Source organism: Schistocerca nitens, chromosome 2 (genome assembly GCF_023898315.1).
Source record: "Schistocerca nitens isolate TAMUIC-IGC-003100 chromosome 2, iqSchNite1.1, whole genome shotgun sequence".
NCBI lineage: Eukaryota > Metazoa > Arthropoda > Insecta > Orthoptera > Acrididae > Schistocerca > Schistocerca nitens.
This window is the reverse complement of record NC_064615.1, coordinates 881,823,708-881,895,796: the sequence shown is the minus strand read 5'-3', so window position 1 is coordinate 881,895,796 and position 72,089 is coordinate 881,823,708. Positions and strand designations below refer to the sequence as shown.

At 43.8% G+C, this 72,089-nt stretch overlaps 1 protein-coding gene across 1 annotated transcript; it reads left to right on the top strand.

Moving 5' to 3' along the window:
* The first annotated feature begins 15,307 nt into the window (after positions 1-15,307).
* On the top strand, positions 15,308-68,505 carry LOC126237185 (dehydrogenase/reductase SDR family member 11-like). Its single transcript, XM_049947061.1, has 6 exons — positions 15,308-15,483; positions 21,641-21,803; positions 33,328-33,457; positions 51,495-51,624; positions 59,602-59,748; positions 68,372-68,505. The coding sequence occupies exons 1-6, from the start codon at positions 15,346-15,348 to the stop codon at positions 68,411-68,413; spliced, it is 750 nt and encodes a 249-aa protein (XP_049803018.1). The 5' UTR covers positions 15,308-15,345; the 3' UTR covers positions 68,414-68,505.
* Positions 68,506-72,089: the final 3,584 nt, after the last annotated feature.

The following is a 72,089-nucleotide window of genomic DNA, read 5'->3' as shown; positions in this document are numbered from 1 at the left end:
ATATCTCACGTGCTTCGATACTCTTCTGTTCCGGTTTTCTCACAATCCGTGTTTCACTACCATGCAATGCTGTGCTCCAAACGTACATTCTCAGAAACTTCTTCCTTAAATTAAGGCCTCTGTTTGATGTTAGTAGACTTCTCTTGGCCAGGAATGCTCTTTTACCCAGCGCTGGCCTGCGTTTTATGTCTCCCTTCCTTCGTCCGTCATGGGTTATCTTGCTTCCTTCGTGGTCACCAGTCTTGTCTCGCTGTTCTCATTTCTACTACTCCTCGTTATTTCTACTACTCCTCGTTACTTTCTTTCTTCGATTTATTCACGGTGCATATTCCGTACTCATTAGACTATTCATTCCATTCAGCAGATCCCGCAAATCTCCTTCACTGGCCGCGCGGGTTAGCCGCGCGGTTTTGGGCGTCTTGTCACGGTCTGCGCGGCTCCCCCCGTTGGAGGTTCGAGTCCTCCCTCGGGCATGGGTGCGTGTGTTGTTCTCTGCGTAAGTTAGTTTAAGTTAGATTAAGTAGTGCGTAAGCTTAGGGACCGATGGCCTCAGCAGTTTGGTCCCATAAGACCTTACCACAAATTTCCAATTTATTCTTCACCTTCACTGAGGATACCAATGTCATAAGCGAAACTTATCATTGATGTCCTTTCACCCTAAATTTTAATTCCACTCTCGAATCTTTATTTTATTTCCGTGATTGCTTCTTCGATGTACAGATTGAACAGCAGGGGCGAAAGACTATATCCATGTCTTACACTCTTTTTAATCCGAGCACTTCGTACTTGGTCTTCCACTGCAATTGTTCCCTCTTGGCACTTGTACATATTGTATATCATTCTTCCTTCTACATAGATTTTAATGTATTACACAATGGCATGCTAACTGTGTTACTATGAACACGTGGTCTGGAGGTGATCGAAGAAGAATTAATCATTTTAAAAAGTCCGAGTTCTCATACAAACTTCTCCTTTATCTTTACTAGTGAACAAAACAAAGGAACAGACATGGTGCGTGGTGGGTGAAGTCCATATCAAAGACAAACTATGAATAACACATATAATGAATAATTAATCAGATCGATAGTCACTAGTTAATAGCTCGTATCGGATGCAGGTATTCCTTCTACGTGGATTTTAATGTACTTCACAGCCTAATGGTTGTGAAATCAGGACCAAGTGGAGCTTATGGCAAACATCGTGATACTAGCCACAAAGAAATAATAGTAGTAGTAAATTCATCCAAATTTCTACGCGAACTATCTGTGACAAAATATTAACAAACTTTAAGTTCGTAAGGCTTAAAGAGTTGAATACTTCAGCACATAGCGATGATTCACTCTCACACGAAGCGATGACCGCCAGACTTCAAACTTTTTGCGAAATTTAGTAAAAGAATAAAAAATGGGGGACCTCGATTCACTTTCCTAACACAGACGATACTGAAAGAAAAAGATCTGCATCGAGTGCTGCTGCCTCGTGAGCACTTGCACTATCTGCCGCTTAGAATGAGGCGCTGAAGCTGCGTACTCAGTCCTATGTGATAAGCGAAAACTGCACATCATCCTCAGTTGTCACATATTCCCCAGTTACCGTAACTGTAAGTAGCTGTCTCACTGTGATACAGCATTACGAGGACCTTGAATGATATCCTGGTGTGTAAATTGCCGGACTCGCCACTGTGAAACGATAAGCAGAATCTGAGTGTCATCCTTACCTGTCGAAACTTTATCTGTTACTATAATAAGAAAACACTGCCATCGTGGTGCAACATTGTGGCAGGTATGAAATTTTCTCTTCGTTCGTCAGCAGAGTGTAAATTTAAGCTCTATGAATAGACTTTCTATTACCAGATTTTCTTCAGTTTGATGACTTACTATATTATGTGGGTAAGTCCAATAATTTCCCGTTGACATTCTTTCGTCGGCAGCCCTCACCAGTTCGTTGTCAGCTACAGCGTTGGGTCATTGAAATTAACGTTCAAAAATGCTTCCAGGTGCATACTCAGGCAAAGTCGTAAGCTATTTAAATCTTGACGCCGCTCTACAGCCAGAATAATATTATTCTAAATTTACTCCCGCTGTGAAATGGTTCAAATGGCTCTGAGCACTATGGGACTTAACTTCTGAGGTCATCAGTCCCCTAGAACTTAGAAGTACTTAAACCTATATAACCTAAGGACATCGACCGTAGCGGTCGCGCGGTTCCAGACTGTAGCGCCTAGAACCGCTCTGCCGCCCCGGCAGGCCCCCGCTGTGAAAGACGACGAACTATTTCCGTTCGAATTTTCAATAACAATCTGAACAAAATATACCTCACTAAGAGTGAAATATACGGAGCTTGATACTATGTAAAATAAATTGTTACTGGCGGTTGCTGTGTGCATTTCAGACATCAGTAATATGGATGTCAACAGCTTAGCCTAGGTGCCGGCACGACAGCTCAGCGTTTTCTGTCAGATGACTGGCTGACCATTGGAGGGAAAAAAAGAAGTGGATGCACCAGTTCTTATCAGATAAGCGCTGTTGGGTGGTGCCAGTACTTGGATGAGTGACTGTCCATGTAAGCCACGTGCTGTTAATACATTTCCCTTTGCCTTTACGGCAAATAGGACAGGAGGGATTGTAGCGCAAAGTAGCTGATCGCCAGTCTTTGGGCTAATATCGCGGATTGAGTTCCAAACCTCTGCAAAGTGCCTCATGAAGTAAGGACATGTGACACTCTTAATGGTGATCCGTCCGTCGGATGGGGACGTTCCGTTCGGCGGCAACCTTGGTGTTCAGAGCTGTGAGGACGGGGCGTGAGTCGTGCTCGGGTAGCTCAGATGGTGCAGTGCGGCTCTCGCAGCCGAGCGAAGCAGACGTGCGGTGTGTGCTCTCCGCTGTCAGAGAGAGCCCGCGCGCCTTGTTTACTTTCTTCTGCCGACACTAACGTGACGCCGTAGCGCTACAAGACCATGGCAAACCAATACAGAAGATCAACCTTGAAATTCACATTTCGGAACGACTTTACCCGACCAAAGGCGCTCGAAGTCGAACGCTTTTTAAAAGAGGAAGCCAAGATCCCGGCTGCCGACATTGTCGGCGTTCACTTTTCGATCGTCAGTAGCACGGTCTATGTAAAGCTCATAAACGAAACTACGTGCGACAAGGTGCTTCGTGAGATGAAACAAGAACTCCGCTTCTGCCACGCCGATGGCAATGTTGGCAACGTCGAGGTCGGCCATGCCGCAATGGGACTGCGGACTATCCGCATATTCGAACTTCCATTTGAACTCCCGGCGGCAGAAGTTGTAGCGGCGCTCCGTCCCTACGGCACGGTACACGAACACGTGGCTGAAAAATGGACCCAGTTTAAGACCTATCCAGTACTCAATGGAGTACGCCAAGTGCGCATAGATCTCCAACGACACGTGCTATCCTATCTACAGATAGGAGGATGCCGGGCCATAGTTATTTATGACGGCCAGCCGAAGACGTGTTCCGGATGCGGCAAAGAAGGACACCTTCGTTCCGAGTGCATCCAGCGTCGGATCACACAACTCCCACCGCAGGACGTTGCACCACCAGCGGCGAAGACTATTCTACCCGTGACTTACGCGGCGGCGCTCACGACGTTCTCCACACAACAGACACGGCCGACCGCTTCAGTGGTACAAGAATCACTTTCCACGGACAAAAACCTGGATGATCCGCCGACCTGGCCAGTGGTGGAAAATGGTACTACGACTCTGGAGCTACCGAACGCGACAGACATTGACGCCGGCAAGATGGCAATTGATTCCCTTATTGTACCGACCGAAGCGTTTGTTCCGGCGGAGCGTGAGTCAGTACCGTCTTCTGACAATGAAGGACATGCACGGAAACAGCGATCACCGAAACGCCGAAAGCGCCGTCGTCGGACCGTGTCGGAACACAGCGGTTCGCATTCGGCCGGGGAAGAACAACTGACCACTCAAGAAGCCAGCCGCGAAGCTGAGGCTGTTTCCACTGACTCCAACCTTGCAGAACAGACAGAAAAACATGCAGCTTTCGAACATCAGCCCATTGACAGAAACAGTGAGCAGCGGGAAGGTACCAGTGCAGGCTGCGAAGTCGCCCGGTCCCTCCCTACCAAACATTCCGAGGCTGTGGAACATGAACAGACATCCGCGCCCGCTTCGTGGGCCGAGGACGTCGAGACACAAGATCCCGACCCGCGGCCAGCTGAGGCGCCGCCGGATCATGCAGCATAAGCAGCACACGGAGGACCGCGTTTGGCGGGGGGTGCCATCACGTCCGATGTTCGCTTCTCTCCAACTTCAACATGGATAACCTCGCCCAAACAACGCGTTGCCAGGCTTACCGCCTGGCGACAATGAATATCAACATGATCAGTTCTCCTGTCAAGATCCAACTTTTGAAAGAAACCATACGAGCCATGGGAATTGACTTTGCTTTCCTACAAGAAGTGAAAACGACTGCACTCCCCCACTTTTACGGTTACGCCACACATGTGACGCCCGGTAGCCCTGCAGACACCGGAGTGGCAATATTAGTGCGTGAAGGTATTGAAGTTACCGACGTCACGTTCCTTCCCTCCGCGCGAGGAATAGCATTTACGGCGCTCAACACCCGATTCATTAATGTTTACGCGCCGTCGGGTACCACAAGACGTCACGACCGCGCCAGATTCTACTCCACAGATGTCGCTCCCCTTTTCCTTGGACGATACGACCACAGCGTCTTCGCCGGCGATTTTAATTGCGTACTTCACCCCAAGGACCAAATCCCACATTACATGCCTTGTCCGGAACTGGGTGCGATGATCCAAGAACTTCACTTGTGCGACACGTGGGAAAAAGTCCACGGTAACCGCTCTGGCCACACTCATCTTACCAGTCATTCGGCCAGCCGACTTGACCGCATATATGTGTCACAAGATCTCACACAAGGTGTGGTGGACGCCGAATTATGGCCTCAAGCCTATTCCGATCACAGTGCCTATATCTGCACTATACACCTACGCCCCCAACAAGTCTGGCGCAGCAATGGCTTTTGGAAGCTCAACGTAACTCTTCTCCAGGACCTGGATTGCCGTCGGCAAGTTGCAGCAACGTGGACTGACTGTGAACGCCGCCACCCACGATACACCTCGACCCTAGAGTGGTGGCTCCTCTGTGCCAAACCAGCAATCCGTAGGACACTTATGCGATATGGCAAGGACGTGACTACGTGGCATCGACAGACCCTCGATTTTTACTACGCGGCACTCAGGGACCTCGACGCCTTACCCCCTTCCCCGGAGAGACAACATGACCAAAGCAGAATCAAGGCTCACATACTATCATTGACGAAGCGCCGACTAGAAGGTGCAATAGTCCGCTCGCGACGGCACGACCGAACGGTTGCAGAGGAACCCACTATGCACCACGTTGTGGCGGATAAGCGCCGACAACGTCAACATTTAATCACACAACTCAGGACACACGACGGTCGCTTATGTACGACCCAAGCAACCATAGTAAAGGCGGTGGAGGATCATTTTCGTCATCTTTACAAGGAAAGAACCGTCAATGACGAGGCCACTACTGAAGTGTTACAGCAGGTAACACGTACTATCGACGAGGCTACCGTGAATGCACTAACAGAGGAAATCTCACTCGAAGAAGTCGAAGACGCCGTGGACAAAGGTGCGGCCAATAAATCTCCTGGACCTGATGGATTGCCCATCGAATTCTACCGGACTTTCCGTGACATCATGATGCCTCGCTGGGTTATAATGTTCCGCGAACTTATGTCTCCAGACTGTGTTGTGCCGCCAGCGTTTGTAGAAGGTCTCCTCATACCAGTACACAAGCCAGGTGGAGGGCTATCGATTAACGACTATCGGCCGCTTACAATGCTGAACGCCGATTACAAGATTTTCACCAGGATTATGGCGAGCCGTATTAAGACGACTTTGCCGATGATCCTCGCTCCAGAACAGACGTCGCAAGGGGGAGAAGCCAACATACACATGGCCACCGGTGACTGCAGGGACTTAATAGCGATTGCTTCTGCGTGCCGTTTGAGAGCGGCGATCGTCTCCGTCGATTTCAACCGCGCCTTTGATAGAGTGCACCACAACTTCCTCCTACGAGTGATGGACTGTATGGGATTCCCCCCGGGCCTCATCGACACCCTACGGCGTCTTTGGACCGCAGCCAGCTCACACGTCCAGGTCAATGGAAGGACGGTAGGACCAGTACCCATTAAGAGGTCTCTACGACAGGGTTGTCCCCTTTCTACATACCTTTATGCAATCGCACTCGAGCCACTCCTAGGGGGCCTTAACCACCGCCTATCTGGCATCACGCTGCGGGACGTCACCTTTCGCTATAGGACATACGCTGACGACCTGCTACTGCTGGTTCGTTCCAATGGCGAAGTTCAAAGCGTACTAACCTAGATTGAGCGATACGGACAGGCCGCAGGCAGTCTTCTAAACATCAACAAGTCGGCGGCGTTGGACATTGGGCGTGGTCTCGGACCGGAAGCCCTCGCTCCCCTCCCACCAGTTTCTGATCTGCGATATTTGGGAATCACGTTCAAGAAAGATGTACGTAAAACAGCTGCAGCAAACTACCGACGGTTATTACAGATCATACGCGCAATGGTGCGACAGAACCTGCTCCGGGACTTGAACCAGCTACAACGTGTTGAATACCTGAACCTCTACGTAGCATCCAAACTCAACCACGTGGCACAGGTCCTCCCACTACCGCTGCAGATAGGTCGCCGGCTTCAGGCGGCCTTCAGTTACTACGTTTCCGCAGGTCATATCTTTAAAGTACGATACGACACTCTTACCCTGCCAGTGCACAAAGGAGGGCTGGGATTGGTCAACGTCAGGGCGAGAGCAGCTGCCCTTTACATGAGCAACATGAGCAAACGATGGAAAAGTCAATATACCTCTCTCACGGGTCGTTTACTACAGGTTCTGATGCCAGCCTCTAACGTCCCGCCGGTGTCGGTTGCGCACGTCGCACCACAGCTCTCCCATGTGTCGACCTTCATTCTTGATTACAGCTATGTCAGCTCGAACGTCTCCGCCACACGTCCACCAAAGGCGAAATATTTTTATACCAACCTTCTGCGGGCTGTTCACCATAACGTGGTGGAAAACAAGTACCCTACGGTTCACTGGCCAAGAGTGTGGAACACGATACACCACAACTTTCTGTCATCCACGGTGCGTTCGAAGTGGTATCAGATCGCCAACAAAAAATATGCCACACGCCAGCGGCTTCACACTATTGGACTGGCAGACTCCCCTTATTGCCCAGATTGTCACCTTTTGGATACCGATGAACATCGTTTTACTTGCGCATCATCGTCCGAAGTTTGGCGACTAACACAGAAGATATTGGCTTGTTACCTCCGGGTCACACCTGATATGATTGACCCGCAGACCCTACTCTGTCCCGATGAAACTTACTTTCCGGCTGCAAAATATCATGCGCTTACATGGTTCAAAGGACTTACCGTCGCCTACATCTTTAGCGACGGAGAGAAAGAGCGGCTTGATTACTGGTGGTTCCTACAAAATGCTCACAATGCCCTCGAACGCACACCGAAATACCGTACGCTCTTCGCAAATTATTTACACAGCGTTTTCGTTAACCCCCCACTCAGCTGGGGAGTGCCAGGCTGTGATTAATGTGCTGTGCCGCATCACACTAACGGCTCAACGTCCTGCCTTGTCAGCCATGACCAAAGGAAGAGACAAGCTGCTGCAAGGATACTGTTTTCCTTGAGACACTAGCAAAGCAGAATGCCTCCGTTGCAGATGCCCTTCAAAGGCGCTATTGGAGATTTCAGATAACGATGGCGAGGCTCCAAGTGGAACCAGTTACATTATTGAAGAACCTTTTAGTTAGAATTACATCAGTGGTTTATATTTTTATTTTTTGATTACTCTTTTATGCCACCTTTGTTGTTGTAACAATTACTTGTAACACTTAGTTCCTAGAATTCCCATTTGTACACGCTCCCTAAATGTAATCATATAAAAAAAAAAAACAAAGTGGCAAAGGATAGCCCTAACCTTGACTTCCCATACTTCCCCTGGTCTATAGGCAGCTCTCTGGGGTGGGTTTACTCAGGAGCCAACGCCTGAAGTGGATCAGATTTTTTTTGTTATAGGATGACAAGTGGCGGTGGCACTTAGGTTTCTTTATTTTTTTATTTTTTTATTTATTTTTAGTTCCATTTTCCTAAGGGGCTTTTTAAGGGAAACGAAAAAAATGAGGACTGATGACCATAGCTGGAAAAAAAAAAGAAATAAAAAAAAGCGGTAGCGTGCGTTGTTTCTGTTCATAATGTCAGTGGATCGAGAGCAGCTGGCATAAAATATTTTTATAGCCTCTTCTGCCTGAATACTGAACACGTGAATGTAATAGTAGCGCAGATTCAATCTATTTCGCTTTCTGACACGCCGATATCAAAATTTTGTCCTGTAACCATTTTGCGGCAGATTTCCTGCAGACTGTCCTCCTCTGGACGCCGTAATCGGCAAAGCTAAAACAAAATAAAAAAAAAAAAAAAAAGATGGTAGAGCACTTGCCCGCGAAAGGCAAAGGTCCGAGTTCGAGTCTCGGTCCAGCACACATTTTTAATCTACCAGGAAATTTCAACCTTGCTCTTCTTCAACAGGAATAGGCTACGCATAGGAACCAGGTTTCACCCTGCCCCTTCTGTCGCCGTCTCCAACACATACATGACACTAGAAAACACTCATTATAGTCATGTGCAGCTAACAGATACATACAGACCGCAACAGGAAATGAAGAGACTTGCACAGACGGGAGTAGCATGTGCAGCTGTAGGAAACCTGTCTTTGGACCGAAGACCACAAGAACAACAAGTACAGATTCTAAGAGGCAGTCAAATAAAAATGAGACAAATGGAAAGAAGTAAGTAACCAGTTTGTTACTTCAAAAGTGATCGCCATAACTGTTAATGCATTTATCAGAATGTGAGACAAGGCTTCATGTGACATTGCGCAGAGGTTTGGAACTGAATACATGACATTGGCACAATGACTGGCTTCATGGAAAAAATGTTTGCCGTTGCCTACAAAATCATGACTGCACACAGGCCGACCCACACGTTGCCGAGGTTGTGTCGACAACGCAGCACAAGTTTCTCTGGGAAGCCCTTACACATCCTCGATACAGTCCCGATCCCTCCCCACGCGATTTCCATATTTTTTGGAGCCCTGAAGAGACATTCGGTCCGGTCCATTTCCTTCGGATGAACAAGCGCATGCCTGGGTACAATCATGGTTCCGTCGGCAATCGCAAACATTTTCCCTCGAAGCCATTGACCGTCTTGTCTCACAGCGAAATAAATGTATTAACAGCAAGGGTGATTACATTTGAAATAATAAACAGTTTAGTTCCTTTTTTCCTTCTACGTAGGTTGGAACTTAAACACTGCTGTGGAGACACTATGCAATGGAATCTACTATTGTCGCTGACAGCACACATTGTTGACGTACCTACCTTATCTCCGAGCAAATGGACTCGCCCGTCCCATGTCACCGGCGGGTGCACAATCGAGGGAAACACAGTCACTTGTGAGCGAGCGGTCTAACGTAACGGTGTCACTGTGTTTTCGAAATAGGAACAGTGGAGTTGGATCAAGGTTGAATGTGCCAGAGGTCGTACAGCACGATGGTGTCATCGACGTCTTCAAGAGACGCGCGGGGTATCGGCATTGCTGTACAGAACAGTCGCACGTTGGGTAAAAGCCTTCAATGAAAGTCGGCGAACTGTGGCAGACATGCATCGGGCAGGTCGTCCTAGCGTCTCTGAAGAAGAATTGCATGCTGTTGCCGCGTTAGCGGACAGTGATCGAAACCATTCGTGAGCTCGCTCATGAAACCAGATTAGCGTATACGACTGTGCTTCGCATCCTGAAGGAACGCCTGGGCATGCAAAAAATTGCATCACGATGGGTTCTGCTCGACTTGACGGAAGTGAAGAAATAGATGCATTATGACACTGCTCAGACGCACTTGGAGCGCTATGAGCGCGAAGGAGAGGCTTCTCACGCCGTATCGTAACACTGGATGAGACATGGGCCACATCGTTGTAGCCAAAACTGACCAATCCAACAAATGGCTTCATTATGGGTCGCCGCGAAAGTCGAAAGTGCGTCAGAGCCCCAGTATGGTGAAAGTTATGGTGTTATCCTAACGCATTACATCTGTCCACGGCAGACCGTCAATGCACAGTATTACTGTTCGTTTTTGGAGCATCACCGGCGACCAGAGTAGCGAAAGAAGCGGCGACACTTTTTCCGCAACCCCCCCCCCCCCCCCCCCCCCCCATCATTTTGCACGACAATGCGAGGGCGCATACAGCGCAAGCTGTGGCTGCTCTGTTCGGTCGCTGGGACTGGGAAGTACAGTACCATCCACCATACTCCCCGCACTTAAGTCCTTGTGACTTTGATTTGATTCCGAAGATGAAGGAACCACTTCGTGACATTCGCTTCAAAACTGTTCCAGAGATTCGACAGGCAGTAGACCGCTCCATTCGCACCATCAACAGAACAGGCTCTGCCAACGGTATACTACGCCTTCCACATCGCTGGCACGGGTTCTACACAATGCTGGTGACTACTTTGAAGGACAGTAACAGGTGCAAACATGTAATACTTTTGTATCAGTTGCGAATAAATAGTTGCCACTATTTAAGTTCCAACCCTCGAATCTTGTTTTCAAGTTATAATTAAATTGCAGCTACTCACGGAGGTCCAGTATAGGTTGTAATTATCGTATAGCAGCGAAACTTAACATAAAGAAACTTAACATAAAGATGAAGCATCATTATTATAGTTACGCTGCGGTGACAGTTTTTCCACTTAGTTACACACTTATCATTTTCACGTCCATATTTCAGTTTTATAAAGTTTAGCTGCATATTTCACTATTACGATGTGCACTCGTGAAATACACTGTGTTTACATACAAACATGTGGGCTGCGGTCAAAGAACTTAGACGTAGCAGGTGTAAAGATGTTGTTCATACAGAAACATGTAGCTTATGGTCAAAGAAGTTAGCCATATGCTCTAATGAATTAAAGAAAAATAATTATGTTAGGATATGTCGGCACTAAAATTAACAACAGGCAGATTCGCATTTTGGTACAACACCTACGTTCGCCGATAATATTATCGGTACCACATCTTATCACTGATTGTAAAACTAGCGAACTTTTTTCACTTCTGTCATGCACAGTCTTGTTCACTTGCCCTTTAGACAGAGGGAAATACACAAAGAGCTAGGCTTAGTCAAACAAATAGCCTTAGCGGATGGGTAAACGGAAAGCCAAACAGTGCGACCGCATAATTAGATAAAGAATAGGAGAATAACGCAAACATTTTATATCACAGACGACAATAAGGAATAATACGAAATTTGTTCCTATGACATACTATGGTAAAATTTTGTAACAGATAAAGCAACAATTTGAAAACATAATATTTCGAAGCTTTGACTCATGAATAAAAAAAGTAAAAACGTAATCAGGTATTGGATTTTAAGGCGTACCCAGGAGCAGTTATCGAATCAGATGACAATTTAGAAATGATTAAGAATAAATTGAAGTTTAAGAGAGTCGTCTGGAAGAGCCAGGGTGGAAGGCAGAGCGATAAGGAATACCACAGTAGGCAATCCAGTTGAAGAGTGGATCTGTCTACAAAGGGCCATCAGCGATGTTGCACAGACAAACACTGGTACAAGGAAGGTAACTGCGAAGAAACCTTGGGTGGCACATGAAATACTTCAGTTGATCGACGAAATAAGAAGCACAAAAATGTTCAGGGCTAAACAGGAATAAATCACTTACGAATGAAATAAATAGGAATTGTGGGTAAGCCAAGGTGAAATGGCTGTAGGAAAAGTGTGAAAAAATTGAAAAAAGCAATGATCGCCAGAAGAACTGGTTAAAAGTAGAAAAGATAGATAAGTCAAAATAACCTTCGGTGAAACGAAAAGTAAGAGTGGTAACATTAAGAGTGCAGTGGAATCCAACTCTTAAACATGGAACAGAGAGAAGATAGGATTGAAAGAGTACTTTGAAGATCTAGTTGAGGGAGAGAAATTGTCTTATGGCGTATTACAAGAAACAGTTGGAGTTGATATGGAATATATAGGGGTCCTGTATTAGTCAGAATTTAAAAGAGTGATGGAAGACTTGAGGTGAAATAAAGCAGAAGGGATAGATAACTTTTCAACGGACTTTCTAAAATCACTGCGCAAAGTGGCAACCAAACGAATATTGAAGTTGCTGTGAGACAGCCGACGTAGCATCCGACTTTCGGAAAATTATCATCGACGCATTTCCGACAACAGTTAGAACAGGTAAGTGCGAAATCTATCGCACAATCTGCTTAACATATCATGCATCCAAGTCCTGACAAGGACAACATGCAGAAGAATGGAAACTGAGAGGGTCTGTTATATGGGGATCAATTTGGGCAATCCTGACGTTGAACTTTGTAGTGAATGCAAGAGTGAAGAAAATTCAAGAAACTTTCCTTCGATTTTTCGACCTAGAAAAAGCATTCGACAAAATAAAGTGGTGCAAGGCGTTCGAAGTTTTGGGAAAAACAAGAGTAAGAACGATAGGCAATACACAGTACATACAAGAACCAAGAAGGGACAATAACACTAGTAGCCCAAGAATGAAATGCTGCAATTAAAATGGGTGTAAGAAAGGGACCCATAACAGAAATAAAAGACAGGTTCAAGAGTGGGATTAAACTTCAGGGTACAAGGATATCAATGATAAGATTCGCTGATGATATTACTGTCCTATTGAAGGCGAACAAGAATTATGGCATCTGTTGAATGGAATGAACGGTCTAATGCGTACAGGATATGGACTTAAAAATAAACCGAAGAAAGACAGAAGCAACGAGAAATAGCAGAAATGGGAAGACTGAGAAGCTTAACATCAGAACTGGTGATCAAGAAGTAGACGAAGTTAAGCAATTCTGCCACCTTTGGAGCAAAGTAGCTCATAACAGACGAAGCAAGGAGGATATAAAAAGCAGAATAAAACTAGTAAAGATGGCGTTTCTCAGCAAAATAAATATAATATTATGAAACACAGGTCTTAATTTGAGGAAGAAATTTCTAAAAATGTACGTTTGTAGCACAGCATTCTATGGTAGTGAATCATGGACTGTGGGAAAACTTGAATAGAAGGTGATCGAAGCATTCAAGTATGATGGTCATAAGAAAGTTGAAAATTAGATTGACTGATAAGATAAAGGAAGAGGAAGTTCTCTGCAGAATCTACGAAAAGAGATACAGCGACGGAATTCGTTGTGGGGCGCGTCAGACGAGTCAGAATATTGATGATTAAAAAAAAGTAACTTTAATGGAGAGTTAATTGTTTGCTCGTTTGGTAATTCCAGTCTTTTGAATGATTTCTCCGAGATATTTAGATTTTAGGACTTCATTAACGTTGAAAAGTGTGCATTTCACAGCTAGTTCGTGAACTTGTTATTTGTTCGCCTACCATCCGAAAGATTGCGGCGGCGCGATTCCTTCCGTCCCTTTACGATGAACCTGCACCTACCTGTGAACATTTTCTCAGCATATCGTCAGTAGGGAAGCCGAGCGAAAGCTACTGTACTTCGATGTGAACCAGGCTGCAATTAAAGTCACTAATCTACGTTTCGGGAGAAAGTTTTCACATGAAATGAAAGGTTGGAAATTTTGTCCTTAATTAATATATTCTGAAACTTAGGTGAACAAGTATTACTGCCAAGCCCGTGCTAGTCTTAAAACACTCAATCCCTTTCACTCACGTTAGCAAGTTTATGGTGTTGCATTTCCCGAAAACGTAATAGCTACAAAACTACTGATTGTTTTTGATTGAGACTGCTCGCCAAATATTAAGTCTGTCGGTACCAAATGCAAACACAGTTTTTTAACCACCGACCTGCTCAACACGCCACGCGGAATATATGTCTTTTCTCGTCACAAAATTCACTTAAATGTTCAAAATGTTCAAATGTGTAGGAAATCTTATGGGACTTAACTGCTTAGGTCATCAGTCCCTAAGCTTACACACTACTTAACCTAAATTATCCTAAGAACAAACACACACACCCTTGCCCAAGGGAGGACTCGAACCTCCGCCGGGACCAGCCGCACAGTCCATGACTGCAGCGCCTCAGACCGCTCGGCTAATCACACGCGGCTTCACTTAAAAATTCCGAAATTTTTACACGCCCATCGGAATAATTATGCCGTCACTTTACCACACTTTTGATGTATGAAACACTGCTAGATCCGGCAAATTATCGTTTCCATCGGAACTACTACTACTACACACGTCCGATCTGTTTCATGGCTAGGCTCCCATACTTCTCTAGAATACCTCTGTCTTCTCCACCAGCAGAGAAAGGCGCGCGAAGAATATTGCTTTACCATTGGTCAGTTTACTCAACAGCCAATAGCAAAACAACATTCTCCCGCGCCAATCCGCGCTTTTCTTCAATAACCAATCGCAAAATAGTAAACCTAACGACTACACTTCTTACCGACGTAATTATCTAATATGCTGAAGTTTTGCTTGTCCATAAAGTTATTTACTATTGTTATTTATACCTGAATTAACTTTCCCTTTACCATAAACGTACTTTACAAATCTATTCTACAAAAATCCCCTTTGTCCATATCCATACTTCTTCGAAATGTTCCCACACTAAGTCCTATTACATAACTCGTTAAACAATTATCTTCATATTAATCTTAAACCACACTCATGCATCATTCATACTGCTAAAACACATTTATAACATTTTACATACACAAAAAGACATAATAACACTTTATGAAAATACTAGAACAGTTTATGAAAAACATTCTATTACTTTAGTGCACTCTAGTGGGCACAATCGAAACTAAAATCACAGTTCCCCTATCCAATATTGTCCTCTATCGGCTGATACATAAACTACGTGCACGTCCACTCTCGCGTCACCATCTGTCACTATCCAGCTCTGAGACACATCTCCCACTTAACCGCCTCCAAGGCAGGATCGTTATACGGAGCTACGCCTCAAGATCAATGAGAAGACGAAGTAAATGGCGATAAGGTAGTGCCAGGCGGAGTATGCAGATACCAGCCTTCCTTATCAGTATGAAGGTGTATCCGAGTGGAACTCGAGCTGTCGCTGTGGAGGGGAATGATGGTGACTCAGCACTTTTCTCCGACGCCGGAGGCCGCGTCTATATAAAGGGAGTGGGGCCGGCCTTGGTAGTCAGTCGCACCAGGGCAGCCAACAGCAGCAGGCATGGGCATTGAGACGTACGCAGGCCGCGTCGCGCTGGTGACTGGCGCCAGCTGCGGCATCGGCGCCGCCATCACACAGGCGCTGCTCAGACGCGGCCTCACCGTCGTCGGCCTGGCCAGGAGGGTCGACAGGGTCAAGGTAGGCGTTCCCCAGAAAACACACCTCCCGTAACCAAACCACTCAGTCCATTTCTTTCTGTACTCTCTCTCTTTCAACTACTTAGTGACTGACAGTCATTGGTCTCTTTCTTACCTATTACACGCAAAATCACCATTCCTTTATTCTGCATATGCTCCTTCTCGTCTGACATCCCATTTTCTCTGTTATACTCCTTCTAGTTCCATGTCAGCTGTTCCAGAATACCGCAGCACTTGTCCCACTGACCTATTCTTGTTTTGTACAGGTTTTTACATAGAAGACAAGTTCTAAAGGGTACAACTGACTGGAAACGAGCTTAAAATATAACAATGAGCATACAGTTACATCTGCGAGAGATGTAAGAGATGTACTGACACTGTTTGTATTATCTACCAAAGTTTTTATTTATTTATTTTTTTTTTTCAAACAATAATATTGTTACCTTCAAAATCCTTTCTGCAGCTATACACCAGAGGAGTAGTAGTTCCCATCCTTGCTTGCAGCGCTGAGAAGCTTCAAGTGGTAGAGCCTTTAACATGCTAGTCACATTCTTGTCAATCTTCTCCAGAGTCCCAAAATGACGTCCTTTGAAGACATTTTTCAAATTCGAGAAAAGAAAAAAGTCACAAGGACTCAGATATGATGAACAGGGGTGCTGTGGAACACCAGGCATGCCTTTTGAGGTGAAAAATTCCTTCATGGAAGTGGTTGTGTGACAGGGGACATTGTCATGATCCAGCATTCACTTGTCTGCAATGTCAGTCTCATTCGACTGGCCCTATTCCAGAGCCTTCAAGGATATCTTTGCAAAACGCTTGGTTGACAGTTTGTCCAGGAGGAACAAATTCTTTATGCCAGATACCCCTACTGTCAAAAAAAGCAAATCAGCATTGTTTTGATCTTTGATCTGCTCATTTGAGCTTTCGGTCCAGGAGATGTCTCAGTGTGCCACCCCTCACTTTGCGCCTTTGTCTCATGACTATACTCAAAAATCCAGGATTCATCACCTGCGGTCACACCACTGAACCATTCGTGATCATTGGCTGTCCTTTCAAGAAGATTAACGCACGCGTTTCTTCGACTGTTCTGCTCAGTTGTGAGGTTTTTCGGCACATTTTTGGCCCAAACTTGGCATGTGCAAATTTTTGGTCAAAATTTGATATATGGTGAAAGAGTTGAACAGGTCACCTATCATCCTTATTGCTAAACATCGGTCGTATCTCACAAGAGCACGAACGTTTTGGTCGATTTTTGAAACTGAAAATTTCCCTCAGCGTGGTTCATTTTCAACGTGTACTCGGTCTTCCAAAAATGCATTGTGCCAGCGAACAACTTGTGCATTTGGTTAATAATGTTCCCTATAGGGCTTTTTCCACTCTTCAAAGGTCGCAGTCGCGGATTCCCCAAGTTTAACACAGAAAGAATGAAATGAGCGTATACAGCTTCGTTGGCTGGGAGGCCCCATCTGGGAAAGTTCGGCCGCCAAGGGCAAGCCCTATTTCAGTGGGCGCCACATTAGGCGACTTGCGCGCCGGTGACGAGAATGAAATGATGATGAGGACAACACAACAACCACTCCCCGAACGGAGAAAATCTCCAACCCTGCCGGGTATCGAACCCGGACCCGCTTGCATGGGGGGCGAGCACGTTACCACCTAGCTAAAAAGGCGAACGTTAACACATAACTTGATGGCGTATCACTACTCTAAATTCCGCTGTTCCATTTTCGTAACACATAACAAAACACAAAAATCACAACATGGCTGAAGCGAGCTGAAACGCGGACTGTGCAAGACTATGGAAGGGATGAACACACTGGTCTACACAAGTAGAACAATACAGTGTTGCCACATTGCTCCACTGTTGTCAGTCTCATTACTTTTCTCACACATCTCGTGTACTCCCCGTGTTGCGGAGGATACCCCTTCCCCTGCTCCAGTCGCCAATAGTGTGAGTGAAGAAGATAGCTCGTAGGCCTCCTTGTGAGCTCGCATCTCTTGAATTTTTGCTTCAGAGTCTTTAGAGGGAATATATTTAGGGAGAAGCAATGTTTCGCTCGATACTTCTACTAATGTACACTGTCGAAATTTTAATAATAAAACACGCCTTCATACAGAGAACTCTCTTGCAGCATCTGTCACTATTGGGCTGAGCATCTTTCCTGATTCTTTCGCGCTTACTGAGTGAACCAGTGGAGAAAGCGCTGCTCTTCTTTCGACGTTTTTCACTTCCTCTATCAGTCCTATCTGGTAAAAATATTTACACGAACTGTATTCGCAGTCCCGAATGGTGACAACCATCAGCTATATAAGGCAATGGCGACAGTGAAAATTTTTACTCGATCGGCACACGGACCTGGGTTTCCCACTCTGCACGAGTGGCCACCTTATCCGCTTTGGCTATTCGTGCACGACTCATAGCTAGACCCATATTTCTATATGTCGTCCTTCCTGCGTCACAGTCTATACTCATACACACATTATGTAAATCCTATATAGGGGAGGACATTTTAATTGAATGTCGCTATCTGATACCGGCGGAAAAATATGAATTTACAGTGCCTGTGTTGTTAAGAACATTCATGCATGTCTGAAGGAACATTACACCGTTCTTCTGAACAATACAGGCTACCTTCTTTGTGGATGGAGTACACCTTTCAGTATATCTCAGCCTGTCAGCTGCCTTACTTGCAGTTGGCTTTATGTGGGTGTTCCTCTTTAAATCAATGCTGACGTGTGCTGGCACATATTATTTAATGGACTTGACTGCTTCCAGTGTTCGTTTTGAAATCGTGCAATCATGCAGTTACGGATCTTTCCGTGTGTTTACGCTCAGTATGTTGCATTTGTGTATGTTGAAGATAAACTTCCGACTCCAGCGCCAAGTGTCGATCCTCTGCACGCCGCACTGTATCTCGCTTTGCTTTTCTAGCGCTTCGCCTTCTCTGTACACAACACAATCATCCGCGAAAAACCTCATGGAACTTCTGACGATGTCCACTCCGTCATTTATACATATTCTGGAAATTAACTGCCCTTTAACGATCCCTTGGGATACGCCTGAGGTTACCTTTACGTCTGACGATTTCTCTCGGTTTAGAAAAATTAGAATGACCTCAGCTATTAATGTCACTCACCTGTAAAAGTGCGTATGCATGTGACAACGCCATCTGCAGGTCACAGTACTAGCCTCGCTTGTTTTTTGTATCTCTGTACACAGTGAGAGAGAGGCTGTTACTGTGTTTGATAGTGCAGCGCGCGTACAACGGCAGCTATGAGTGAGTGGAAGCCAATAATGAATCGTGTGGGCGCTGGAAACTGCTAAGTGAAAAGGTACTTACTGGGAGAGCGAGTGGAGTGGAGGATGAGTTGTTTTCATACACATTACATGCACAATTCAAAGCGCAAAAATTCATACAGGCGCTTTGGAGAGGAATAGTGATTGTGACATTAATGAAGATGAAAGAGAAGTTCCGAAATGTGACGTCCAGTAGCTGAAGGAAACATAAGGCAACGGGAATGAGCACCTTAATCCCCAAAAACACCACGACAAGCGTACTGTGGCGCGCTGATGAGAGGACACTGGACAGTATTTATGAGAACTGCAATAACCGCAGTTACAATTCTTTTAGGAAACTAATGGGTCGTGATAGCTGCTTCCTTTCGAAATCTATCTAGGAGGTGATTACGTGTTGTGCTAAAGGCAGGATGCATGTCCATCGAAGGAAACTTAACACCAAAACTGAAGACTTTATAGGAATAAGCCTTTAAAGGAGTAAGAGCATGATTTGATACAGATAAGGACAATGGATCAGTTGTGCGTAATTGGCCCTATCAAGTGTGGACTCTCGAAGCGGCTACAGCTGTTCTTCCGGACTACTTTAAACCTCGTTGCGAGTACGTGGGTGCCTTCGAAGAAGAATGTGTAGGCACATGACTATAGACTTCGCTAGCTAACACATGGAAGAAACCCGTATTATAATGCAGACAGCAGAATCATTTGCGGCAGATGTGAACATGTTTATTAAACACGAAAACATAAGAAAGGAACGCATGTGCAACAGTGACCAGACTCATTTTTTATGGACTACCGTCTTCCTCAACGCTACCATACATAGTGGAAAAAGCAGCTGCTGCGATAAAGTCTGGTCCTAAAGTCCACACATAGTTGAATAATAGCTGCGCCGGTATTCAGGAGTGCAGACGTAGAGCTTCAATGAAGTGTTTAACAAATTTTACATTGGTTTTCAGGAAGCACAAGAGATGTTTAATCCGAAGAAGCAAAGAAACTAGCAGCAACTTACCCAGGGAACAACCATGTTAATCGAGTAATAGTGGATTTCACAACTCGTTTTCACTCTGTTGCCAACAACCAACTTTCTGCACTAGAATACATCCTTTTATATGAGTGTCAATGTTTTCATTACTAAGTTCATATTCCTGTTGTTATCACATTTCATATCTGATAACTGTGGTCTTTAATGTTGGACTACTGCAATGTGGATGCACCGAAAATGAAGCAGTATTCCTAGATGTTGCCCGTGTCAAGTCTGTTCACTATTCCATCTACCTGTGCTTTAATTACTTCACTGAAACTCTACGTTTGCACTTCGATAACGAATAAAGGAAAAATGAACAAAACAGCAACTTCTATTTTGGGAAATATGGCTCTGTCAGTACAGCTTATGACGTTCAGTCTCTAACGAAATTTGGACTTATGTCAAATAATAACTTAGTGATGACTTGTGACTCTGATGGCCATTATTGTCGGCGACATGGAATCGTTTCTCCAACGGTTTGTGCTGCTATACTGCAAACTGGCATTGTAAACCAATGCGGAGATTCATAGACAAATGACCTTCATGGATGGCAGGAGAGGTACAACACCGAATTTTAAAACGTGTCATTCGAACTTGTTAGATTCCCTTCCAAGTGAATTCTTTCCCCTACGTGTTCACTTATTACGTCACCTGTGCTCTTCATTTTTAACTCCCTTCAGTGATGCTGCATTTACAATAATACCTCTATCTTTTCCTGTGGATTTTCCCCCACGATTTATGTTGTATTATGCAGTACTGTGCCCTCATCGTACACTACCAATAACTTCTTTGTCAGTTCAACCTGTACATTCGATGCAAGAAAGCATCTTTTGTAACAGAAACCCTTTCTCACTCAGTAATCTGCTCCTTATGTGCCCTGTACTATGGTATTCATTTACTTGATGGATAACTGAGTTCCTTTATTTCTTCCGCTGTGTTTTCCCAACCGCTGTTGTAATTTTTACCACACATTTCTACCTTCGTCCAACCTTTGTCACTGATCTTTTGGGTTTCATCCAGTCAGTGGCTCATTAAAGCATTCCTTTCTCGCTATTGCAGTTGTATTTATTGCTTAACGTTTCGTCATTGCTTCTTCGCCACGAATTACAGTCATCATTGCGATAAGTGGGCAACCTGTATGACATTTCCTAAGACTGCAAACAGCTTTTCTTGCTAACAGGAAATGTAAACATCTGTAAACAGAAGTAGTTACCTGACCACTGTTTTCCTTTCGTTAATCAATGTGTGCCAGGGTAGCAGTAATAGTCCAAAATCTGTGGGATCCTAAGTGAAAAGAGATGGAAACTCGTTATTTTCACTTTTGATTTTGACTTTCACTCTGTGGATGTTTGCGAATTCTAATGATTGCACGAAACACAGAGTGCAGTGAAGTTAGTTGAACTGTTAGCGAACAATTTTTTTTTTTTTTTTTTTTTTTTGTGATAGGCAGGAAAGCCAGATTTTAACTTGCGGCATTATACATTGCTGCACGTAACACTAACTGTAGCGAAGGTAATTAGACTGTCTGAAGTAGAAGTCTTTTCATTATACTGAGCAATATTTTTCTAATTAATTGTATTTTTTGCAGTGTCAGCTGTTACTCATTACCCTTTAGATATATTTAGTGGTGAAAACAGAGCGTAGTTCAAGTATGACATATCGCAAGAAGCGTTTAAGCACTTTCACATTAAAGTACTCACTTTAAGCATTGTCTAAAAGAATGCATACGACACTTAATCATTACTGATTTCCTACTGTGGAACGTTCCTTGCGGCCCTGGCTCTGCTAGAGTCCTGTGAGTCACAGCGCTTCATCCGCTGTTTGTTTCTTTTCTTACAGGCACTCGCTCTCAAGGACGCCCCTGGTAAACTGCACGCTATTCAGGGCGATGTCGCAGACGAGAACAGCGTACTGGCAGCGTTCAAGTGGATCAAAGAAAACCTGTCCGGCGTCGACATCTTAATCAACAACGCTGGCGTGATCACTGAGGCCGATCTGACGTGTAAGTATGCGAGTGTCTTCCGAAAAGTTCTTACGAAACCATACAGCATGATGAATGAAATTTTTACTCATTCCGATGAAAGCATGAGTCTGTTAAGCATCGTTGAAGATCCGCCGATGTTGTCTGCCGTTGGAGCGCAACAAAACGTATGTAGTAAAAGGCTCATCTACTGACACTACTGTCATCAATTTTGATGGAACTTATCACAGCGTAAGTACACAGTTGATGGTCAAGACAGTGTCGCACAGTAACATGCCACGACCATTAGTTTATTGGTAACAGGGAACTTTCCTTTTTTTATGACGCATTTAGATTATACAGTCGCCTGAAGGGGTACTGAAATAAATAAATGAAACATGACTTTCAAACAACGCAAGAACAAACAGTATAAATACTACGGCTCCAAGTAACATTTTAGCCGGCCGGAGTGGCCGAGCGGTTCTAGGCGCGTCAGTCTGGAACCGCGCGATTGCTACGGTCGCAGGTTCGAATCCTGCGTCGGGCATGGATGTGTGTGATGTCCTTCGGTTAGTTAGGTTTCAGTAGTTCTAAGTTCTAGGGGGCTGATGACCTCAGATGTTAAGTCCCATAGTGCTCAGAGCCATTTGAACCATAACATTTTAGAAAACAAAACACATGTGTAGTAACAAATTGGCTCCAAAAATTCTGAAAGATAAATATGGGAAAAGCGATAGACTTTCTCATTCAGGAAACTGGTCTGAAAAACACTGGTTACCAAATTCGCTGTTACAAAGTGGAAATAGCTTTCGAGATTTAAAAAATATCTGTAACAAAACATTCATTTCTAAATACACGAAACTGTGACGTTATAACAGACTCATCAAACCAGATGTTCCTTAATCGGGCCTGTAGCACCCATTTTAAACAGAAAGATGGACATTGAAGAAATCCGAAAGAGAAAAAGAAAAGTTATCAGGAAAACTGTAGGTCTAAATTATACTAAAGATGGTTCAAACAGACCAAGAGCAAATAAAGAAATTGAAAAGTGTACCAATATTTATTCGGACACGAAAAAACGGAGGCTAAAATTCTATTAAAAAATTGGAAAAAAAGTAATCAACCAAATTAACTAACGGTTTCTGGAATGAAAGTCTCCGTGAAGTTAAAACTGAAACAATAAAATGAATCGGTGTTTTAAAAGAAAACCTGAAGCAACCAGGAATAATACAGCTTGTTGCAACACTCAGAAAAAACTGAAACAATGAAATGAATCGGTGTTTAAAAAGAAAACTTGAAGCAACCAGGAATAATACATCTACATCTACATAAATACTCGGCAATCCACCATACGGTGCGTGGCGAAGGGTACCTTGTACCACAGCTAGCATCTTCTCTCCCTGTTCCACTCCCAAACAGAACGAGGGAAAAATGACTGCCTATATGCCTCTGTACGAGCCCTAATCTCTCTTATCTTATCTTTGTGGTCTTTCCGCGAAATGTAAGATGGCGGCAGTAAAATTGTACTGCAGTCAGCCTCAAATGCTGGTTCTCTAAATTTCCTCAGTAGCGATTCACGAAAAGAACGCCTCCTTTCCTCTAGAGACTCCCACCCGAGTTCCTGAAGCATTTCCGTAACACTCGCGTGATGATCAAACCTACCAGTAACAAATCTAGCAGCCCGCCTCTGAATTGCTTCTATGTCCTCCCTCAATCCGACCTAATATGGATCCCAAACGCTCGAGCAGTACTCAAGAATAGATCGTATTAGTGTTTTATAAGCGGTCTCCTTTACAGATGAACCACATCTTCCCAAAATTCTACCAATGAACCGAAGACGACTATCTGCCTTCCCCACAACTGCCATTACATACTTGTCCCACTTCATATCGATCTGCAATGTTACGCCCAAATATCTAACCGACGTGACTGTGTCAAGCGCTACACTACTAATGGAGTATTCAAACATTACGGGATTCTTTTTCCTGTTCATCTGCATTGATTTACATTTATCTATATTTAGAGTTAGCTGCCATTCTTTACACCAATCACAAATCCTGTCCAAGTCATCTTGTATCCTCCTACAGTCACTCAACGACGACACGTTCCAGTGCACCACAGCATCATCAGCAAACAGCCGCACATTGCTATCCACCCTATCCAACAGATACAGCTTGATGCACCACACAGAAAAAAGTTACGCGAAGGATTCTGGACTGGACAGTTGGCCTGACAAGTACATTGACAGAAAAAAAATTACAACACCAAGTAAGACGTTGTGCCACCTAAACGAAAGTTGGTAGGCGTGCTCCTACAGTTGAGAGATGATGTCTATTCAAATTTCGTGCCAGTCGCATAATAGTGGCGCTAATAGCGCCACTATGAAGATGCAAATCAGGTTTGTTTTAAATACATGCTGTAACGGTCGTTAGCGTTAGGTACCTTTGAAATTGGACCTGGTGGGTTGCTGTTAGTCAAGAATGCCTTTGAACCAACAAAGACACCATTGTCTATACCTCGCATAGTTTGAACGAGGTCGTGTAATAGGGCCACGACAAGCTGGATGTTCCTCCTGCGATACTGCAGAAAGGCTTGGCAGAAAGGTAGCCACCATAGACGATTGCTGGAACGGTGTTCATAAGAATGTAAGATCACAAGACAAGCTCCGGACGACCACGTGGCACTACCGAGGCAAACTCATCGTTTTCGGCGTTTGGCTTTGGCGCATTGTACTGCATCTGAAGCGGCAATTTGAGCAGCAGTCGACACAACAGTGACACAACGAACTGTTACAAATCTGTTACTTCAGGGACATCTCCGAACCAGGTGCCCCGTAGCGTGCATTCCAATGGTGCCAAACCACCGCCTTTTCCCACTTCAGTGGTGTCAAGCGAGAAGTCATTGGAGGGCAGCGTGGAGATCTGTTGTGTTTCCTAATGAAAGCCGGATCTGCCTTGGTGCCAGTGATGGCCGTGTGTTGGTCAGGAGGAGGCTGGTAGAAGACCTGCACCCAACATGTCAGCGTGATAGACCCGCTTGACCTGCTCCTAGAGGTGTGGTCTGAGGTGTGATTTCGTATGACAGTAGGTGTATTTCCGTGGTTATCTCACGCACCCTGACTGCATATTTGTACGTCAGTCTGGTGCTTCGACCTGTTGTGCTGTCATTCATGAACAGCATTACAGGAGGTGCTTTCCAACAGGATAACGCTCGCCCACATACTGTTGTTGTAACCCAACAAACTCTACAGAGTGTCAACATGTTTTCTGGCCTGCTCGAACGCCAGATCTGTCTTCAATCGAGCGCTTATGGGACATCATCGGACGACAACTCCACCGTCAACCACAAACAGGATTAGCTGTCCCCGTACTGCCGGACCAAGCGCAACACGCACCGAACTTCATCCTCCACACTGACATCCGGCACCTAAGCAACACAATGCATACAACACAATGCATGCACGAATGCTCGCTTGCGTTCAGCATTCAGGGGGTTACACTGGTTACTAATGTACCAGAATTTAATTATTTTTTCTTTTCCCGTTATCAGTCTTCTGACTGATTTGATGCGGCCTGCCACGAATTCTTCTCTTGTGCCAAACTCTTCAGCTCAGAATAGCACTTGCAACAGACGTAGTTAGTTATTTGCTGCATAAAATCCTAATATCTGGCTTCCCTTACAGTTTTTACCCTCTACAGCCTCCCTCTAGTACTACGGAAGTTATCCCATGTTGTCTTATCAAGTGTCCTTCCATCCTGTCTCTTCTTCTCGCCAGTGTTTTTCACATATTCCTTTTCTCGCCGATTCTATGGAAAACATTCTCATACCTTACCTCGTCAGTCCACCTAATTTTCAACATTCCTCTGTAGCACCACATCTCAAATGCTTCGATTCTCTTCTGTCCTGGTTTACCAACAGTCCATGTCTAGGACAAAAACAAAATAGTGTTTTGCTAAAGGCGGAACCCACTAAAAAACATATGTTATTGTTAAAGCAAACACAGGCAAAAGAGCTGCAACATCAAGATGATGAGTCCATGTTTCACTAGTGTACATTGCTGAGCTCCAAACGTAGTAATTTCTCAGTAATTTCTTCATCAAATTAAGATCTGTGTTTAATATTAGGAGACTTCTCGTGGCCAGGAACGCCCTTTTTGCCAGTGGTAGTCTGCTTTTTATGCCCTCCTTGCTCCATCCGTCATGGGTTGTTTCGCTGCCTAGATAGCAGAAGTCCCTAACTTCATTTACTTCGTGATCACCAATCCTGTCTCGCTTTCCTCATTTCTACTACTTCTCATTAGTTTGGTCTTTCTTCGATTTCCTGTAAATCTATACTCTGTACTCATTTGCCAGTTCATTCGGTTCAGCAGATCCTGTAATTATTCCTCACTTTCACTTAGAACAGCCACGTCATCAGCGAATCTTATTATTTATATCCATTCACCTTGAATTTTAATTCCACTCTTGAACTTTTCCTTTATGCCAGTCATTGCTTCTTCGATGAACAGTAGGGCGAAGGACTACATCCATCTCTTACACACTTTTTAATCCGTAAACTTCGTTCTTGGTCTTCAACTCCAACAGTTTCCTCTTGGCTGTTGTGTATATTGGATATTACCCGTCTTTTCGTGTAGTTTACCCCTATTCTTTTTTAGAATTTCTGGCGTCTTGCTTCATTTGCCATTGTCGAACAATCTTTCCAGGTCGACAAATCCAATAAACGTGCCTTGATTTTTATTTAATCTTGCTTCGATTGTCAACTGCAACTTCAGAACTGCCTCTGGTGCCTTTAACATTCCTAAAGCCAAACTGATCGTTGTCTAACACACCGATAATTTTCTTTTCGATTTTTCTGTATGTTATTCTTGTCAGCAGCTTGGAAGTATTAGCTGTTAAGCTGATTGTGCGATAATTCTCGCACTTGCCAGCTCTCATAATCTTCGGAATTGTGTGGATGATGTTTTTCCGAAAGTCAGATGATATATCGCAGGACTCATCCATTCTATAAACCAATGTGAATAGTCCGTTTGTTCCCAGTTCCCTCAGCGATTTCAAAAATTCTGATGGTCACTTATCTATCCATTCTGCCTTATTTGATCTTGAGTATTCCTAAGCTCTTTTAAATTCTCATTCTAATACTGGATCTCCTATCTCTTCTATATCGATTCCTGTTTCTTCTATCACGTCATCAGAAAAGTCTTCCTCCTCGTATAGTCTTTAGGTATACTCTTTCCACCTATTTGCTCTGCACTTCACAACGGAATTAATGTTGCCATCCTTGCTTTTAACTTTACCGAAGGTTCTTTTGACTTTTCTGTGTGCAGAGTCAGAGTACTTTCGACAGTCATTTCTTTTTCGATTTCCTCACATTTTTCAAGCACCCATTTCGCCTCAGCTTTCCTGCACTTCCGATTTATGTCATTCCTGAGTGACTAGTATCTCAATATTTCTGACGGTCTCTGAACGTTTTGTAATTCCTTCTTTCGTCAATTAACTGAAGTATTTCTTCTGTTACGCATGGTTTTTTTCACAGTTACCTTGTTTGTACCTATGTTTTTCCTACCAGCTTTGTAAGTGCCTCTTCAACTGCACTGCCTACTGAGTTATTCCTTATCGCAGCAGCTATAGCGTCAGAGAGCTTCAGGTGTATCTTTTCATTCCTTAGTACTTCCGTGTTCCACTTCTTTGCGTATTGATTCTTCCAGACTAATCTCTTAAACTTCAGCCTACTCTTCATCACTGCCAAATTGTGAGCTAAGTCTGTATCTGCTCCTGGGCAGACCTTACAATCCAGTATCCTATGGATATCTTATTAGGTGGAAGAATCATAGGGAAACTGGAAGATGGACGAAGTCTGACGAGTGTTGCCCAGAAATATGGCATTTCTCACGGTATTGTTTCACGTGCATGGCGAGCGTTCCGAAAAACAAGCATTGCTGCCTGAAGGAGAGGAAGTGGTCCACCGTCAACTACACCAGCAGATGACCGCTAAATTGTGTAACGGTCAAGAAGGGACCCACGTCAAACGGGCGTACAGCTGCGATCACAGTTAAGAGGGCAACAAGGTGCGATGGCACCTAACGGTCACTGCGGGTGTAGTTGCTCTTCTAAACATCACCCGATAGGGGGAAAACAATTGCCTCTTTACCTGCGGTTACTCGTACTTTATGTACTTTGGCTATGCACAGTTCTATTTTAAAATAACAGCTCAATGTAGTCATAGGTTCGAGCCGCGTACGTCTGCTTTCTTGCGACGCAGCTAATTCGCTGCATCTTATAACCTGTAGCTGTGATCCCTCAGTCAAATAGTCTATGTATTGGCTAAATTGGGAGTTAATAAAATACACATAAGTACAAAATAAAAGTTAAATGAATAATTTTGTAATAAGTGTTGCATTCCAACATCTGTAATTGCAGTCAACAAAAGAGAATTATGTTGAATAATGTTTATTCGAGGAAGGACATCTTAAATAAGTGTTCCTACGGTATGCAGTTAAAATAAGAACAGAAAATATCCTTATCAAATGCAGTAAAGTTATGTTAAGCATTACGAGAATAATGATAAAATCACGAATTTAAGTTGTTGTTGTTGTTGTGGTCTTCAGTCCTGAGACTGGTTTGATGCAGCTCTCCATGCTACTCTATCCTGTGCAAGCTTCTTCATCTCCCAGTACCTACTGCAACCTACATCCTTCTGAATCTGCTTGGTGTATTCATCTCTTGGTCTCCCTCTACGATTTTTACCCTCCACGCTGCCCTCCAATGCTAAATTTGTAATCCCTTGATGCCTCAGAACATGTCCTGCCAACCGATCCCTTCTTCTAGTCAAGTTGTGCCACAAACTTCTCTTCTCCCCAATCCTCTTCAACACCTTCTCATTAGTAATGTGATCTACCCATCAAATCTTCAGCATTCTTCTGTAGCACCACATTTCGAAAGCTTCTATTCTCTTCTTGTCTAAACTATTTATCGTCCATGTTTCACTTCCATACATGGCTACACTCCATACAAATACTCTCAGAAACGACTTCCTGACTTTTAAATCTATACTCGATGTTAACAAATTTCTCTTCTTCAGAAACACTTTCCTTGCCATTGCCAGTCTACATTTTATATCCTCTCTACTTCGACCATCATCAGTTATTTTGTTCCCCAAATAGCAAAATTGCTTTACTACTTTAAGTGTCTCATTTCCTAATCTAATTCCCTCAGCATCACCCGACTTAATTCGACTACACTCCTTATCCTCGTTTTGCTTTTGTTGATGTTCATCTTATATCCTCCTTTCAAGACACTATCCAATCCGTTCAACTGCTCTTCCAAGTCCTTTGCTGTCTCTGACAGAATTACAATGTCATCGGCGAACCTCAAAGTTTTTATTTCTTCTCCATGGATTTTAATTTCAACTCCGAATTTTTCTTTTGTTTCCTTCACTGCTTGCTCAATATACAGATTGAATAACATCAGGGAGAGGCTACAACCCTGTCTCACTCCCTTCCCAACCACTGCTTCCCTTTCATGCCCCTCAACTCTTATAACTGCCATTTGGTTTCTATACAAATTATAAATAGCCTTTCGTTCCCTATATTTTACCCCTGCCACCTTCAGAATTTGAAAGGGAGTATTCCAGTCAACATTGTCAAAAGCTTTCTCTAAGTCTGCAAATGCTAGAAACGTAGGTTTGCCTTTCCTTAATCTAGTTTCTAAGTCCTAGGGTCAGTATTGCCTCACGTGTTCCAACATTTCTACGGAATCCAAACTGATCTTCCCCGACGTCCGCTTCTACCAGTTTTTCCATTCGTCTGTAAAGAATTCGCGTTAGTATTTTGCAGCTGTGACTTATTAAACTGATAGTTCGGTAATTTTGACATCTGTCAACACCTGCTTTCTTTGGGATTGGAATTATTATATTCTTCTTGAAGTCTGAAGGTATTTCGCCTGTCTCATACATCTTGCTCACCAGATGGTAGAGTTTTGTCATGACTGGCTCTCCCAAGGCCGTCAGAAGTTCAAATGGAATGTTGTCTACTCCTGGGGCCTTGTTTCGACTCAGGTCTTTCAGTGCTCTGTCAATCTCTTCACTCAGTATCATATCTCCCATTTCATCTTCATCTCCATCCTCTTCCATTTCCATAATATTGTCCTCAAGTACATCGCCCTTGCATAGACCCTCTATATACTGCCTCCACATTTCTGCTTTCCCTTCTTTGCTTAGAACTGGGTTTCCATCTGAGCTCTTAACATTCATACAAGTGGTTCTCTTTTCTCCAAAGGTCTCTTTAATTTTCCTGTAGGCAGTATCTGTCTTACCCCTAGTGAGATAAGCCTCCACATCCTTACATTTATTCTCTAGCCATCCCTGCTTAGCCATTTTGCACCTCCTGCCGATCTCATTTTTGAGACGTTTGTATTCCTTTTTGCCTGCTTCATTTACTGCATTTTTATATTTTCTCCTTTCATCAATTAAATTCAATATTTCTTCTGATACCCAAGGATTTCTACTAGCCCTCGTCTTTTTACCTACTTGATCCTCTGCTGCCTTCACTACTTCATCCCTCAAAGCTACTCATTCTTCTTCTACTGTATTTCTTTCCCCCATTTCTGCCATTTGTTCCTTTACGCTCTCCCTGAAACTCTGTACAACCTCTGGTTTAGTCAGTTTATCCAGATCCCATCTCCTTAAATTCCCACCTTTTTGCAGTTTCTTCAGTTTTAATCTACAGTTCATAACCAATAGATTGTGGTCAGAGTCCACATCTGCCCCTGGAAATGTCTTACAATTTAAAACCTGGTTCCTAAATCTCTGTCTTACCATTATATAATCTATCTGAAATCTGTCAGTATCTCCAGTCTTCTTCCATGTATACAACCTTCTTTTACGATTCTTGGACCAAGTGTTAGCTAAGATTAAGTTGTGCTCTGTGCAAAATTCTACCAGGCGGCTTCCTCTTTCATTTCTTACCCCCAATCCACATTCACCTACTACGTTTCCTTCTCTCCCTTTTCCTACTACCGAATTCCAGTCACCCATGACTATTAAATTTTCGTCTCCCTTCACTATCTGAATAATTTCTTTTATTTCGTCATACATTTCTTCGATTTCTTTGTCATCTGCAGAGCTAGTTGGCATATAAACTTGTACTACTGTAGTAGGCGTGGGCTTCGTGTCTATCTTGGCCGCCGGCCGAAGTGGCCGTGCGGTTAAAGGCGCTGCAGTCTGGAACCGCAAGACCGCTACGGTCGCAGGTTCGAATCCTGCCTCGGGCATGGATGTTTGTGATGTCCTTAGGTTAGTTAGGTTTAAGTAGTTCTAAGTTCTAGGGGACTAATGACCTAAGCAGTTGAGTCCCATAGTGCTCAGAGCCATTTGAACCATTTTCTATCTTGGCCACAATAATGCGTTCACTATGCTGTATGTAGTAGCTTACCCGCATTCCTATTTTTTTATGCATTATTAAACCTACTCCTGCATTACCCCTATTTGACTTTGTATTTATAACCCTATATTCGCCTGACCAAAAGTCTTGTTCCTCCTGCCACCGAACTTCACTAATTCCCACTATATCTAACTTTAATCTATCCATTTCCCTTTTTAAATTTTCTAACCTACATGCCCGATTAAGGGATCTGACATTCCACGCTCCGATCCGTAGAACGGTAGTTTTCTTTCTCCTAATAACGACGTCCTCTTGAGTAGTCCCCGCCCGGAGATCCGAATGGGGGACTATTTTACCTCCGGAATATTTTACCCAAGAGGACGCCATCATCATTAACCATACAATAAAGCTGCATGCGCTCGGGAAAAATTACGGCTGTAGTTTCCCCTTGCTTTCAACCGTTCGCAGTACCAGCACAGCAAGGCTGTTTTGGTTAGTGTTACAAGGCCAGATCAGTCAATCATCCAGACTGTTGCCCCTGCAACTACTGAAAAGGCTGCTGCCCCTCTTCAGGAACCACACGTTTGTCTGGCCTCTCAAAAGATACCCCTCCGTTGTGGTTGCATCTACGGTACGGCTATCTGTATCGCTGAGGCACGCAAGCCTCCCCACCAACGGCTAGGTCCATGGTTCATTGGGGGGGAGGGGGGGGGGGACAAATTTAAGTACTCATCAAAAATACGTGAAAACTAAGTCCATTTCGTAATCATAGTACACAAAAGATTCCGTAGCTAAAAACAGTCCATAATTCAACATGATGATTTACAAATTAACAGACTCGAGATGACGAGTAGAAACTTATACTCTGTCTGTCCTCACTTCTGTAATACAAGCGGAAAAAGTTAGCGGGAAGAAGATCTATCAAAATACAACGTAAAGTCTCTTCAAGCGAGGACCGTAGCCGCCGTTCACCGCCCAGAATCTGTCACCTACTAGGTCAGATGTCACCCATTATCATAAGCAGGTCTCCCTCCTTCCAGAACGAACATCCATGTGCCCAGAATCGCTCCCTTGAGCTCTTCATTCGAAAAGTCCCAGTTTCTATTTGACTCCATTAGTGGTCTGCTGCTGTCCATTTTAGTATTGAAGGCTATCCCTACTAAAATATATCATTCTTAAGTTCCACATGCATAATTTGACTCAGCCTGACTACTTCCCAGACTAAAACAATATATTATAACAATATTTAAATAAAAAAAGCTTTTAAATATTTCGTCACATTCAGCTAATTCGCAATAATTACAAATAAAGGTTTGTTGATAGATAACTTAGTCAGTATTTTTGGACAAGTGTGCTCACGTTAAATGCCAATGAACTGTCATTAAATATTTATAAAACGGTTCATGCCGTCTTGACACGAGTTTCTCTTGTTCCCCTTTTCTGCTACTGTCCGTTTTTCCATTGGCTGATGGCCATCCTCACCAAAAATACTGAACATCATTCTTAAGCTGTACAGGCTTGATTTGATTCAACTTGAACACTTACTGGATTAAACTAATATATTAGAACAATATTTAGCCGGCCGAGGTGGTCGAGCCGTTCTAGCCGCTACAGTCTGGAACCGCGCGACCGCTACGGTCGCAGGTTCGAGTCCTGCCTCGGGCGTGGATGTGTGTGATATCCTTAGGTTAGTTAGGTTTAAGTAGTTCTAAGTTCTAGGGGACTGATGACCTCAGAAGTTAAGTCCCATAATGCTCAGAGCCATTTGAACCATTTGAACAATATTTAAATAAAGGAATTTAATACATATACAGTCACACTCAGATCATTCACAGTATTTCCAAATAAAGATTTGTTCATAAATAAATACTATTCTTGCGCAAGCGTACTCACTTTAGATGACAAAGAACTGTCATCAATTTTTTTGACCAATTATTTATGGCTTCTTGACAGAAGCGTCTTTTGGTTATTTTTTCAGTTGTGGTATCCACTAACACATGCGATTCACCACTCTTAAATTAGCACAGATTTTGATAGCATTCGTAAGCATCATTTAAATAAAGTTACCAGAAAAATGTTAAACGTTACCAAGCGTCGCGGTGGTTAGTGGTCATAATTTTTTGGCTGATCAGTTTAAGTGTATGTTGCCGATGTTCCCCTATTGAAAAGCTCTTGTTTCTATTTGAACAGCTGGCAAGACGGAAAACTGGAAGCGCATCCTGGACGTGAACGTGCTGGGTCTGAGCATCTGCACCAGGGAGGCCGTGCAGGACATGCTGAGCCGGGGCGTCGACGACGGCTTCATCATCCACATCAACAGGTAGGGGGCAATAGTTCTCTTATCTACTTGTCAGTCCACTAGTTGTTGTACTGTAGCCTGCTCATCTACTTCAGAAGACCACTCATATTTAACAGTCCTTCAGAAATTATAATCTGATTTGTATTCCCAGTAATGTCATCCTCTTACTCCGTGTCGTACCGACATGGAGAACAAGGCAAGTGCCATAACCCGATTTCCCAGAAACTTCGCTCAGTGGAAGACGGGTCAAAACAGTGAATATGTGTCAGGTTATCTCTATATATTTGATAGTTTCTGAGAAAACGACGGTCAAAGTTTTTAGTATAATGTACATGAATTATTGTGGGGAAACACTCCAACGACAGCGACGGCATATTGTCCAACGCAGCAGCTTCACACTTTTGCGCCTCGTGTTCGAAACCCGATTTATTTTTGTTTTTCATTTATTTATCCATGTCCGTAGAAGATTACTGCACGATTGTTTTCCATGGAATACTGAAATAACGTTGTCCTTATTCGTCTACTAATTGTCTAATTGTATGCCTGGAGAATGAACTTAAAAAGGAAAACAATAAATTAATGTAAAAAGTTTTTGAAACTGTTTTCGTTGAAATTCCTGTAGTGCACTTCATAATCGATGGCAAGTGGCATGTTTCTCAAAAGTGGACCGTTATGCATGGCTGGCCGCGAAATTATTGTCAATGCATGAAATCTTCAGCAGTGTTAAGGACGTTTCTTTCCCGAGTGAGATTCATATGAAAAAAAAATGTTACTGTGACAGGCATGCCTTTGCGCGACCCTCGCGATGTTCGAAATTTCTATGTTTCGAATGTTTCTATGTTCCTTGTCATCTGAGGAATGCACCAAGCTTTCTGGAGAATAAAGAAAACAATAAAACATAAGAATTGATATAAGAATGAAATATAAGACTATGAGAATATAAAAAGATTTTAACCCTAGTGCCAAACACAGAAATTTTATGTAATAAAAGGACATTTATTGTGAAACCGAGTTGTAATTTTACAATTAATATATCGCCCTTCTGATAAGGAACATCGTGTAGTGACCTTCTACAGGCATGGGTAGATAAGAGAGAAAACTAAAATAACGTAAAATAAAATAAATAAAAACAATGATCCGGTTTCAATCGCGAGACGCAAAAGTGAGAAGCCGCGACGCCACCAGTCGCGCGGTAAAAGCCATTCAAATTACATCGAAAACTTTGACGATCGTGTTTTCCGAAACGGCAGAGTATCTGCAGATAACCCGAGACACGTGTTCGCTTATTTTGTTCGTGTTCCACCGAGCGAAGTTTCTAGGAAATTAGGCTGTGGCACTTGTCGTGTTCTTCTCGGGAGTGCAGCATTCTCTTGCATACTTTTAATATTGACCTCACCTTCAGAGTTTCATGAAACAGACTATGGCGAGACACAATACACCGTTCTCTTCCTTCTTTTCCTATTCCACGCCGCCGTCAGAAGAGTAAAATGTAACATTCACTTATTAAAGTCTCGTTAAGAGTACGAGTCATCGTAGCGTGATCTCAGAAACTATGAACGAAGGATGAAAAGTTAATTTGGAGTTCATTATAAGCGATATGCAGGTAGACAAAAAAGGAATATCAAAAAACTTTTCGGGCGACTGTCAACAACATCGATATCCTTGGAGAAATGCGTGGTGCACACTGTATTGTATTAGAAATATATTTATTCACAACCTGTTTCGATCACTTATCATCTTCACAGTGGAAAAAATATTGTGACAACTGCACGTCATACACGCTATTTAACCAGGAAAGAGACCACACCTGACTTTCAAACATCAGAAAAAGGTCCTTCAAGTCGGTATCTTTTTCTGAAGTTTGAAAGTCAGCTTTGGCACCTTTTCTGGCTAAATAGCATGTATGACATGTGAAGTTGTTACAATATTTCTCCCTGTGAAGATGATCAATGATCGAAACCGATTGTGAATAAATAAATTTGTAAGACAGCACAGTATGTACAATGCATTTGTTCAAGGGAAAAAAGACACAATGAGAACATGGCTATTAGTGCCACTTCAGATATTTCCAAGATCAACAATCATGATTCCATTCTTTGAACTTTCGCGTAGTGCTGAAACGAAATTATTTGTGTGTGCGTCAGTAGCTTACGATGACTCTTGTGTGTTTCTGGACCTGGGAATAACAGATAGGCAGCCTATCGATTCCGTTCAACAAGTTTACTAATTCTTCCTCACTTCCGGACAGAAAAATTATTTAAAGTGGAAACGTCCCCATTGATATCTGTCTTCCCATTTCTTTTGCATCTGTTGTGAAGACTGGTTTCACTTCCTGCATTGCGTCTTCGGTCTAAAAGTTAGCAAGAGTTTCGGTAAGGTGATTCTGGTACCGCGCGCCGCGGAATTTGAATCCCCGCCAGACGTCATGGACGTCGAAGACCCATAGAGGTCTCTGCAGCATCGCGCCGTAAGCTGTGACGGCGCGCGCCTCCTGGCCTGCAATTAGAGTGAGGGCGCCACAGTGGAACACGTGGTTGCAGCGGCCAATAGCGGCGTCCCCTATCGAGTACTTAAGCGCCTGCCTGTTGCTCAGCCTATCTGTACCTTTTGTACACGGCGGACATGCCGCCGCCGTCAGCCCCCCTCCACCTTCTCCAGTTTGCCGATGACACCGCCTTCCTTGCCCTTGCCCCCCACCCTACAGCGCTCCCAACACCTTCTCCAATCCCATCTTGACCGATTCACTGCTTGGTGCAACCAGTGGTTGCTCAAGGTCAATCCCTCCAAAACCCAAGCGATCATTGTAGGCAAAACCACCCCTTCCTTCCGCCTCCTTGATTTCTATCTCACCATCTATGGCCGTCCTATCGCCCTCACTCCCACCCTTAAGTACCTTGGCGTCACCCTCGACCGCCGCCTCTCCTGGACTCCCCACCTTCGGACAATCCAAGCCAAGGCACGCTCCCGACTCAGTCTCCTGAAGCTCCTCTCCGGACGTACATGGGGTCTGGACCCCTCCACCATCCTCCACACCTATAAATCCCTCATCCGCCCTATCCTTTGTTATGCCCATCCGGCTTGGATCTCCACCCCCCCCCACCTTTTATAAATCCCTCCAAATCCTTGAACGTCATGCTCTCTGCCTCGCCTATCGCATCCGTCTCCCCTCCCCCACGTGGATCCTGTACGATGTCATCCCCTTCCCCCACCTCCTCCTTTTCCTTGAAAGGATACAGATCCTGTACACCTCCCGCAAACTCGATCCTCCTCACCCGCTCGTCTCCCCGATCCTCTCCCGCCCCCGCCCGCTGTCGCACCTGCCTTTCCATGTCCCACCCGGTCTCCATCTCTCCACCCTCCTTACGCTCTCCCAAGGTGGCTTCCGCCAGCTCCCCCTCCCTGATGATGCCCTCCTCCCCTCCATCTACCCCTCCTACCAACTTTGATCCTCCCTCCCTCTTCCTGTCTCTGTTCCCTTGGGCACCCTCCATCCCTCCTCCCCTTCTCCCCACTCCTCCCCCGGACCTCCCCTCCCCTGTCCTTCTACTCCTCCTCCCATCTCCTCAGCCATTGGCATCTCAGTTCTTCCCTCTCCACCCTCTCCACTCGCCCTCACCCTTCTTCCCCTCTTGGCAGGTCCCCGGACTCGCACACACTACGTGGACTTTCGCGCGCCGGAGATCGTCGCCATCTGTGTCTCGTGTGTGTGATGTCGTTTTGTGTTTTTAGTGTCCGCCGTCACGCTTCTACGTTCACTTGTGCCATCGGATTCATCAGTGTTATGTGCGCCGTGTCAACGTGTTTTCAGTGTCTTTCTCGTCGAGTGTGAACGGCTCCGTGTTTTTTTTGTGTCTGTGACCACTATTTTTTGCCCGTCACTATGTTCCTTTTAATTCTCCATTATTGTACTGTGATTGTCAACTCTATGGCTGAAGAGCGGCGTAGCATGCCGCTGCCAGCCTACCTGATTGTTCAGGTGTTAAAATAACAATAAAGTAAAAAAATATATATATATAAACCTCAGCCTACATTCGAGGGTTGGATTCTCTCACTTCTTCATCGAACACTTTCAATGCCTGGGCTACTCTCAGGGTGCATCTTCGACGTGGAAGATCCCCACCATTTCCTTGCCGTGTCATCTGCTCGCCGTCACTACTGCTTGCCGTCCGGCCCTCCTCGCCGCCGCCGCCGCCTGCCGGTGGTCGCCGCCGCCCTTCTCGCGCGCCGCCACCATGTCCCAACCCACCACCACTATCATTTTCACCTCTCACTCCGCTGCTCCAACCACCATCACATGGAGCTCATCCTCCACCCCACTTCCCGTCCTTCCTTCTCTCCCTCTCCACCCCACCCCTGCACCACTTTCGGCTGTAACCACCGCCACCTCCTCCTCCCCTATCACTGTCGCTCCATCGACAGCTACTGACTTTCCGCCGCTCCCTGCACCGCCTCCGACGGGCTCCAAGCCAGCACGGATTTCGGCTCGACGTTCCACAGTGTCTGTGACACTCACGCCCTCTCCGTCTACGTCATCCGCTGCTCAAGGTGGTCCTGCCCCCCGCCATCTCCCCCTGCAACCCGTCCCCCTGCCCCCTCTACACCCGGTCATGACTACGAAACCTTCAAAGCACCCGAATGTTGACCCTTCCCCCGAAGTCTCCTCCAAAAACCCCCCAATCCCCGTGACCCACCCACCCCCATGGACGAGGATCCGACCCCCGCCCCCGCCACACCTGACACCCACACCTTTGTCCTCTCCAATCCTGACCCTCAATTCCTTGATGCCCGCTCCCTCACTCTCACCACCCGGAAATACTACCCCAATGCCCCCATCTCCCTTCTGATTCCTCGCAAGGACTCGGTCCTCATTAAATCCCCCCAATGCTTCCTTCCACACCGATCTCCTCTCCTGCATCCCCCGTATCCAATTTGGCCAATGTGCAACCCTCACCCCCTACCACACCCCGTCCTCTCCCCGTCAGCCTCAACCTCTCCGACGTCCGCCAACCTTCACCACTGTGATCATGAAGCTTAGCCCCGTGATCACGGAGGCTGAGGTGTTGGCGGAACTCAAATCCCAACCCGACATTGAAAACCGCTCTGCCCGTCGCATCTTCAATGATGCCGGACCGACTTTTCTCATGCGGATATTCACCAAATCCTCCTCCTCCATTGACCGCCTCCTCACGGAGGGAGCCGTCATCTACAATTGCTGTCATAAGGTGGACCCCTCCCATTCCCCAGTCCAATCCTACTGCTGCCAACGCTGTCTCACCTACAACGACCATGTTACCTCTGCCTGCAAGAACCCCCCTACTTGTCCCCACTGCAAAGCTTCCCACTTCCTCAAGAATTGCCCCAACCTCACCTCTCCCTCCTCCTGCAACACTTGCAATGAACCACATCCTACCTACTCCTCAAAATGTAAAGCGAAACCTGCACCAGTCACCCCTGAGCTCACCGTCCCTGTCTGTCCTGTTGATGACCCCATCCACCCCAACAACTCACTCCGCCCTCCCCCTACTGCCGAGGACATCATCTATTTCACCACCATTGTGCTCCAAAACATCCACCCCTTCCAGCGCTCACACACTCTTTCCCAAATCGCCCTCGCTGCCCGTTCCATCTTACCACCTATGCCACATACTCCCACAACCAGGCCCACTTCACCTTCACGCCCCTCACCACCCTCGCCTAACTCTCCCCTCCCATGGTACACAAACCCTACCGTCTCCTGTACCACAACATTCGCTCCCTGCCCACCCACAAACTCCTCTTCCTCCACACCCTCCATCAGCACCGCATGGATGCCTTCGTCCTAAATGAAACCTTCCTTCAACCCCGTATCTCCATCTCCATGGCTCCTTACACCCTACAGCGCACCAATAACACGTACCCTCTGGCGCGTGGCGGAGTTGCTATAGGCCACCTCAAGCACCTCCCTGTCCGGCCCCAACCTCTCCTTAACAATCCTGCCAAGCATCTCAGCCTCTTCTTCCCCACTCTTACCATCACCTGTGCCACGAATTATGTCTGCCTTCGCACCCCCATCCCGTACGATTACCTGGCCCACATTGACCGCACCTTCTCCACCTACGTGCTTGCCGCCGACCTCAATATCCACAGCCGTGATCCTGCCGACCTCCAGCGGTGGCATTAGTTTCTCACCACTCTGCAGGGAGACCTGGTTCCCCTGCCTCAGCACACCCGACCCGAATCTAACACCACTCCTGATGTGGTCCTTGCCTCTCCCAAACTCCTTGGGCGCATCACCGCAGAAGTCCTTGAACTCATTGGCAGTGACCATGCTCCTGTTCTCCTCACTATCTCTAATGGTCGCCATCCCCGCAACGCCCCTCGCCCTGACATCTCTCCTAAACTTGTCCATGATTACTCCCATGCCAACTGGGATTCCTACCGGGACTCCATTCACACCCAGGTTGACAGCCACGCCCTTACCCTCCAATCTCCTGATGACATCTCTCGCACTGCTGCCTTCCTGCACCAGACCTTGTCTGACGCCGTCGCCACCCATATCCCCACCAAAGCCATCCACCCTCACCGCCCCGCCCTGCCTCCACAGGCCGTCCTTCTCCTTAGAGAGTCCCGCCGCCTCTACCACTCTTTTCTCCACACTCGTGACCGGGATACACTTACTCTCCACCAGCAATTACGACGACACATCCGCAACCTGCTTACTGCGAAGAAACGTCGTGCCTGGCGCCAGACATGTACACAACTCAACACCACGCTCCCCATAAACTCTTCCAAGTATTGGTCTGCTTTCCACCGCCTTACTGGGAACCGCCCCACCCCCCAGTACCCTCTCCTCCTTGATGACCGTCCCTTTCCTGACAACCTCAGTAAGGCCAACCACTTTGCCTCTCACCTCTCCGACGTTTTTTCCATCCCAGATGATACCCACTTTGATTATTCCCTCTTCCCTGACGTCATGGACTGTACGAATACCTCTGTTCCTTCCCTTGCTCCTGGCTTCCAGTACTTGGGCCACACACCACCATCTGAACTTAACACTCCCATCACTACACAGGACATCAGCCTCACACTCCGCACTAAACGCAACACTGCTCCCAGCCACGACTGCGTTACCTACCGCCACCTCAAACACTGCCCTCCCTCCTCCCTTTCAATCCTTGCTACCCTCTACAATGTCATCCTTGCCACCGGCTTATATCCTGACCTGTGGAAAATCTCCTGTATCCTGATGTTCTCCAAACCCAACAAGCCTCAATCTGATGCCTCTTCCTATCGTCCTATCTGTCTCACATCGGTGTTCAGCAAGCTCTTGGAATCCATCCTTTCCCGGCGCATCCATCACCACCTCCGCCAAACCCACCTCCTCCCAAACACCCAATGTGGCTTTCGACCTTCCTTCTCTGCTGCTGACCAACTCCTCCGCCTCACTCATCTCCTCTCCCTCCAGCTTAACTCCCATCGCTCCACCATTTTAGTCTCCCTTGACCTCGAAAAGGCCTACGACCATGTCTGGCATCCCGGTCTCCTGTGTAAACTCCAAACCTACGCCCTTCCTATCAACTACATCCGTCTGGTGGCCTCCTTCCTCTCCCACCGCCCCTCCTATGTTACCATCCATAATGCCAATTCCCACACCTTCTACCCCTCTGCAGGTGTGCCCAAGGGCTCTGTCCTCTCCCCTCTCCTCTACCTCTTGTACACAGCAGATATGCCCCAACCCCCCACTCCAATACACCTCTTGCAATATGCTGATGACACCGCATTCCTCGCCCTCGCTCCTACCCTCCAACGGTCCCAACGCCTTCTCCAGAATCACCTAGACCTTTTTGCTGCATGGTGTAACCAGTGGCTCCTGAAACTCAACCCTTCCAAGACCCAGGCAATCATCGTAGGTCGTACCAATCGCTCCTTCCGGCTCCTGGATTTCTCCCTTACTGTCTGCGCCCGTCCTGTCTGCCTCACCCCCACCCTCACCTACCTTGGCCTCACCATTGACCGTCACCTCACCTGGATCCCTCATCTCCGCTCCATCCAATCCAAAGCCCACAACCGCCTCCGACTCCTCAAACTCCTCTCTGGCCGGACATGGGAGTTGCACCCCTTTACCATCCTCCACACCTAAAAATCCTTAATCTGTCCCATCCTCTGTTATGCCAGTCCTGCCTGGATATCTGCCCCCCCCCCCCAAATTCTATAAGTCCCTCCAGATCCTTGAGCGTCATGCACTCCGCCTCACCTTCCGTATACGCCTCCCGTCCCCCACATGGATCCTCTATGATCTCATTCCTTTCCCCCATCTGCTCCTATTCCTCGAACATATCTGCATCCTCTACACCTCCCGCCGTCTTGAACCCCCTCACCCCCTGGTTGCTCCTCTCCTCTCCCATCCCCACCCCCTGCCACATCTTCACCGTTGTGTCTCCCCTACCCTCCATCTCTACACCCTACATCTCCTTTCCCAAGGTGGCTTCCATCAGCTCCCCCTCCTGGATGATGCCCTCTCTCCCTCCATTTATCCCTCCTATCAACTCTGATCCTCACTCCCCCTCCTTTCCTCTGTCCTTTCCCTGGGCTCCCTCTTCCCCCCCTTCCATCCTGTTTTCTCCCCACTAACCCTCTCCCTACCTCCCTTCTCCCCCCCCCCCCCCCCGAGTCCTTTTGTATTCCAGTCCTCTGCCTACCCCACTCCCTGTCGCATCTGCCCAGCACCCCCCACCCCTCTTATGGGTCCTCAGCCTCCATCAGCTCCTTTCCCGGCTCCCCCCCTTTTTTATTTTCCCATCATCTGTCCAGTTTCCCCCCACCTGCTCTCTGCTGTGGTATGTCACATTTGCCAATTTTGTAGTGCAGAGTTCGTGTTGTTTGTCTTTCTCGTGTTGCGAACAGAAACCATGTTGTCGCTGGGTGTGAATTTTATGTCTTTTGCGAACAGAAACCAGACTGTCGCCGTGTTTTTTTAATTGTCTGTCTATTGTTTTACATGTCTGCTCTGTATGTATTTTCTTTGCGTCATCATCCCTCTGTTCTTTGTTTTAAGTTCCACGATTTCTTTTCACCGTGTTACTCTTTACGTCTCCGATTTTATCGCCTGTTTTTATTATTTCTTCTCTTCATCATTCTAACAAAGTCTGTAGGCTGAAGAGCGGCATACTAAGCTGCTGTCAGCCCGCCCCCTTTGGGGGGAATTGAATTTCAATAAAGGAAAAAAAAAAAAAGCTCAGCCTGCTACTCCCCCTCCATCTCTTGTGCCTGCTTTCAGTTTCTCTGCGCTCCCTCCTGCCCTGTCTTCCCTCTTCCTCTCCCGCCCCACGTGTCTCCTACCTCTTCATGAACCCACTGATGCCCCTCCTCTCTTCATCCCGCCGCTTCCCCAGTTGCCCCATGCTCTCCCCTCCTTTTCCATCCTCTCTGACCTTTTCCCTCGGCAGGTCCCACCTGGCAGTTTTATTCTTCGTCGTATGTGCTCCAACTGGGTTTTAAGTGTGTTGTTCCGGAGTGTTTTTACTACTGTGACCGACTTTTAACCTGTGCCTGTGCATTCAGTGTCTTCTGTGTTTTAAGAATCGCCAACAGTGCTTTTTTTTAACTTTCTGGTGACTTTTTTCACTGTCCCCCCCCCCCCCCCCCCCCCATGAACGTCAGTGTATATTTTACCTCCATTTTATCCCCTTACTCTGTTTTATGTTCCCTTTTTTATCTCCTTATGTATGTATCATTTTATTCTTGTTTTAGTTGTAGTGTCACTCGGCTGAAGAGCGGCGGATTGTGTCGCTGACAGCCTTCCCCTGCCCATATGGGGCAGGGGAATGAAATCACAAAAAGAAAAAAAAAAAAGCTCAGCCTGCCAATCTGAGGACATACCGCCTCGCATTAGACAGTGCATTGACTTTCGTGTTTCTTTGCGAGTGGACGTGGTTGTCTTGTTTGATTCGTGACTCTGTCTGTTCTTGTTGTGTCGTAAGGTCCTTCATTGGTCGTGTCCGTCCTCTCCCGTTGTGTTGTTCGTGGGCCGCTCCGCGGGTCCTGCCGCGTTTCCGTCACTACAACCAAGCGACCGTACCGGTCGCCGTTACAACAATGCTATATTGCTTCATATCCTCATTTATGTTCCCCTCTACATTTTTGATTTCAATTATGGCCATTTCGTTTTGTAGACTCATCCGTCTCTGCATTCTTATCTATTTTTATACCGAACTCAGATCAGTGTAACTGTTTGCTTAGTAAGAAATCGATATGACTTTGTTTCATTTGACCAGATTTTAGTTTTGGTATTTAGCACATGATCCTTCACAGACTGCTGCCTATTAATCTGTTGTTACGTCTTACTTGAAGCGTTTGAGAAAGTTGTTCGCTGATTTTAGATGCGTCCTGTTGAGCTTACTATTTGAGTGCTACGACTCTTGGGCTGAACAGCTCCAGGCAAATCCCGGGGCGATCCTTTTGAAAGGGTACAGCCGATTTCCTTCCACATCTTTGAAACAGACCGAGCTTTTGCTCCCTCTGCCGTGACCTCGATGTCGACGGCATGTGAAACTCTTATCTTCCTTTCTTTTTTTCTGGGTCTTCATAGTTACATAAGTATTAAAATTAAAAATATTTTTGAGTCATCCGTTGTATGTGCTGGCACTTGTTCACAATTTTATTTTGAAAACTCTTTGCAGCTTGGAACAAATTATACGTGACGTGCTCAATAAGTAATGCAACACATTTTTTTCTCGTCCAACTTCGGTTGAAAAAATTTGGAATCTGTTTTGAGACGTTGTGTGGAATATTCTTATAGTTTCATGAAGTTTCCCTAGGAGGCGGAGCTATACATAACTTTTAAAATGGTGCCGCTAACAGAGGCGTGTGTCAAGCAGAGAGCTGTGATTGAGTTGCTTTCGGTGGAGCACCAGTGCATCGCAAATATCGTCCGCAGATCGTGGTCTAGGGGCTAGCTTTGCTACCCCTGGATCACAGGGTACCGGGTTCGATTCCTGGCCGGGTTGGGGATTTTCTCTGCCCGGGGACTGGGCGTTTGTGTTGTCCTCATCATCATCATCATGATCATTTGTGAGAGTGACTAGATTGGACTGCGAAAAGTAAATGGACTGTGTAAAAATTGGGTTCAAATGGTTCAAATGGCTCTGAGTACTATGGGACTCAACTGCTGAGGTCATTAGTCCCCTAGAACTTAGAACTAGTTAAACCTAACTAACCTAAGGACATCACAAACATCCATGCCCGAGGCAGGATTCGAACCTGCAACCGTAGCGGTCTTGCGGTTCCAGACTGCAGCGCCTTTAACCGCACGGCCACTTCGGCCGGCTAAAAATTGGGACTTCGTACGGGCGCTGATGACCGCGCAATTGAGTGCCCCACAAACCAAACATCATCATCATCATCATCATCATCGCAGATATTCATAGGCCTTACATAATGTCTACGGAGACCTATCAGTGATCAAAGCACGGTGGGTTTTTTGGGCGAGGAGTCTGTCATCATCGCAACAAGACATCGCAATCCTCTCCGATAACAAGCATGCCGGACGGCCGTACACGCTGAAAGTTCTTTTTAAATAATAAAAATATCACAGTCATACCCTGTTTTGAATAATTAAAGAAGCTGTGCACAAGTACTAAAAGTGAACTCTCATAATGAGAAGGCATACCTTTAATACTGGTAAAGTGAATAATCTGACTGCAAGAATTTTGAACAACATAAACTGCCTGAATAACGAACTTTGATTTAAAATCTACGATAATTAGTTTTGCAAAACTGATCCCAGATGCCAGAACTAAAACTGGTATACAACAAAGAAAAATTTAATTGTTTCTGAATGACATAATTTGGCCCTGATTGAATAAAAAAATCAAAATATTTAGTCCTAAGGAGAATTAAACTTCAATATTAAAAACATGTACTTTCTGTGACAGAAACAAATAGTAAGAAAACAAACTCAAGAGATTACTACAAAACATTTAGCAGACAACTCCAAAGATATGATCCCCCAACACTAATGGTAAAAGATAAAAACAATAAGATGGCACACAGTGATAAAAGAAATTCAGAAATTTTAGCAGAAACATTTAACGAACTACTAAATTGCGAGGTTCCTCCTGAGCATCTTGAAATACACACAGAAACTCCAATTAAAACTCCACCAGAAAATATAAACCCACCGACAATTCAGGAAGTCTGCAAAGCTTTGAGCGAGCTCAAGAACTACAAAGGAAGTGGAGAAGATCAAACATCTGCAGAACTCTGGGAATACGCAGCAGAACCCGTGGAGATATCATTACATCAATGCACAGTTAAAATCTTGATCGGAGAAGAGCTACCAGAACATTGGACTACAGCTATCATACACCCATTACACAGAAAGGAGAAAAATCAAATCCGAACAACTACAGAGGGATTTCCCTATTGGATTGCACATACAAAATACTGTCAAGAATTCTCTACAGTCGCTGTAAAAATCAACTTAGCTAGGAGAATATCAAGGAGGATTTAGCCCTGGAGAAGCTGCCCAGAACAGATCATCACATTAAAATTAACAATGGATGCCTAAAAAAGGAGGCAGAAGCAACTAGTCATAACCTTTGTAGATTTCAAAAAAAAGGTTATAATTGCAACCACAGATCTTCTATGCTGAACACATTAAGAAATTTTGGACTTCATCCCAAATTAATAAAAATGATAAAATAAACCCTTACAACACCAAGTCCAAAGTAAAATTCAGAGGAGAACTCTCTGAGGAATTTACGATTAAAACAGGGTTAAGTCAAGGAGATGGTCTATTACCACTGCTCTTCAGCTGTGCTCTTGAATACTTGATGAGAGAATGGTACAAAGAGAATCCTAAAAACATAACAGTTGGAACCAAGAAAGATGTTACGAACCTAAATTGTTTGGGATTCGCAGATGACGTGGCATTACAAGCTAATAATGTACAAGAAGCTAGAAATCAAATAATGAGCCTGCAAAATATCAAAAGTAGGACTCCAGATATCTTTCAAAAAGGCCGATATGATGGTAACAGACACTCCAGTAATAGACCACGTAACAGTAGAGAACAGAAAAATTAAAATAGTGAAGCAATTTAAATACCTCGGAAAGATTATAACACACAACTTGGATGAAAAACCTGCTTTGCAAGAAAGAACCAATAAAATGATAAAGGCTCAAAAACTAACATGGTTTACATACAATAAGAGAAGTCTATCAATTCCAACAAAATTAAAAACTATAAGACGGTGGTTCAGACAGAGATAACATACGGAATCGAGGCTCTTTTTACAGTCACTCAGAGAAACAGAGTCGACAAAATACTAAAAGCAGAGAGAAGAATAGGTGGAACATGCATAAATAAAAAATACCAGAAGGAAGGAGAATGGCGGATAGTGCCGAATGAGTGTAGAGGGGACTGGAGCCTATCATAGCTACTATACGCAAAAAGAGGATTTCTTTCTTTGGCCACATAGTGAGGACGCCAGAAACCAGATTAGCAAAAAAAATTACGCGGAAAGTGTGGAATCTGAAGCAACAAGTATGGTGAATCAAGGAAACTAAAGAGGATATGGAAGAACTAGACCGAAAATCTCAAGAAACTAAAAGACAGGAAAATAAGATTTAACCCAAAAGTAGACAAAAGACACACAGTGAAAAGGGTATTTATAGATGAAGAAAGACAGGAAAAATCAAACGAATGAAAAGATACTGGACAGTTAAGAAAGAACGACACGTGCGCTTACTGAAGAAGAGGACCAGTAAATGATTGACTAAAGTGTTCCAATGAGGCCGTGAAAGCAAATAATAATAATAATAATAATAATAATAATTTAGTTCTTACCTGTATTCCTCACAAATCTAGACAACGCGTTGCAGTACTGCTTTGTCTTGCGCGCTGCTATGCTAATCCTGCAAATTACTATATCTGCACAGAGGCACTCGTGAGGTGCAATGGGTTCTCTGTTAGGTGCAAATCGAAGTAATTTCAGAACACATTTGGTTCCATGATCAGTTAAAAACTGTAAAAGAAAGGTAGGTGAAAAATGGCGCTGCAGTAGTAAAAGAGTAACTTAAAAAAAATTACCTTATAATTCCTCTTGACGTAAATAAAAGATTCCATTACACTTCCTCCTTCTCAGATCAATTACATTACATAATCATCTTAATTAAACACATCGATAAATTGATGCTTTACATTTGAAACATAACATTACAACTGCTTCCTCACTTTACCACCGCGAACCAGTATCTGCTACTGCGCCTACGCCACGCCAAAGATGAAACCTAACCCTGCGATTCAGCTAACAACAACGCTGTTCGCTCACATCTCACGTGTAACAGCTCGAGAGCAGATAGGACGTTATTGTACAATCGATCAATACTCAAATGACACCTATCAAGGGCTGTCGCTCCTGCAATATTGGACACTCCCATTCGAAGTGATCGACGGATTGCAGTTAAACACATTGCTGCTCAACGGGAGGTCTCTGTTGGTAAGGATGCACTCGTCCCCCCTCACTGTGCCACGATCACCTCCGAAGTGTATTGTGCCACCTTTAGGGAAATGAAGAAACAGCTTCAGCGTATTCGTCGCCACAAAGTAAACGAACTTCTTCTCCATGACAACGCAAGGCCCCACACAAGTCTGCGCACCAGACAGGAGCTCACAGAACTTCTTTGGACTGTTCTTACAAACGTCATGAATGACGTATTATTTAGTTAAAACTTAACAGATACTTGAAATATACTGGGCAAATCACTTAAAACTAACACCGCAAATATTGCGCAAATGGAAAGTGCTATTGCTGTGCGGTTTTCACACAGTGGGTTCGTAGTCGGTGTCTTGCATTGTTAGCCAATAAACAGATAATACTTAGAAATTGTATTTCTTGTGCAAACATACACTTTTTTTTAAAATGGAACGATGCCTGTTGACATTAACAAACTAAAAGTAGGGTAAGTCAGAATGTCGGTGGTGTTTGTTGCAGGATTCTACTGCGGGTCGTTTATTAGATATCGTATTGCGAAAAGTTTCTACTCCGACACTTGCTTGTGCCATTCAACCGACGTATTTGCTAGGTACGGTGTTGTCATGTTTGCTTATAGTGTGCTTGTGTGTTCCTTAAGTGCACTGCAACTTGCTAGGCAGTTAGTGTGTGACAGTCCAAGTGGTAGTCGTGAGCGGACGATGGGATTTACCAGTACAGAAAAAGTCGGTCTATGGAGAGTGCAGGAACAAAGCATTTCGTTGTTGTACGGTGTATGTGGCAAGATGCGGTACCCAAGACACGTCAACCATCTCGGCAATTATTTATCAGCCTCCTCAACCGCTTACGTCAAAGTGATAGTGTAACACCTTGACAACGTTACAGAAGGGAGCAAATGACGACAGAAGAGGAGGACATTGATGTTCTTGCTGCTATTGCAGTATTGCAGTTTATCCACACTTTACCTCCCGAGTAATCGCACGAGGCAGGTGCATGTGTCAAGCAAGTGTCATATGCATTCTCCATCGACATAGGCTCCATCCCTGTCATATCTCTCCATCAAGATCTGCATGGAAACGATTATAAGAATCGTCTTAACTTCTGTAAATGGGCATTTAGACAGGATACTTCATATATATCTCGTATCTTGTTTAGTGAAGAAGCCACATTTACTAGTCTTGGCCACATGAACTGCCGAAACGTGCACTATTGGACTGTTAACAATCCCCAGTGGCTTCGTCAGATGGAACGTCAGCGTCCATGGAATGCAAACGTGTGGTGTGGCATAGTGAACCATCAACTCATAGGCCCGTTTTTCGTAGTCGTAACACAGAACACAGCCAAGTATCGCAATGGCTGTCCACCCTATAGTGCACGAAGCACTACAGCGTATGTTCACGAATTGTTTCCTAATCGTCGAAATGGACGCAGAGGACCTGTACCTTGGCTGACCCTTTCTCCGGATATGACGCTACTGACTTTTTTCTGTGGGGGTAAGTTGAAGGATGCTATCTACAAGGACGTACCAACTACACCCGATGCTATGCAACAACGCATTACTGCAGCTTCCTCGGACGTCTCCATTCTACACTGGTAGCGTATTTTGCCACTACCGGCGATCATTTTGAACACAACCTGTGATGGTCAGTTGTATTGTTACTAGTCAAAATTCACATAACTAGTCTACGCACTTCCTTTATTTTTTAATGTAGGCTACCACAAGTACTGTATATATGTTGGTGCGGCAACTTTTCAAAATGCGATACCACGTAAAAGTCTCGCACTAGAATTCTGCAATAAACACCACTGACATTCTAATTTATCCCATTTTTAATTTTTTAATGTCAATAGGCATCGTAACTGTAGTGTCGGCAGACTTGCCAACACTACGCACACTAATTGAAAGAGGCGGCCAAGATGCACGCGCTAACTCACAAAGGATGGAGTGAGGTCTGAAACAGGAGACTTAATGAATGCTATAAAGAAAATACGTAGCTTCTGGACTACTTAACTTTTAATCCGTCCTTGTATACATCGTTCTTGATGAGACATCTGGAGATTGTGGCGATACAAGTGAGACTCTTTAGATACATGCACTGTGACAATTGGCGCCTTGCTAAGTCGTAGCCATTAACTTAGCTGAAGGCTATTCTGTCTCTCGGCAAATGAGAGCAAAGGCTTCGTCCGTATAGTCGCTAGCAACGTCGTCGTACAACCGGGGCGAGTTCTCGTACGTCTCTCGAGACCTGCCGTGTGGTGGCGCTCGGTCTGCGATCACACAGTGGCGACACGCGGGTCCGACATGTACTAATGGACCGCGGCCGATTTAAGCTACCACCTAGCAAGTGTGGTGTCTGGCAGTGACACCACAGTAACATTTAAAAAGTGTATGTTTGAAAAAATATATACTTTCTAAATACTATTATGATCTGTTAATTGGCTAACAATACCAATCCATTCTGTGAAAACCGCACGCCAATAGCACTGGTAACTGCAGCTTTTGATATTACATTACTGTAGCTTATTCAATGAAAATGAGTCTGCATGTCCACATGTCGACCTTGTCAAGCGAGCACACTCTTCCATTCTGCTTCGTTTTAGTTACTCCATCGAAACGCCCTATTTGCTCTTGTAGAACGTATAATGGAAGAGCCTACGATAGTACAGGAACTCGAAAATGGTGCAAATGGCTCTGAGCACTATGGGACTTAACTTCTGAGGTCATCAGTCCCCTAGAATTTAGAACTACTTTAACCTAACTAACCTAAGGACATCACACACATCTATGCCCGAGGCAGGATTCGAACCTGCGACCGCAGCGGTCGCGCGGTTCCAGACTGCAGCGCCTAGAACCGCTTGGCGGTCTAAGGCGCTGCAGTCATGGACTGTCCGGCTGGTCCCGGCGGAGGTTCGAGCCCTCCCTCGGGCATGGGTGTGTGTGTGTTTGTCCTTAGGATAATTTAGGTTAAGTAATCTGTAAGCTTAGGGACTGACGACCTTAGCAGTTAAGTCCAATAAGATTTGACACACATTTGAAAATTTTTTTAGAACCACTTGGCCACTCCGGCCGGCACAGGAACTCGTATTTCGAGAAATATGACTATGCGCACTGCATGTTAAACATACGTTTTTGTAAGCAAATGTTCAGTTTTTTGTCAGATGATATCTCACGTACAACTGCTGTGAAAATGCTGACCACAATCGTCCGTTACAATGTATTGTTTACTCAGCTGCTTGTCCGACGAACGCATGTCGGCGTTTTATTACATTAACTGAAATTTCCATCGATGCTGTATAGAACACGACAGACAACAACAGGAAACAGGAAAGTCTTCTGTGATGTCATGCAAAATATTACTTATATGCTTATATGGCTTTCAGCTTCTTAGGCCATGGTCTGGTGACAACTGAATGTCGCGAAAACGGACAAAATGTCGTGTGAGGTAAGGATATACAACTCGTACAGATTTAACAGTACGCCAGAAAAGTGTTTCCTGTGTAATGTTAATTTTCGTTCGCTTCCATGGTCATTGAACGCTAAATGTCAATGAATAAGTTTTCCTGTCTTCTCTTTGTGTACACAGCGTAGTGGGACACATACCGGCAGTTAGCAGCTCTGGCGCGATGTACACGGCGAGCAAGCACGCCGTCAAGACCCTTCTCGAAGGACTGCGGAAGGACCTGGTCGCCAAGAAGAGCAAGATCCGCGTTGGGGTGAGTCCACAGTCCCAGACAGCTGGCGACAGTGATATCTGACCGCAGCTTGTCTCATGGAAAGCTACTTAACGCCATAAGTTTTTGATGCAGTCGAGAGAACGAAGAACGATCGGAATTTTTTGGCAAATAATTTATTCTCTGAGTGTCAAAATTTACTCTACGCAAAAGTGCTGCAGTAATGTCAACTGTTTATACATACCCACGCTCGTTAATTGCAAACGTGATGGTGTTGACGATAACGTACTCGACCTCTTAGCACCAAACGCTCCTGAACAAATAGAGAGCTTAGTTGCAGCGAGACTGAATACCACAACGAGCAAATTCACAAAAAATCAAAATACACGGGAAGGACACAAGTATGGCAACATTAAAAGCACATTACCAATGGAATTCAAAATACACTACTGGCCATTAGAATTGCTACACCAAGAAGAAATGCAGATGATAAACGGGTATGGCTCTGAGCACTATGGGACTTAACTTCTGAGGTCATCAGTCCCCTAGAATTTAGAACTACTTTAACCTAACTAACCTAAGGACATCACACACATCCATGCCCGAGGCAGGATTCGAACCTGCGACCGTAGCGGACGCTCGGTTCCAGACTGTAGCGCCCAGAACCGCACGGCCACTCTGACCGGCGATAAACGGGTATTCATTGGACAAATATATTATACTATAACTCACATGTGATTACATTTTCACACAATTTGGGTACATAGATAACGTCCCCATCTGTTGACTCAGGGATCGAGACGTGGCTGCACGAACCGTTACAGCCATGCGGATAAGATGCCTGCCATCTCGACTGCTAGTGATGCGAGGCCGTTGGGATCCAGCACGGCGTTCCGTATAACCCTCCTGAACGCACCGATTCCATATTCTGCTAACAGTAATTGGATCTCGACCAACGCGAGCAGCAATGTCGCGGTACGACAAACCGCAATCGCGATAGGCTACGATCCGACCTTTATCAAAGTCGGAAACGTGATGGTACGCATTTCTCCCCCTTACACGAGGCATCAGAACAACGTTACACGAGGCAACGCCAGCCAACTGCTGTTTGTGTACGAGAAATCGGTTGGAAACTTTGCTCATGTCAGCACGTTGTAGATGTCGCCACCGGCGCCAACCTTGTGTGAATGTCCTGAAAAGGTAATCATTTGCATACCACAGCATCTTCTTCCTGTAGGTTAAATTTCGCGTTTGTAGCACGTGATCTCCGTGGTGTAGCAATATTAATGGCCAGTAGTGTAGCTTCCATACGTCTCGGAAAGGGTAAGTACAGGTCCTCTCTCGTAAAAGGGTAAATACAGGTCCTCTGTGTTTTTGAAGGCAGTCTTATATCATGCTTCTTGCGAAACAGTGGCAAGTTCAGGCAATGATGGTGAAGGTGGATAGCGATCACGCACCGTCTTCCTAACTAGACGACAAAGGCCCAATAATATGGAGACCTGGTGACTGGTGGCCAGGGAAATGCGACATTTCATCCTAGCGCTTACGAAAAGAGTCCTGAACGATACAAGCTGTTTGAACAGGTGGGGAAACGAACTCATAAGCCAAAATGAGCACATAATCCTCTGCAGTATGCAACCTTGCAGAGCATCCATGGATCCCACGTAGTATTACGATACGGCTGCCCAATTCATCACTAAACCCTTGCCAAGTTTCGCTCTTGAGACGTAAAGTAGCCCATAAGTTCGAAACAGTGCGCAACAAGACTCTTCCAAACAAGTGAATTTCTGCCAGTGCTCCATAGTCCAGGTTTTACGTGCTCGGTACCAGGTTTACCTGTGACGGGTGTTTGCGTCACTGATGAGTAGTTTTGAAATTCCAGTTCGCTCGCAGGTCCCAGCGTCTGCAGCTGTTTTGTTTTGTTTTGGTGCTGACAGTGTTCGAAAGTGCGACATTCAATTCTGCAGCTGTCGACCTCTTATTTTTCGTCACAGACTTTTTCAGTGACCGTCTGTCACTTTCACTCAACACGTACTTTTGTCCGCAGTGTGACTTAGCGGATGATGTTTTTCCGCTTTCCCTGTATGAGCTGTAAAAATCTTCGATATGGTGCCTCTTGAAACACCAAACATTTCGGATGCCTTGGTTACCTAAGTATGCACTTTACCAGCACCAACCATCTGCCCATGTTTGAATTCATATATCTCCAACACAATGCACTCACAACTACAAATAACACTGTTCTGACCACGACTGAAATCCGCAACGTGTTGAGGACATTTCACAGGTGCCGTACGTGATCAAATACATCAGCACCACCTGCAGGCTTGGGTGGCATTTGCATTTATCTACAGGCATGCATTTCTCCCCGTATTACCATATTTTTGTCCGACCTCTGTATATATTTTTAAAAATGCAGAAAAAAATTTGCTTGATGCCTTCCTAAGAGAAACTCACCATTCCTTCCATGTACCTCAAATTCTGACCAGTGGCGATGGCGGAAATTGAGAGTCTTATAGCAAGTAAATTAATAAAAACCTAACAGATTTCCCAAGTTACAGAAAAAAAGGTCAGGACACTGCTGCAGAAACAACGAAAAAATAAGCTACATTTAAAACAACGTATGATCTCTAAGACTGGTTGTAGTTTACAGATTCTCGAAACTTAGTGTCAAGTTGCGAGGTGATTTCAATAGATTCCACAAAGAAACTGTCTCGAAATCTGGCAGAAAATCCAAAGGGGTTCTGACCGTATGTAAAGCAGATCAGTGCAAGGTACGATTAGCGCCCTCATTGCACGTTACCGATGATAGCGCACTGAAGAGGATCTACTGAACACGGTTTTCCGAAATCCTTTAGCCAAAAATGATGTATAAATATTGCAGAATTCGAATCTAGATCAGCTGCGAATATGCATCATCTGAAAATAGATAGAGTCGACCTAGTGGAGCAACTTAAATCCCTCAATAAAAGGAAACCTTATGTTCCTTGTTATATAACAATTAGGGCCCCATCAGAGTTATCTGATGAAATAGCTTCAATTTTAGCAATTGTGTACCACATCTCACTCGACGAAAGATCCCGAAGAGTGGAAAGCTGCTAATACGTATGTAGAAAAATAAAAGCAATCCGCTGAATTATAGACATATGCCACGGTATTATATGCTGTTAATACCGAGAACTGTGTAGGTGCACAAGTCGTCCTGCATGGTCCATCAGTGTTCTGTGGTGGAGTCCTGAACTCTACCCTTAGCAACAATGATACCCTGCAGCATAGTAACGGATGGGTAACCGTAGCCGTCGTCGGTGGACCTAAAGTCGATAAAGTTCCAGGGCTAGAAAGTTTTAACAGCCGGGACGTCATCGTTTATCGGACATTTCACATCGCGGAGGTCTACAATAGAGATATGTGTAAATCATATCACCTGTCGTCCATGCCTTTAGTTCTCAGGACCAGGAACCATCGTAAAATAAATGAATCTGAATCTGTGTCAGTGTGGGTTAAAGGTGCTGACAATTGTAAAAAAATTAAACCTTACCCATTATTATAGAAGTTAAATAAATTCTTTCCTTTCCTTAATCCCTGTCAAAAATAATATACTAAACAAACAAAAAAATAATTAAGAAAGCTATTGCATCAGCTACATGCGAGATAACTGTGTATGAGCGTTGACCTTGATCGTTACGCAACCACTTATTTCTGTGTTCACAAACGTGACAAGCCAAAAGAGACGCTCTGAATTATAGACATCAATCTGTATTAGGATTCTGGAACATACAACGTTCAAACATTACGAAATTACCAAAGAAATCCGCCTGTTCACACATAACCAGGACGGAATCAGGAAATAACGTTCTCGTGAAACATATCTGGCTCTTTATTCACTGCGGCATGGGCACGGATCTCTAGTCAGTCCATATTTCTAGATTTCCAAAAGGCTTTTGAAACAGTTCCTCCTAAGACACTTCTACCAAATTTCAGGCCTATGCACTATCATCTCAGTTACGCGAGTAAATTCGTGATTTCCTGTCATAAAGATCAAAGTTCGGAGTGATATCTGTGGTCAGTTAAAGAAGAGTCTTAAGCCCTATTCTTAATCTTTATAAACAATGAACTGGAAAAGTGGCAGTTGACCACAAATCAACAGACAGTGTGAGGTCCTCCAAATCACTGCTAAAAAAAGTCAGTTAAATTTCGGTTACACGATAAATTACACAAATTTAAAGATTCTCCGTTCAGCTAAAATATCTAGGGATTACAGTTACGAACAACTTAAATGGGTACCATTAAAAAAACTGTTGTGTGGGAAGCCAACCGGTGACTGTGATTTGTCAACAAAATACGTATAGCGTCCTGTTCTCGAGTACCGCTGCGGGATCCTTACTTCACAGGGTTAGCGGAGACATCGAAAAAGTTCAAACAGGGCAGCTCGTTATGTACCGTCGCGAAAAAGCGGAGAGAGTGTCACGAATGTGATAAACGGTTTGGTGTGGTAATCAATGAGACCAAATTGTTTTCTTTGCGGCCAGATGTTTTCACGTAATCCCAGTCACCAGCTTTATTCTCGAAGTGGGTGGAAAATTTTGTTGATTCGCACCGACATAGGGACAGATGATCATAATAATAAAATAAGAGAAATCGGAGTTCGCGCGGAAAGATTTAGATCTTCGCTCCCCCCACGTGATTTTAGACAGTGGAATACTAGAGAAATAGTGTGTATGGGGTTGTGTGGGCCATCCGCCAAACACTTAAGCGTGAACTACATGGGATTTTGCAAATTGCAATGTGTATTTCCTGCCCAAAAAAATAAAAAAAATGTTAAGTATCCAGAAGACACTGTCGGATGTAAACATAAGTACGTGTGCGTACACGCCGTCGGCGGTATGTAAATGATTAAGGGTTGCAATTCCCTGTGACTGGTAGATAGCCACTAGGATGCAGTAGCATGTTCATGTTTCGTGTTGTTACCAGGCCTGTTAGGACGTATAAAGAGACAGCGTTACCGGCACCTGACAGATTTTGAAAGGGGCCTCATTGTGGCTCTCCATTTCGACAGCTTGTCGGATTGTGCGATATCCAGGTTAGTGGGAAAATCGGGTGTGACAATGGCCCCATGTAGGTCTGCATGAGAACGTGAGGGCAGGCATACTCATCATCGAGATTCCGGTCGAATGCGCCTGATCACCACGATTGAGGATCGCCATAATATGCACTAACAACACAGTAACCTCTTCATATGAACCCTTCACATCGCTCCCTCCCATCGGAGAATAAATGATGGACACTCTGCAAATTCTGCGTCATCTTGCACTATTAGTCGGAGAATAGCAGCAACCTCACTATGGAATTACCGTCCCATGTATAGACCGCCGTCAATAGACCTACACAGACGGCTGCGCTTGGAGTGGGTCTGTGACAGGAATAAACAACCGCTGGTGAATAGTGTCGCATGGTCTTCAGAGATGAATCGCGGTTCTGGACTACCCTGGATGACCAAATCGGCGATTATGGCAGGACTCTGGGGAGAGGCCCCTGTAATCCACATTTTTGGAGAGACACAAGAGTGTTACTCCTGACTTCATCGTGTGGAGAGCCATCGGTTATGAGTAAGGATCATAGCTAGTAATGACTGAGGGAACTCTGACGGCACTGCAGTCCATCACGGAGATCCTGCATCTGCACGTGTTGCTTCTCATGCGGCAGCTTCGTGGTGCCAGGTCAGCGCTCGTCCACACGTGGCACGTGGCTGCATGAGCTGTCTGGGTGGTGCTGAGGTACTTTCGTGGCCAGCAGGATCCCCGGATCTCCCCCCCCCCCCCCCCACCCGATAGAACGTCTGTGAGACCGGCTCTGACATCAGCTCTGTCCCAGTCCCAGTGTCGAGGATATCGAGAACGTCTTACAATAATTCTGACCCATGTAGTCTCAGGAGAGGATACAACGGGTTTATGACGCCTTCCCAACCGAATCAATGCGTGCATCCAGGCCCTAGAAGGGGTGCAGTGTCATACTGATAAGTGGTGTTTATACTGCAAGGTTTCTTCCTAAATGTGATTCGATACTAAAATCACTTAAATTATGTCACATATCCTCTCAACTCACGAAGTTTCGTTCTATTTTCTCATCTCCTTCTGGGTGCTTTACTTATTTTGTCAGGTAGTGTAGTTGTGAATTTAGTCTATAGACGGAGGTAATATTTTTGAAGTTGAGGGCTTTATCATACTTTAGTGGTAAAGATAATCTGCATTTTCTGTAGCGTACAGAATTCATCATAATATTTTTCTGGGTTTAGTCGTAGTACCGCCAAGCGGTCCACCCAGTAATTAAGAGTGTTTTCTGAAAATTAATACTGGCTCCAATTATAAACAACTCGACTCATCCAGAGTCACTAGTACCTGATCAAGCCTAAAGCAGCAGGTGTACAGCAAGGTCCACGGAGGCACTGAGGTTGCCAGTAACGACTGCTTTCGTCCACACCAACAAACATCACAATGTAAGGCTGTGCGGCTTTTCTTTAATAATGGATGTCACCCAAGTGTCCACCGTCAGGCTGCACAGTGGGTGACGAAGCGTGGCCAGAGCTCACGGCTACAGAGGGCAGGTGGTGCACCCAGACCCGGGTTCAGGAACTCTCGGCTCTACAAAGCTGCCCAATACCAAGATCGGGTCGAGTTACCTGTGGTGCTAGCCATTTGATACTAACCAAGAGTCACGTGCTGTGGCGGGTTGTAACGCTCTGAATTTCTGTAACTGCAAGATCTGAAACTCTTTGCAAGAAAAAGCTGAAAATATTTACATGTCTACGCACAGGAGCACTTGTACCTGCTTTCTTCTTTAGTGGCGCCTAAATATAGTTGAAAGGGTGAAATACGGCGAGTCGACAAAAGTGATGGAATAGCGATTTGCACATGTATACAGATGACGGTAGTATGCTGTACACAAGGGATTAAAGCTCAGTGCATTGACGAAGCTGTCATCTGTACGCAGGTGATTCATGTGAAAAGGTTTCCGATGGGACTATGGCAGCATACCATGTAAATATACCAGAAAAATCCTTGTTAGGGATGTTGTTCTGCTCACCCGACACACTGACTTAAATGTCAGTTACGCCGTCGAAGCGTCGACCGTTCCTGTGAATTTCTGCACTCTGTCGTTTCGCGGTAGGTTCGTATTGACAACACCAAGTTCTGTCACCCGTAATGATTTTTTCTGAAAAAATGTTGTCAGCGTTTTACATTTCAATCAAATCGCGGCCTTTTGTTTTGGTTTGGACGTCACGGCGCGTGGGACAAACTTTAAAAATACCTTTCTCTTCTTCAATTCTGGAAAACGTCTTGCATGTACTTGATTTGGAGATGTTGCTCCATTACTATTTATGACACAACACCATAGACACAATACTCCAATCTGTCCGCTACTTAACATCGCCTGCTCACAACTAATTTGTCTAATGCGTCTGTTGTTTACAGTTGTTAGTTGAAGATGGCACCGCAGTTAATGCGCTGACGTTGCTTCTACTCTCGGAATAAAATCAGCCTCGTAACTTTTCGGACGGAAAGCATGTGAAGTATTATTCCACATAAATCTCTGGCAATGACCACGACAGGAAGTGCAGAGAAATTAGAGCCCAGTGGAGGGTTACCGGGAGCCATCTTCCAATGCACCATTCGCGAATTTATCAGGGAAGGGTAGAAACGAAAGTGGTACCAAAAGTATCCTTTGTCACAAACTATAACGTTGTTTGTGGAGTACAGATGTAGATATGGAAGTAGATTATGGTGGATCTGATGGAATACTTGGATCAACTGTGCGGTAAACTGAACTCCGCTTTCTGTAGTAACACATGTCTGATGCTCTGAATATTATAAGTGTCGATGTTACGTCGACGTACGACCACGACTGACAATGATATTTAATTATAGTTTACTGGAAAATAGCTGCTGTATCTGTTTAGTTTGTAGTTAAACAGTCTTTTTCCACACTAATTATTTAGATCAAAAATATTTTCTCCTTCAACAGGAAGTTTCTCCGGGACTCGTGAGGACTGAGTTTCTGTTCAATATGACGTCGATTACACCCACTGTTTACGACACATTACCCTGTCTGGAGTCTGAAGACGTGGCGGAGGCTGTTGTCTACATGCTGTCCCAACACCCTCGAGTCCAGGTAAGGTAGTGCAGCCCTTGAATTTTACTTTAGGTTTCAGATACTTTTTCTCCACCATTTGAGATGCTATGGATCGTGAAGAAACATTTGCTAGTAGGCTTATAATACCATAGAGGGTAGCTCTTTATTTCGCTGTATGGTTTATACCATCTGCCTGATCCTGCTTTCCCTTGCCTTCAACCGGCCGCTGTGGCCGAGCGGTTCTAGGCGCCCGCTACGGCCGCAGGTTCGAATCCTGCCTCGGGCATGGATGTGTGTGATGTCCTTAAGTTACTTAGGTTTAAGTAGTTTCTAAGTCTAGGTGACTGATGACCTCAGATGTTGAGTTCCATAGTGCTTAGAGCCATTTCAACCTTGCCTGAATCGTAGAGTAACGTTTCTAGTAAATCAGATCCGAGGATATTCCATTCAAAGAACTGTCATAATGCAGATGCGCAATACGCTATGGCTGGTTGTACGTTTCTTGCACGATCAGTAGTAATTCTGGAAAGAACAAAAATTAAGTTTGATTCTCTCCTAGTTTTCGAAATTCTAGCTAAATTTCTTTATTCTGACAGTGGGCCTTTATTTCAGTATACATTACATTTCTAACACGCATCTCTGAATACACCTTAATTAGGAAGTATGCTTAGCAATCGCTTTCTTTTTACCCTTTGGTAAGTGAAATCCCTAAACACAGTGTGGGGTAGGACAAGAAACGCATGGAAGGGCGAACCCAGAATAGCAGTGTCACATTTATTTAACCATCACATAATATCGTGAATAAATAAATACAATAATCAGAAATAATTATGACTGACAAGGTAAGGTTAATTAGTTGATTACAGCAATAATCGGCTTTAAAAGATGATTTTATCTCAACAAGTCACAAAAGTGCTAGAGGAAATATAAAACAGTAAATTTTTTTTAAAGAAAACAACTTTCCTTATAAAACAGAACCTGCTCGAAGGACATCAAAGATACTTTTAAGACAATTTAAAGAAAGGTCACTTGAGGCGTTCAAAGGATTTTCAGCTTTTTTGAAACTGAAACAGGCCCTTAACACACAAGACGGCAAACATACAGCTAAAATCAGCTTAAAATCTACTGAAAATCAAGTACCAAAACAGAAAAATAGATCAAGGTTGTCCACAATTAGTGAGTAAGTAAAATCCCAGTTTAAGCTAAAACCAGTAATTATGGTTAAATGATTCAGAAATATTCACATAGCATAATAATCAAGACTTAAAAAAAAACTTTGCTACCTCAAATTCATAACATGGGCAATAGAAGCACATTCCAAGGGAGATGTACAGCTTCAAGTAAAACTTTTATTAAGTCTCCATAGACCAGAACTTTAAGTGATATACCCACTACTTAATTTAAAATTTATTAGCAGGCAGCGCAAATGAGGGAACTAAGGCAATCACGGATGCCCCTCAAAGGCAGCCAATAAACATCAAGGCGGTGCGTAAATGTAACACGCCCTCGCGGTCACTGGAGAACCAGCCACGAAGCTCAGAAGATAAATTACGGCTGTTAACAAACATCACGTAGGTGAAACGTAGGCCAAACAAAGAAGTTAAGAAAATATTAATGGTAACCATCTCGAGAAATGGTCAGCATAAGGCCTTTTAATATTAACCGAATTTCAAAAATTTATCTCTAAGCAAATTTACAAAATATTAAGAATGGGTATTAGTGACGAAGGTAATGTGTCTTGAATAATTTAGTTGAATACAATTTGATACAAGAAAATTTAGTAACTGCTTAGAGAATGTGACAGTAATTTAGCTAAACGACATGGCAAGTAACCTAGGGTGAAGCAGTTATGTAAGGAAAATGACAAGCTTACCTCTGTGAGGTGGTGCTTAATAATTAGATCTTACAAGCTATGCTTGATTCCGTTGTATTTAGACGAGGAAATCTGCAACACAATTTTACCACATACATTAATAACAGGTAATTTCTGTTAAAGCAAACAAAATATGAAATAAGAGATTGAATGCAAAATGCTTAAAACAACCTAAGATCAGAATATGACCCACAAAACTTTTGCCACAGCTTATTGACAAAATACTTTTACCATATCAATGGTAAAATCTAACATTGAGGTTAACCACGGAATCTATCCTTTCACACTGCGTGTAGCCAACACAAATACGATACAATGAAGCTGTTAGTGGTACACAGAAATCACACGCACAATTGTATACATAGCAAAATATTCGACTGATCAGACATATAAATAATCTGAAGCAAGAGAGCGTTAGCTCAAATAAATACGCTCAAATAAATGTTCAGGCAAGCCATCAACAGCAGAGAATAGAGATGGGCGTAGGAGAATTTTGGTGGGTGGGTGTGGGATGCGGGGGGGGGGGGGGGGGGGGAGAGCAGAGCGTTAGCTCAAATAAATACGCTCAAATAAATGTTCAGGCAAGCCATCAACAGCAGAGAATAGAGATGGGCGTAGGAGAATTTTGGTGGGTGGGTGTGGGATGCGGGGGGGGGGGGGGGGGAGAGCGAGTCAGCGAGTCAGCGAGTGAGCCGACTAGAGGACATAAAGGGCCGAGTTCTGGACATAGTGGGTCAGTTGGCCGTTATCTCCGTTTATGTCAACACTTGGTGTAACTGGTGAAGTTGGAGTTACAACAACGAGCTGAGTAGATGTCCTTCAGTCCGCGACCGCTGACTTGTCCAGCTTTGATATTCCATGCTATGCAGGACTGGGTGGTGGGAGGTGCACTGGACATTTGCAGGATTATCAAATATCTGCCACATCGTCCGTTTATGATTGTGTAAAACTTCCAACGTTTCGGCCACTATTGCTATTTGCTCTCATCAGGGTGTTTCTTTTTTTCTCCAGCAGTCATTAGGAAGCAAGTAGACGTAGACAGCGCTGCGTCACAACTGCTGCCCATTTCCCATCCGCCTATTTCCACCAGGGGGAAGCAATAAAGCAAACATCAATGAAGAAGGACTACTTCCATCAACGAAAAGAATTAATGAAAATACCAATAAATGACGTCTACTGCCCCTCCTCCTCATCCTCAGTAGCCTGTCAGATTTCGATAACAGCCTCTTCCATTAGTATGTAAGAACCAAACTTTTACTTGAGGAATGCCACTTGCAGTAGTGACCGAAATGTCGCAAGTTTTACACAGTGACGGTGCGGTCACAGGTCCACAAGGAATTTATTTATTCAGTTAGCTGCTTTATTCTGCAATATAATTAAATAATTCATCTTCGATATCCTATCATACACACAGTTCGTGGCTCTCAATAGTAAACTAGAAAATTAATTCAAATAATATTCTGGACAAAAAGCGACAATCATTTTCAAAATGAAACTGTATTACAGGGTGCTGTAACCTCTAAGCTCCATCGCTCACAAAAAAAAGCAGCATGCGGAGGAGCCTGACTGTCAAATAACTGATATTCTACATCGATAACATTTTTCAAAAGTAAACAGTGCACGTGGCTTGGCAAGAAAATAATGAAATTTCGACAATTAAAAAGAAACCCTTAGAAAAGTAGTTCTGTTGCTAGTGTTGAATAGTCCCTGGAATCATCTAGATAAACTTGAGATCGACTGCGAGCTCTCGTGAACGTCATCCGGTGACTAACGTTCAGTGTGTGTTCAGCAACACTTCACAGGTCCATGCCCCTGCTTGGGACATTCTGGCACACAAAGTACAGTGTACGCACTCTTTCGCTCTCTGTTAACTGCATAGCTAAATTAGTCTTTGTAGACCATACCCGATGCATTTGTTTCGCAAATTTCTCTCGTCAGCTACTATTCTCCATGAATAAACAGTACAATTGTGAGTGTGACATTTACAATCGACAGTGCCGAATGCCAACAATCTTGCAATGAAGTCCTATGTAAACACCATATTGACAATAAATATTATTTTTCACATCAACACTTATCCTGCTTGTACCTAATATTGTCTGGAGTGTAGCCTAGTGTGGAAGTGAAACGTGAACGATAAACCGTTGATAGAAGAGAAACGAGTTTTTTTTTTTTAAATTTGTGGTGCTGCAGAAGAATTCTGAAGTTCAGATGAGTAGATCAAATATGTAATAAAGACATACTGGACCGAAATGGGAAAAGAGAAATTTGTGGAACATTTTGACTAAAATAAGGGATCAGTTGATAGAATACTACCTGAAACATCAGGGAACTGTAAGTTTGGTAACTAAAGTGTGTGTGTGTGTGTTCAAATGGTTCAAATGGCTCTGAGCACTATGGGACTCAACTGCTGTGGTCATCAGTCCCCTAGAACTTAGAACTACTTAAACCTAACTAACCTAAGGACATCACACACATCCATGCCCGAGGTAGGATTCGAACCTGCGACCGTAGCAGTCGCACGGTTCCGGACTGCGCGCCTAGAACCGCGAGACCACCGCGGCCGGCATGTGTGTGTGTGTGTGTGTGAGTGTGTGTGTGGGTGGGTGGGTGCGTGATGGACTGGAAAGCTGGAAAGGGGGGGGGGAGTTAAAATTGTTGAGAGGCGCCAAGATTTGACTACAGTAAACAGGTTCAAATGGATATCAGTTGCAGCACTTACGCAGAGAGGAAGAGGCTTGCACAGAACAGACTAACGTGAGAGCTGCATCAGTCATCGAACTGAAGATCATAATAACAATGTTATCTTCAGTGCTCTGAACGAGACTTATTTGGTTAAGCGACTTTAATTGGTGCAGTGACTAAAATCACGACTGAATCTCTAAATAGATCAAATCACCACTTTCTACAGGTATGTCGACATAGCTTACATTCAAGTTGAGTTTTAGGTCATGACTCGAATCTGCGTTATTACGTTGCACCGATAACTGATTAATATACTATAAGGTTGGTGCACGACGTCGTAGAGTTTTTCCATAAGTTTAAAAAACACAACAGATAGACATAACAAAGACTTCACTCATCAATAACGTATTTTCCTTCACTATTTACATCACTCTGCTAACGCTGGCGTAATTTTTCTATTCCGCAACTGTAGAAATCACGTGGTTTTGAGCCGAAGAACTCGTCGAGCCATGTTCGAAGCGTATATTCATCCGGAAAAGAAGTTCCTTGAAAGCTGTTTGATAGAGAACGGAAAAGGTGAAAAATGTGAAGGCGCAAGAACAGGTGAAAAAGGTAGGCGCGGAATGACTTCTCCAACCAACTTCTGTACAGTAAACAGACTACGGGCAGGCATTATCGTGGAGTAACAACACTTTAAACAGTCTTCCTGGTCGTTGGCCTTGGATTGCTTCCGCAAGAGGTTTCTGTTTTTGACAATAAATGCCAGTAGTTATGGATACACCTCGGGGAAGTAAATCGTATGACCTTTTCTGGATCCACTCTGGTCTATGTACGAAGAGTTGCTGCTTTGTTTGAGCTATCATTCCTTCCTTTTCCTTACGTTAGCATAACGACACCATTTCTCGTCGTCAGTAACGATGCAGATAGGAATGGTCGGTGTTGTTCGCAAGCCAGTTAATGACGAGCACGCAGAGATGCACCCGCTGATTTTCGTAATTTTGGCTTATAGCATACATTACCCATACACCAGAATTTTGAGCCTTCCCACTGTATGCAAATGTCGGGTGATGAAAGAATGATAACAGTTCATCACGTTTGCCACTTCTCGAGTACACTGTCGTGGATCATTGTCGATTAATGCGTTTAGGTCTTGCTGAACGTAGAGAGTCACTAACGTCGAATGATCCTCCTTAAATGGGAAAACCATTTTCTTGCCCTGCTCTGTCGAGTGGCATAATCTCCAACTACGGCGCAAATGTTTGTGATAGCCTCCGGTGCTGTCACCATCTTTTGAAATCAAACACAAAAATGTGTCGGAAATGTTCCTATTTCTCTACTTGGCACTCCATTTTGTAGCATCCACAACACCACTAAGTATGTCCAGTTGACGATGACAATGTGTAAACTGATGCAGCTACAGTGAACTACAAATAATATATGACAGTTGATGAATAAACCGACAGCAACCGAAATACTGACATGCAAAACCAACGTTGACATCGCTTATAGATCTTAGGCGACGATTCGGGAAATAGTTTGTACCAGTAAACCCACGATACTGTAAAGAATAGAACTCCCATGTATAAAACAGCTTCAAACGTCTGATTGCTTTAGAAAATGAGTCAATGTGTTAAATATTCTGCGTTAAGGATGTAAACGAGAAAATATTCACAAAAGCTTTGAAATTATACGTCTAAAGTTTGTCGGAAATCATTAAGTAATCACATTATGAAAGCCCGCATCTCGTGGTCGTGCGGTAGCGTTCTCGCTTCCCACGCCCGGGTTCCCGGGTTCGATGCCCGGCGGGGTCAGGGATTTTCTCTGCCTCGTGATGGCTGGGTGTTGTGTGCTGTCCTTAGGTTAGTTAGGTTTAAGTAGTTCTAAGTTCTAGGGGACTGATGACCATAGATGTTAAGTCCCATAGTGCTCAGAGCCATTTGAACCATTTTGAACATTATGAAAAATAGATGAGTATAATCTGAGTAATTTATAAAAGCATCACAATGTTCACACGTAATATCTCCCGAGTTATGTGTCGTACAGTGACATAATTTTGCAAGTGCTTTCAGCAGTATTTGGAGGTAATGTGTGCAACACATGTTATCAATAGAATTTGTAGCAAAAAAGTAATAAATTAAAATATCATGCATGATGCTGAAGTTTTACTGCACGAACAACGAAGATATTGTAAGGAATAAACTTGTTTTATTTCATCATTTTGTGGTGGCTGGGGTGTCAGCGAGGAAGACTTACATTAAGATATGAAGTTATGTACGTATAAAGTTTGTTGTACTCTCATTCTCAAATATTGGATAAATACATTCTAACGAGAAGAATACGACAAGTCCCCTAACCTGATTTTCCAGGAACTCCGCTCAGTGGAAGAGGAGTGAAAATAAACGAATATGTGTCTGGGCTTATTCGTAGATACTCGACTGTTTCTGAGAAAACAAAGGTCAGAATTTCCGGGTTCTTTATGTACCTTATAGCGAGTAAATGGTTCAACCAAAACTGTGGCATACTGGCTAGCATCCCGGCTTCAAAACCCGATATTTATTTTTGTTTTTCATTATTTTACTAATGTCCGTAGATCATTACCACTCTAATGTTTTCCTGTGCATATTGAAATAATATTGTCCTTTTTCGTCTACTAGTTGCATGTTTGGCGAATGGATTTTAAGAAAATTTAAAAATAAAAGTAACAAATGAATGAGGAATTATTTCAAATTCTTCTCGTTGAAATTTCTGTTGTGTATCCTGATTCATAATCAATTAAAACGCCAATTTTCGGTACAGTGTTATGTTATGTCTCGTTTGCCGCAAAATTATTTCCAACATGTGAAATCTTTGGCAGTGTTAACGACATTTCGTTCCCGAGTGAGATTCATACGAATAAATGTCACTTTGGCAAACCCACTTTCGCGCGATGCTTGTCATGTTCTGAATTCCAATGTTTCGGCTGTTTCTATGATCGGTATCATCCAAGGGAATGCACCAAATCTTCCTGAAAAATATGGATAAGAATAAAACATAATAATGATCATAATAATGAAATATCAGAATATCAGAATTTAAAAAGGTTATAACCTCTGAAAATATCACACACACTTATATTAATGTATGAAACAGTGAAACCATGTTGAAATTTTACAGTTAATATGACGCCTTTGTATCGCCTAACCTGATTAGAAACATTCGTATGGGGTAACCTTCTATATGGGGAAATAAATGAACAAGAAAGAAAAAAGAAAACAACAACCGTTTTCGAGCACGGGGCGAAAAAATTAGAGGTCCCAACGCTGCTCACAGTGCCACCATTTCGGCTGAGAACATCGCGCGATGTAAAGCATCTAAATTACGTAGAAATCTTTGACCGTCGTTTACTCAGTGAAGACCAAGGAACTACGGATAAATCGAGACACGTTTTCGTTTATTTTGACTCCTCTTCCACTGAACGAAGTTTCTGGGAAATCGGGATATGGCACTTGCCGTTATCTCCTCGTAAGTAATAGGCGCACCGCGAGTTACGCTGCCTTAGGATTTGTACAGTTTCCACCTACGGTACTTGTCTTACTGTGTTAAACCCTTAACATTAAATTATAGCTCCCAACGTGTAGATTGTGACAGCATATTTATTTTTAAATTCAGTTAATAATTTTATGAAATATTGAAAATCAAATTTTTATTGCCACTGGAATCCGTTCGATAGGCAAGCTGTAACTGTACACGCACCGTGTTAGTCGCTCAGTGAACAGTTAATGGCGCTTTGGCTAGGTAAGCCAGCCTGTGACAAACGATAAATTGTAAGCTCCGGAGTTTGGTCATCAGTTGGTTCTAGGATTTTCCTGTGTGACTTCTTTAACCCAAGATTTGTTAATGATAAAAATGCCAACTTACAGGATGGTTCAGATTCAGTGTTGCTTTGCAGATCCTCCTATATCTCAGTGGGTAGAGCCAGTTGCTAAGTCAAAAGGACAATGCATACCGCACCTAGTAAAGTACTGGCTGTTCAAACTGATCTTCAGGTTCAGGATATCTTTATTTTTAATGCCCTTAAAATCTTTGTAGTAGCCTTGTGAATAAGTGAAACGTTATTTGTTACAGGTATACGAGGTCATTGTCCACCCTACTGGCAGTTCGCTGTGACGACGCTATGTATCTCGTCAAACAAACCAGCTGTTATATTTTACATTTATTTGCATGTAATACATGTAACTTAATTCAACTTTGGAACCAAACATTTGTTTCTTTATTAATCTCTTACGTCTGTATTACACTGTAAAAGATCTTTGTCAAATGTGTTTTGCAAAAGACGTATCATAAAATTTTTGCTGGTGTACTCCGGCACATTTAATGTATCTCTTACAAAAATTTTAATTGGGACCTAGCTTTTGTAAAACGTTTGTCAAAGAAATTACGCAGTGTAATACGGGCCTTACTGAAACGCTATTTTCTTTATCCATGTAATTTAATTGCATATGTGTCTTAAGCGGAATTATTTTACTAGTTTGCATTTTACTAATTCACTGACATTTTTGGGTCACTGTCCGTATTCAAAAAGACGTACAAGGACAAAACATCAGATAAACTGTTATGCGTGTATTAGAAAACATGAAATGACATGAAAAAATCAACATAAAGTATCTTGTCAAGATTGTTAATACGACGTAAGTGTAAACTGAAAAGTATAGGTGAAGTGGCCATAGGCCATCTTGATAAGACAGTATAAAAGGAACTAAAGTGGGAGAAAAACAATGGCAATTACAAGTTCAGACATACCATTAAATAGACTGATACAAAGTATCTTCTCAGTGTTGTTGGTACAAATACTATGCGCAAATTTAAACGATTGGGCAAACAGTATGCCGTAATGAAACGATTTGGACACCACAGTTCGAATGCTGGATAGAACTGCAGATCACGTGATCTGTTGGTAATTTAAAGACTTGGTGCATCTTTGACACACTGATGTGCTGCAAATTTCCGGAGGCTACGTCGTATAGATAATGGTGGATACATTAAATGAATGATGAAGACGAACAGGAAACCATTACTGCAACAATTATTGTGCTATAGCAATATAAATCCCATAGGTCCAATGTGTAATTGTTAACTTTTGAGAAGAACCAGGAACACTGACAATCACATGAACATCCCAGCATTATCAGATTACGTACGTATATTAGGTTTATACCTTACACAAAGCAGTTTTGGGACAACGCCATCTATAAAATTAGTAATTGAACCATTCAAATCATGCGGCAAATATCAATTTACAAGCAATAACTACCATTCCATAGATACTTTTGATGGAATTTATTTCCCTAAATGAAGTAAAGCACAAAAAACCCGTGGCCCAAAGAATGATAAAAATGCGGCAAAAATTTTTTTGCATTATCTAACAATGATACCCATCAGTGGGTTTACTGGAAGGTCGCACTTACACGGTATGGAAATTACCATTATGTATTATTTTAACATGAAGAGAGAGGAGACTGAGAAATAAAGTTTCAAACCCACAACGGCAGCAGAATTATTACATTTAGAGGCGTAAGTGTGGTGAAGAGGGGGGGGGGGCAAGGTAATTCAAGGCTGAAACGTACAACATTCTGAAATTTACCAACAAAGTGGTTGTTACTTTAGCAACCAGTACCAATATTATTATGAAGGCTACATCAAAAACTAAAATTTTTGATTTCTTTGATACAATTATCCACATGAAATACTGTAAATAACAACTGTTGTACCTCATAATGAAAACTATGATTCAAGTTTAGGATTATATACTTAATGCTGCAAAAATATTGCACTATTATTCCATGACTCAAAAAAAGCTATTGTTCTATGACTCATAAGAGTGTATAAATATATTCGTCTCTTCCACGTTTACCGTATCCAAATTGAAACTCTGGCAGAAGTTTTTGTAACAGCATCACCTAGCAGTAAAGCGTTGGATAATTTACTAATTCCTTTGCTTTCTGTCGTTTCTTTTTCTTTGCGGTAATTGTATTAATTTCAATCCCAGCAGTACCCGTTTTGTTTCCCCTTGTAACCTTTTTCGTTGCCAGGGTAGAAAATGATCAGTTTGGCACGGATTTTTCGTAAGAGGTTCAGTTAAGTTAAATCTAAATGGCACATGTTGCGCAACTTAATCACTTTTGATGTTGCTGCCATCTCTGACCGTCAGTCTCCGCTAGGTTACCAGATATTCTTGGGATGACCCGATTGTTAGGGGCATAAGCCATACACGGAACGCCAAATGTCCCGGTTTCTGAATACTGCTAACAATATGAAATATAATCCATATTCATTTCAAAACTGTGTGTGTAAAAGTTCCCAATTGAGTTTCTGAATGCGTTGATGGTGGTAACCAAATGGAAGTTTATCCGGGCAAGGACACCAATACAGCAGTTTGTAAGAGGGGGTATGGTGTATTTTTAATACTTTGGAAGATGAGTGGTGACTCGTAAATATCCATAAAAATTTTCAGATCCTACAGTGTTAAAAACGCCAGTTTGTGATCCGCCGATGAACTAATGACAAGCGCCAATTGTACAGTTCCATTGTTGTATTATTATCGGCACGCCGCTGTTTTTTGCGTCATCGGTCTTGAGACTGGTTTGATGCGGCCCGCCATGAGTTCGTCTCGTGCGCCAACCTCATCACCTCAGAGTAACACTTGTCCCTGCGTCCTCAATTATTTCCTCCTGGATGTGTTCCAGTCTCTGTCTTCCTCTACAGTTCTGTGGAGAGCTTCCTCATTTCTTATCTTATTTGTCCATCTAATTTTCAACATTCTACTGATACCAGCACATACTTCGATTCTCTTCTGTTCCAATTTTCCCACAGTTCATGTTTAACCACTATACAATGCTATGCTCGAAGCGCACATTCTCAGAAACTGCTTCCTCAAATTATGGCCAATGTTTGATACCAGTAGACTTCTCTTTGCCAGGAAGGCCCTCTTTGCCTGTGCTAGTCTGCTGTTTATGTCTCCTTGCTTCGTCAGTCATGTTTTTTTTTCTTTTTTCTTTTTTTGCTTCGAATGAAGCAGAATGTCGTAACTTCGTGTATTTTGTGTTAATTAATTTTATCGTTATCTTTTCAGCTATTCTCTTTTCTGTGACTTCCTGTTACTGTTGTCTTTTTCCAGTTAACTCTCGATTCAAATTTTGTACTCTTTAGACTTCTCTTTGTACTTCCATTTCGCGGAGGTGATCGCATCTCGCACCAGCGTACTTTTTTCGATTCATGCTTTCGTCTGTAGAGAGATACAAAACGCGATGACTTTCAATTGTGTGAACAACGCCCGTCGATGTTCTCAGTTCATTCGGTCGGTGAAAATACAAACAATTTGGAAAAAGCTATATACAGTTTATGAGTATTAAGTAACTACACTATTAGCCCTAAACATATACCCATAACAGTCTTAATGTTTCATTAGAATTCTCAAGAAACGAAAAGTATACACTTGTTAATTATGCGTGTTTTCTTCCCATACAACTCTTTAATGAGCAGTTTTTTGTGTTGAGGAATGTTTGTAGAAGAATTTATCAATTATAGATGGCAAGAAGACTTTTTACCAAATACCAGCCAGATACTGGTATTTTTTATGAACAGAAAAGTACTTTTGAGTGCAGTTGTACCATTGTACTACTTTAGTTCGTAACATATTATAAAACAATACCTAATGATCGAAAATTACTTCCTTTTTTCTGTCCTAACGTTTGTGTTCTTGTCCCACCGAATTGTTGAACCACAGGTCCTAAAATACAGATTTTCTGCAAGTTGGATCTAGCAATAATAGTACCAACACACACAA

Excerpts from the sequence above, each read along its gene's own strand:
- LOC126237185 (XM_049947061.1), top strand. The coding sequence starts at position 15,346 with ATGGGCATTGAGACGTACGCAGGCCGCGTCGCGCTGGTGACTGGCGCC. Across the intron at positions 15,484-21,640 it reads GGAGGGTCGACAGGGTCAAG|GCACTCGCTCTCAAGGACGC; the intron begins GTAGGCGTTCCC and ends CTTTTCTTACAG. Across the intron at positions 21,804-33,327 it reads CACTGAGGCCGATCTGACGT|CTGGCAAGACGGAAAACTGG; the intron begins GTAAGTATGCGA and ends CTATTTGAACAG.